General features: G+C 37.0%; 7 protein-coding genes across 9 annotated transcripts in view; 4 read left to right on the top strand and 3 right to left on the bottom strand.

The window, feature by feature from the left end:
- Window positions 1–4508: 4508 nt before the first annotated feature.
- Window positions 4509–7074, top strand: GEX1 (gamete expressed protein 1). The gene is made up of 6 exons (XM_021956359.2): window positions 4509–5108; window positions 5194–5781; window positions 5857–5983; window positions 6080–6266; window positions 6368–6515; window positions 6597–7074. The coding sequence occupies exons 1-6, from the start codon at window positions 4654–4656 to the stop codon at window positions 6847–6849; spliced, it is 1758 nt and encodes a 585-aa protein (XP_021812051.2). The 5' UTR covers window positions 4509–4653; the 3' UTR covers window positions 6850–7074.
- A 55-nt stretch (window positions 7075–7129) lies between these two features.
- LOC110755166 (Tetratricopeptide repeat (TPR)-like superfamily protein) lies at window positions 7130–9180 on the bottom strand. Its single transcript, XM_021956341.2, has one exon. The coding sequence runs from the start codon at window positions 9139–9141 to the stop codon at window positions 7180–7182; it is 1962 nt and encodes a 653-aa protein (XP_021812033.2). The 5' UTR covers window positions 9142–9180; the 3' UTR covers window positions 7130–7179.
- Window positions 9181–9310: 130 nt separating this feature from the next.
- Window positions 9311–10697, bottom strand: LOC110755167 (putative oxidoreductase At4g09670). Its single transcript, XM_021956342.2, has 2 exons — window positions 10114–10697; window positions 9311–10033 (listed from the first exon to the last, which is right to left on the bottom strand). Exons 1-2 carry the CDS (start codon window positions 10576–10578, stop codon window positions 9413–9415), a joined length of 1086 nt encoding a protein of 361 aa, XP_021812034.2. The 5' UTR covers window positions 10579–10697; the 3' UTR covers window positions 9311–9412.
- An 18320-nt stretch (window positions 10698–29017) lies between these two features.
- On the top strand, window positions 29018–35349 carry KAN (Homeodomain-like superfamily protein). Of its 2 annotated transcripts, none has more exons than XM_021956270.2 (6): window positions 29018–30523; window positions 30668–30744; window positions 31309–31354; window positions 31698–31875; window positions 34459–34552; window positions 34745–35349. In XM_021956270.2, exons 1-6 carry the CDS (start codon window positions 29710–29712, stop codon window positions 34859–34861), a joined length of 1326 nt encoding a protein of 441 aa, XP_021811962.1. In that variant the 5' UTR covers window positions 29018–29709; the 3' UTR covers window positions 34862–35349. The 2 variants fall into 2 exon arrangements, with proteins under 2 accessions (XP_021811962.1, XP_021811960.1); XM_021956268.2 differs by having other exon boundaries at window positions 34456–34552.
- A 156-nt stretch (window positions 35350–35505) lies between these two features.
- Window positions 35506–40539, bottom strand: LOC110755105 (voltage-dependent L-type calcium channel subunit). The gene is made up of 3 exons (XM_021956271.2): window positions 40071–40539; window positions 36574–36811; window positions 35506–35979 (listed from the first exon to the last, which is right to left on the bottom strand). The coding sequence occupies exons 1-3, from the start codon at window positions 40416–40418 to the stop codon at window positions 35852–35854; spliced, it is 714 nt and encodes a 237-aa protein (XP_021811963.1). The 5' UTR covers window positions 40419–40539; the 3' UTR covers window positions 35506–35851.
- Window positions 40540–41768: 1229 nt separating this feature from the next.
- Window positions 41769–47474, top strand: LOC110755117 (transcription factor MYB1). 2 transcript variants are annotated; one of them, XM_088251031.1, is made up of 3 exons: window positions 41769–42015; window positions 42665–42878; window positions 46779–47474. In XM_088251031.1, exons 1-3 carry the CDS (start codon window positions 41895–41897, stop codon window positions 47263–47265), a joined length of 822 nt encoding a protein of 273 aa, XP_088107157.1. In that variant the 5' UTR covers window positions 41769–41894; the 3' UTR covers window positions 47266–47474. The 2 variants fall into 2 exon arrangements, with proteins under 2 accessions (XP_088107157.1, XP_021811974.2); XM_021956282.2 differs by having other exon boundaries at window positions 41795–42015; window positions 42749–42878.
- Window positions 47475–60870: 13396 nt separating this feature from the next.
- The window catches only part of LOC110755131 (transcription factor MYB1-like), a 7785-nt gene continuing 3540 nt past the window's right edge, over window positions 60871–65115 (top strand). The window contains exons 1-3 of the mRNA XM_088250292.1: window positions 60871–60989; window positions 61194–61278; window positions 61379–61409. The gene's annotated coding sequence lies outside the window, so the exon portion shown is untranslated. The remainder of the gene's footprint in view (window positions 60990–61193; window positions 61279–61378; window positions 61410–65115) is intronic.

Raw genomic sequence — 65115 nt, 5'->3', positions numbered from 1 at the left:
CTCCGACCTTGGATTGGCCCAAATGATATATGGCTGGAAAGAAGACATTCTGAACTTCAAGTTTGAGTGCTTAAAGTCTTAATTTGCTTAAGGGAAGCCCAATTCGTAAGCCCTTGAAGTTGCTGGTCATGCTGACCTCAGGATGAGCTATTATTTCTGGTTGGAAGCTTGGTCATGGTGACATGAAGATGAGCTAGGGCTGCTGGTGGGATTTATTAGTGAAGTGCATCAACCATTTCAGATTTTATAATGGAAGTGTTGTATGCATTAGTGAAGTGCATCAACCATTTCAGATTTTATAAAACAAAGTGTTGTATGCATTAGCCATACTTAATTCAGATTTTCAGCTTCCTTAGGCCTATATATAGTGAGGTTTCCCAAGCTTGTAAACACACCCCAAGGGGGGGAGCTCTCAAACACTTCTCTAGAGCTCCCTTCCCTTCTCTCCCTCAAATTCTCTTAATTTTCCTTTCTAGTTCTCAATTGATTGTAACAAAAATCCTTTTACTAAATTTTCCTTTAAGTCTTTCCAAGTTCTACTTTAATTTTCATTGTTATGTAAATTCTTTTCTTTAGTTTCAAGTTTGATTAGTTTCCAAGTTTCAATTATGGTTCATTTTCTTATTCATTATGCTTATAAGTTAATATGCTAGTTTGAATGATTGATCACCATTTAGGCTTGCATGTTAGCTATCTTGGTTTGAATTAAGAGTATACACCATGCTTTAATTCGAATTGAACTATGAATAGGAAGAGTATGTATGGACATTCGACAACAGGGATTAGATACATGCTTGGTTGTTTAAATTGTTCTTCTATGCTTAATGGGTTCCTAATGCTTAATTTTAGGTTAGACAACAAATGATCAAATTAGGGAATTAGGAACACAAGGTTATGACCAAACACCATGGCTTAATCATACATTAGCTAGAATCAATCCGTTAATCTAATTGAACTTGGGAACTTATCTGCTTGAGTTAGTTATTTTCTTTCTTCCTTGTTTTATTTATTTCCTTTCTTTTTCATTTCTGTTTTGTGTAGGAGAAATGAATTGGATCATTCAATCACCAATCCTCGTGGGATCGACCTCGCACTTACATATGCTATACTACCAAACGGCTCGTGCACTTGCGAGTATCACAAGTTGAGGATGCAACTGAATCCATTTTGGTGCAGCTGTATCGACACAACATCTCTCTCGAGAGACGTAACATTCTGTCAACACTCTCAACAGGCGCAATGACGTGTCAAGAGCCCAGAGGCCGTCGTTTCCTCTGACAAAACGAAGCGACGCCCTGGGCAATGATGGCCTACACGACGTGCTTGAGGCATTAAATGCGCCGACTGGCCTGCGCATTTAATGCCCCAGTTGTCAATCACTTTAGAAGGAATGCAAATGGTCCATCCCTTGGAATCCATTCGGCCCCTACCCATGCCGAGGCCGAAGAATCCAGGGATGTGGGGGCAATGTTTGTGCCTAATAAATCACGGCCATGAGCTGGCCGAAGGAGCCCATTTTCTCGGCCCTGGCACTTGCTCGTAAAACTAAAACGCAGCGTTTCAACAGGGTGCTTTGCCTTCCTGAAGACAAAAGAAAAATGCTAAGGCATGATCATCTCGGCCTCGAGCGCAGGCCGAGGCCGAGGCCGAGCAAAATCACGGCCAAAGGCATTAAAGGCGAATCATCACGTGACAACAGGGTCCCAGGCTTCATTTAATGAAGTAGTGCCTCTGTTTATTGCAGCAAACCCACTGACCACGAATAAGCATTTAATGCACAAGGGAAGGTGGGAAGTGATTGAAGTCAGGATTTGGTGATGAGGATTAGAGTGATTAGACGTAGACATTCTCACAAGAATTTTGATAGCTTGAGATATTAGGTCACCAGCTATCAAGGCCATAAATGCGTCTCCACGGCCGGAAGCGCAGAGTCCATGATCGGGGCGGCGGCCGAGATTCACCAGGATTTATGGGGTCACACCACTATACTTCACGATCCCAAATGTCGATTGGACTACCCACTTGCTCTAATCAGGCTCCACCATGCAGATTTTCAGCCTCGATTACTCCTCCAGGAACTCTTCCCATAAATACAAGGCTCAAGCTACATTCAAAGGGTTCAAACACCAAACCAAAGCCTCCCACGGAGCAACTTATTTTTTCCTGTAATGCACTTTCAATATCTTTACTTGCTTTCCTAGGAGTAGTGTTAGACTGTAAGGAAAATTCATTCATCAATATATCATACGACCCTTGATTTTCAAGGCGCCGGAGCACCATCCCTGTTGTTCGTTCACTCACCCCATATATCATACGACCGTCGCTCCCTGAGCAACGCGCCGGAGCACCGCCCAAAACCCACCACCAACACCATCACTCAACGGCCTTGTAGTTCAGGCCGTGAACCTAACAGCCGAGACTAGTTCCTCTCTCGGCTACAATCGTTTGATTAGAAGACGAGTTCAAACAGGCGCACCACTTATCCATCCTACACTCATCAACATCTCGACGCACGGTAGACCGTGCTGGCACGCCTGCGCACAACCACACCGCACCCAAAAGCAGGAAGCCGCGTGTCAACGCATATCCCCTCGGCCCGGAACTCCAGGCCGTGAGATTTGCGCGGCAGACACCATTCTTAGAGCAAGTCCAGCAGTGGGGTTTGGACTGAGGCTAGGGGGTTTGGGAGAAAAAGGGCCTCCAGCAGCAAGGTTTGGCCCGAGTTGGCTGTGGGGGCCACGAAGTCGGGCTGCCCCGAGGGCAGGTTCAGCCTCAGATCCAAAACGAGGGGTACTGACGTCAGCAACAAAAAAAATTTAAAAAAATTCTAAAAAATTCGGATTTTTAAAAAATAAATACTTAGTCATATTTTTCACTTCCCACACCAAAAATATTTTTAAAAAATTTTGTCCAAATTAATTGTTTAGTTAAACAAATATGTGAAAAAAAACAAAAAAATGAATAGTATTTGCCCTAAACTAGGGCAACTGCTGGAAACCAACATTGCTTTTTGCAAGGGCAGTCACTATTTATGTGAATAGTGCCTGCCCTAGCCCCCCCCTTGCCATGGCTAAGGGCAACTGGTGGAATTGCTGCAATATGACTAAGTATTTATTTTTTTAAAATCTGAATTTTTTTTAAAAAAAATTTTTTAAATTTTTTTTTGTTGCTGACATCATCACTGACGTCAGCCCCCCTCGTTTTGGATCTGGGGCTAAACTTGCCCTCGGGCCAGCCTTAGTTCGTGGCCCCCACATGGAACTCGGGCTAACCCTTGCTGCTGGAGGCCCTTTTTCTCCCAAACCCCCCCTAGCCTCAATCGAAAACCCACTACTGGACTTGCTCTTAGTGGTTTAGGTCGGGCCTTTGAATTGGGATGTCCCCTAGTGCTTGGGTCGGGATTTCAAACCATGATTTTTGAGCTTTGTGGGCTTTAGTCAATAACTTCGCATTTTGGACCGCAGAGTTAGGCTTGTTATGGGATATGGGCCAAGCTTTGTTTGCTTGGGCCAAACGTGTTGTGCCATGACTGTGGGCTTGTTAGGTATGACTGCTCGTTTTTGCTTTGGTCCAGGATATTTTTGTTTAGGCCCAAAGTTTGGCCCCAAAAAGCCGCGTCAAAGGGGAAAAAATTAGGTATAAACACTTGCATTTGAATTTGCATCTCAATTGGGTTAGACTAGTTATCCAACGTAGTGAATATGTATCGTACTCGCCATCTATGTGAGTCAAGCTTGAGACCTCCTCCAACCAAGTAAAGAAAAATAACACTAAACCAAAGAAGTTGGTTACTTCATGCCATTTTTAATTTGAACTAATACTATTGTTTAAATGTATCATTGGTAAAATACATTTTCTTCTTTGGGCCAATAATTATAATTTGGGTCGGGAGCCGCCTGGGGGGCCAATTAACAAATTTGGCAACCCGAAGTAAAGTTAACCGGTGGTATCCGTTTATTATACCTTAAGCTTGCCTGATATATATCGGCAGCACGGGACGAGGGCATGATGGTAAATATGAGACTCAGGTGCCTAAATCTGCACTAGGAACACACCGAATACGAACCATTACGCGCCTTATTTAGACAAAAAGCAAAATGTTCTTGTTTCCTTCCTTTTTTATTATGAAAAGTTACGTCTCTTTGATTTCTATATATTCTTTTTTAATTCTCTCTTCGTTTCCAAAACACAAACACCAAAAAAAAAAAAAAAACATTAGATTGTGACTTCTTGTTGTGAGAGACACGACTGAAACACAACCACCCAGGTCACCCCTCCTGTCTTTTGCTTCTATTCTTTTCTCAAATTATTTTTTTACATGGGTGTTTTGGATGGCATAATCTTTTATCTTCAAATCCTCATTACCTTGCTTGATTACATGATTTCGCAGATTAATTACATGTCTTTTTCACCTTCATCTTCTCCTTGTCCCTTTCTGATATTTTTTTTTCTTTTCTTTTTTATTCCTTCTCTCTAACTTTTGCATCACAAACGGCTAAAGTCACATTTCAACGTTTTCCATTTCCGTTTCTTGAACTCCAAGTCTTCAAGATATTATAATTATATATGTAATTATATATCTGTGTACATGTATATGCAAGGCCCTCCAAGCATAAAATCATAAACTTTTGAATTTTGCAGTGCAGGTCTGAAATGGATCATCCTCGTTTTCTTCTGGTTCTACTAATTATAATATCGGCTTCATCCAACTGTCACTCGTGGGGTTGGTTCTCTTCAGAAGAGACCTCCTCTAGTGAGAACCCTTCTGGTTCAGTTGGTAAATTCTCTATGGAAGGTGTTAATGACCAGAAGGGGGTCAGGCTAGTTGAAAGTGCTAAGAAGAAATTGGTTGGTTCAGACTCTTGTTGGCAAAATGCTTATCGGCATCTCTTTTCTGGGTGCTCAGAGATTTTCGCTGTCGAAGAGAAGCGGTCGAGATTTGCTTGGCATCTTAGTGATTGCTTTCAGAAGGACTCTGGCAGGCCTCCTTTTCCTTCATGTGACCCAAAATCTGTCATGTATAAATGCCTGAAAAGTTTGAATGACTATGAGCATAAGGTCTATCTGGAATTCTACCTTGAGACCAATTCAATCTGCCATCAGTTACAGTTGAGTATACTAATATCTTCCATGTAAGTTGAATGAATTCTTCCTGAGAAACTAACAAGAACTTTGTTTTTCGGTCGTTTTCAGGGCTCGAGTATTTAAGCATGAAACAGAGAGACTGGTGAATGAACTTAAAAATTCAGCCCAATATGCAGAAGGCAAGTTGGAAAAAATTGAAGAGAAGGCAGAGTATCTACTGCAGGGCTCAAATCAAATATATGAGTCTTTGAATTCAATTGATGTTCAAACACAGCAAGTTGCTCAAACTGCAAAAAATGTGGAAGATCATGTAGACGTCGTATTGAAGCATTCGGCAGCAGTTTATGAGCAATCCAGGAAAATCCAAGCTTCTCAATCAGAGCTGCAAGAAGGACAAGTAGAAATGAAGAGAAACTTGAAAGATGGAATGGCAATGCTGCAAGATTCATACAGCCATTTGGGCCAAGAGATTGATAACTTAAGAAATGAGGCAGTTGAAATTGAAAAGGAGATAACTAAAGTTGGAGACCAAATGTCATCTAGGATGGAGAATCTGCAAAGCAAAGCAGATGATATTGGGAATATGGCTGGGGTCTCTTTGGATAAGCAACATCAGCTTCTCGATGGACAGACGACTGCTCTCAAGGATCTTCAGTTTTTAACAAAATTTCAATCTGAAGCATTAGAAGAGAGCAGGTAAAACCAGAAAATAAAAACAATATGAAGTCTGAAAATTTGTAAAGTTTCTCTAACTCATTTTTAAAATCGCAGGAGTACACTTCACCGGTTAGCTGAATATGGCCATAGACAACAAGAAGAGCTTCTTCAAAAGCAACAACAGCTTCAACAAGTTCATGATCACTTGATGGAAAATTCAAAGTCAATCTTGGCAGCTCAGGTGTTTTTTAGCTTTAGATATCTTATTTAACGAGGTTTCTTCCACTGGTTTTCACAGTTTTCTTTAAATTTATTCTCAGTTTTTTTCTGCTCACAGGACTCTTTTGAATCAAAGCAAGCCAGCATGTTCATTGCATTAGACAAGCTATTCACTTTGCACAATGCTATGTTGCTTGAATCGCGCTTAATCAAAGCTTTCTTTATTTACTTTATATCGATGTTTGTTATCTACATGTTCACAAGCACAAAGCAAACATACACAGTTAGACCTTGGCTATATATTGGTAAGTACTTTTATCTTATTATGAAAAGGAAAAAAATTCAGAAATTTACATTGGTTCATTAACTTTTATATTTACTGTTGTATATCTAATTTCATTGACAGGGCTGTGTGCCACATTCTTGATAGAAGTAGTGACAATTCGGTTCACCCCGATTGACATTCAACAGCAAACATGGAAAATAAACCTTTTCCGATCAACCTTTGCTGTAATTGCTTTAGTTAAGCTAATACATGCAATTTTCACATACAGGTATTATATATGCTGAAAAATTTGAAACTTGAGCTGAAGGGTGCATTCAATATCTAAAAGGGTGCCTTTCAAACTATGCAGGGACTATGAAGTGTTGAACAATAAGTTGTTACATACATTGATTGAGAAGGTTAATGGCATGCAAAGATACCAGAAGTTGTCATGGGAGGAAGATAGTGAATTTAACTGGTCCTCTTGGATTGACACCCACTTACCAGAAGACGTAGACAGTTCTGAAGACCCTGACTACTTAGTTCCTGAAGAAGTTGGGGAAAATTTTATCACAGCTTCAACTATAAAAGAATATGATCTCCGCCAACGTCTTCTTCGTTGAAAACTTTCTTAGTCTTGTACATTTGAACTCATAATTTTTATGTTCTTTCTCGGGGTTCCTTTTCATCAAATAGTATTTAAATAGAAATTCACATCAAGATTACTTGTCACAATCAGTGAGATCTATACGGTGTTTTAAGACTATCTGCACTAATCAACCATCTGTTTGCACAAACCCATGTGCCATATGGCTAGAATATAACATAATCTTATTTTAATGGGTCCTCAAAAGAGGAGGAATCAAATTTGACAAAAATGTAAAGAAGAATCATGAAAAAAAGTAAGAAAGAATGGTAGAACCTTAGCAGAAAAGTAAGAAAGAATGGTGTTATCACCAGTGGTCCTTACAAGAGCATGCTCCGCCTTTGAAATGGTGGAAGCGATTTGTGTCCCTTAAAACAATCAATCTCCCTGTAATCACTGAAACTAATTTCACCCAGGAGTGGCAATCTGCACAAATGCGTATGTTCTTTGTAATCCTAATTGGCATTCCAGCAGCAGTGTGGACAAGTGCAAACGTAACTGCGACTCTTTCACTATGCCCACAAACCCACATTGCTTTAGTTTCTTCATTTACCTCATGTAGCACAACACTAGTGTCAAGGATATATCCAAGCTCTTTCATAGCATCCGTCAATTCATTCCAAACCTTCTTGAACTCAGCTGAATTACGAAATTCAAAACCCCCGCCTGCTAGAAATGTGTGAATTCTATTCCTTATCTGTACCCAACTGCATCCAGCATCTTTTTTAATTCCCCTATGCTTCATCAGTTCTCTAACCCTATTCACACCATTCCACATCCCTGCATTTGCATAAACGTTTGAGAGCATTACATAGTTCCCAGGATTGGTCGGTTCAAGTTCAAACAACTCCTTTGCTGCACACTCTGCAAGAGAAACATTGCCTTCGAGCCGGCATGAGTTGAGTAATGATCCCCATATGCTGCCACTCGGCTTCATAGGCATTCTTTCCACTACATCTAAGGCTTCCTTAATTCTACCAGCTCTGCCCAAGAGATCCACCAAGCAAGCATAATGCTCAACTGTTGGTGAAACACCATAAACTAACTTCATTTTATTAAACAATCTTTGCCCTTCATCAGTAAGCCCCGCATGGCTACAGCCAGACAACAAAGCTATAAATGTTACTCCATCTGGTCGGACACCAGACTCTATCATCAGATCAAACAATCTCATTCCTTCTTCTATGAATCCATTGTTCGCATACCCTGTCAGCAGAGTATTCCATGATGTCAAGTCTTTACTTTGCATTCTCTCAAACACCCTCTTACAGTAATCAATTTCTCCAGATTTTGCATACATGTCGATAAGTGAGTTTAATACAGGGACATCAGGTCTCTTGGTGGACTTCACAATCTGGGCATGTATCTCTTTCCCACAATGAAGTGCAGTCAGTCTACCACAGACTGGTAAAATCGTCGTAAGGGTGACCCAACTGAATCCCATACCCTCTCCTTGCATCCTTCTGAAAGAATCCAATGACTCAAACACTTGGTCTCGTCGAGCAAAACTAGCAATCAAAGAGTTCCAGGAAACAACGTTTCTCTCAGGCATTGTATCGAACACCCTGAAGACCTCAACAGAACACCCGTTCTCCGCATACAACCTCAAAAGAGCATTGTTCACCACTTGATCAGGCTGTTCAATTGATTTCACAATCTGGGCATGGACTGCTCTACCAACCCTCAACTCAGGCAATTCTGCACACGCCTTCAACGCCATTGAAAATGCGAAATTACCCGGCTGGACAAACCGGATCAGCATGTCACAATACACAAGCAAAGCTTCAACCAAGTACCCATTTCTCAAGTACCCAATAGCCATTGCCACCCACACTGACTCGGGAACCTGTTCATCTTCCAACCCATCCTCGAAAACAGAGCGAGCCTCATCCATTCGGCCGCAAACAGAGTAAAGCGTGATGAGCTTGCTTTTCAAAGTTGGGTCGTGGAGAAGGCCGTGGTTGTTGCCTTTGTCCTTGGAGAGAAGAAGTTGAAGATAAAGCCTTTGGCCATGCTCCAATGATTTTCTGGAGATACAGGTGTGGAGGAGCAGAGAGTAGGCTTCTACATCGAGCTCGGTGAATGTTAATCTGGACGGTGAGGATTCAATCAGGCGAAGGGCCTCGTCTAATTTGCCGGATTTGGCAAGCCATTTGAGCGTTGAAGTTAGAGGTTTGCTGCGTTTTTTAGTACCGTTGGGGCCTGAAGTTACAGTTATGTTAGTTGAAGCGGGGGGTATGTTCGTTGAGAGAGAAATCGCGGCAATCATTTTCCCCCTTTTGTTCGGATTTTAATTTCCTTGCTCTCTCAAGTCTTGTATGCCGTGTATGTGGATATAGAGGAAACTTTCAACAATTATTAGATTCAAAATTCAGAATCTCTCCCCTAACTAGAAGAAAACTCAAAACTTCCACCACCATTATGTTACGTTCACCTAATGAAGAAATTATTGTCACATTGTGTATAATATAGACACATTGTGTAGTTATTACAAATGTCGTAACTAGGAAAGCATATGAGCTAAAATCCAACAAAAGTAATTACAACTCAACAGGTTTACAACCAAGATCAATGGATTTCTTCACTGCATCCAATACTACCTGCGTATTTCTACTAATCTCGGGCCATTTACTCTCTGGACGGTGTCCAAATTTCATAATGCCCTTAACAAGCCTTGCAAACTCTTCAACCATCAAGGCCTCTTGCGGCAGCTCAGAAATCACTCTAACTTCTTCAGGCCTTACACTCCGCCCAATATGGAGTTCCACGAACGTTGCACCAGATGTGAAGTCAAACGAAGCAGATTTCTCTTGGTATGGAATAATGTAGTCGTTGCAGTGCAGCGAACCATTGCGGCCCGATATGGCCAAGTCCATGGATGTGTGGGAAAGAAAAGAGCAGTGAATCGTTGCAACCGTTTCGTCTAGTGGTTCCCAATGAAATGATGCAGTGCAAGACAAGATGACCCCTGCAGAGTTTTTGGTGACATCAGGCAGAGCATTCACCACAGTTGGTAATTTGTAGTTCTTTGCCCACAAGATGGCCCCAATGCAGTACCAGCCTAGGTCCCCAAGCGCACCCAGAGCATCCAAGTCCGGTTTCACTCTTATGTTGCTCTCCCGAAAATCCTGGGTTACTGACTTTGTCGATGTGCTACGGATCTAAAATGCATACACAACAAAAAATAAAAGACTCGTACCGATAATCACCTGAAAATAATTCAATTGACCAAAATGCTTACAATGTCAATTTGACCAAAATGTTTGGATTCAGAGATTAACTCCTTCAATTTGGCAGTCCTAGGGTGATGAAGCCACATCATCCCATCCATGAACTGTACACCGTTGGATTCACATGCTTCCAATATCTGATCAAGCTCACCCACATCAAGAGCCGCCGGTTTTTCCAGCAGCAAGTGCTTCTTCTTTTGGGCAGCTAACACCGCCCAGTGCAGATGAAGACTAGTGGGAAGGGGCATGTACACTGCATCTACACATGGGTCATCCAGCAGCTGATCATAGCTCCCGTAGGTCTTGACGGTCCCAGATAATCCATTGTTGCCTGCGAATTTCTGGGCTTTCTCGATCGAACGGCTGGCAATGGCGTAGAGGGTGGAATTCGGTGCGATCTTAATGGCTCGAGCCACTTTTCTAGCTATGCCGGCACATCCTATAATGCCGAAACGGACTGTTTGGTTTTCAGCCATTTTGGTTTTGGTTTTCCTTATCGTTTGTGGGCCTTTGAGCTGGAGTAGGGGGCTGTAATTTGGTGGTTGCAGCCACTGTTTTAGGAAAAGAAAAACACTATCGTTTGTTGAAATATAAATGTGGATGCCCCACATCTTGAAAGATGGAGCTTTGTGGTGCGCACCCCTATGTTACGTGTACATGCACATCTCCATCCTCCAACATCAAAGCTCAATCTCCACACCCACATCCATGATTCATGTAAGTTCTTTTCTCCATTTTTTCTTTTTCTTTCTTTGCTTTTCCTTTTTCTTCTACTCTTCTTTTTCTTGTAATTATCAATTTGTAAGATTGTTTCAAAACTTTGATCTAGGGAATTATAAATTAGGGTTTTTTTCTTCTTCTCAATTGATGTTACTATCTAGGGATTTATTATGGGTGTTACTATATAGGAAAAGGAGTGTTCTTTTTTCTAATGCAAGTTGTGTTATTAAATTAAGTATTAGTACATAATTTATGGGTTGTTAATGCTTCTTGTACTTGTTGGAGTACATGCTCACCTAGACCCCTAAATCTGATCCACATGCATTCTAAATGAATTGACAACATTGTTCATTTTAATATGAGCCGTTAATCCAAACCACATGTCGTTTTTGGCCATACCAAGTATCATTTTTCACTACATTGAATCAGTCTCGTATGTTTGATCATATCTCTTATTTAATAGCCTTCAATCTAGATAGTCCAAATTATTCCAATATTAATTCTTTTCTTGAAAACAATCATGGCCATCCATTAATTTAAGCTTTTCTTTCCTATAAATAGCTCAACCCTCCTCCCATTTTTTTCTTTTCAGTTGACTCCAAATCAATGCAAATGTTCCTATCGCTCTCTTACTTATTATAATTTTTTGTTTTGTTTAATTAGTTTTAGTCTTGCCTTTAACCCAAGGAAGGACTGAACGATAGTGTTGATTGATTGACGAACCGCTCAGGAGTAGGCTTAAGCTGGTCGACCTTACTAGGTACCCAAATTAACATGTTTGTGAAAATGTGTGAGCATGCCATGAGGTTTGAATAAAACTTGTTTGGGTTGTGCATGTTTTAAGGTTTCTCTGCATTACCATGTAGTTATAATTACTTTGTGGGGGCAAATGAATATATGTGACGTGATGCTCATCCCTATTTTTGTGTAGTTCGCGTATACGTAACGACTTAGACTAGGATATTAAAGCGACCTTGCAACTTGCGAACTTAGAATTTTGTTGCGCATTTACTTGGCAGGTCAAGAAAGTTCTCCTATTGCATTTATTGTGAGCCATGTTCACTTCTAAACTTTTGATTCTCTTTTATTTATTGACATGTTGTATCTAGTTCAGTCGGGGTGAGTTTTGTATACTTTCTTGTTTTGTGAATTTATGTATTGCTACTCTTGAACTATTGTAACCTTGTATAGGTTGATGCTTATGTAAATATTTTATTTAAAAAGTGTTTATTTTGGTTTTCTGCAACTCGTTTCCACTTAACCAAAAGGGCTTTGGGTAAACAAAAATAGTGAAAATATTTCATATGTCAACCGTAATTCTCAATTTGCCATATTGATTTACAATTATAAGTGTCACGTGATGCTAAATCCGTCAAAAAAATTGTTGGAAACGATCATGTTTCGTACACATACCTAATTTGTTAAGAGTATCTTAGCAATTTACTCTTTAAAACCTTTTATACTTAAAAAAAACAAAACAAAAGAAACCCTACCCTCCCCCAACCCAACCCTCCCATTGTTTAAGAAAAATTTATTGTGGCAACTTGGAAATCGGATGACCTAGTAAAGTTTAGGTTCAACATGTAAAAGGTTGTATTAACCAAAATAGAACAAGCCCAACGAGCCATCACAAGGGGCCCAAACTGGTGGAAATAAACAGAAAACAATGCTAGAACAGATTATCACCATTATAGCAAGTCGTCTTCATTCACCCCTTAAATGCTGGTAAGACAATAAAACGTCAGGCTCTCTCTCCCTCTCTCTTTCTCTTTCTCTTTCTCTCTGAACAAGGTGTGATGTGAAAGCTCCGTCCCACACAATTGTACAGCCTATGGCTCTAGGTTTGCCTCATTTTCACTGCCACCTACTGATTAACTAGGTCCAAGTCCAAGTAACCACAGTAAAACGCTGAATTTTTTTACAATTTGCAAACAATTAAAAGAAAATGTAAAAACAAAACTGAAAGGAAATCACAGTCTGTAAATCCAACGAAGACACTGACACATGCATATATGAAGGAAGGAAGGAAGGCATGCATTATCATATCATATGGTCATCATAGCCTCATAATATATAATGGACTTTCCTTTTTCTTCCACTTTTTCTTGTCAGAAGGAGAAAAGCAAAAGCTGAAATAGCTTTGAAAATTCATCTATTTTTTTGTCCACCTTCTCTCTCTCTGAAACACGTACTTTTTTTATATAAAAAAAAAATTATTTGTTTTTGGGTTTTTGAATTTGAACTTTTATTTATGTCAAAGGTTCATCAATCATAAAGCAATCGATTACAAAATCATTTCCTCACCTCTCACTTTCACATTGGACCATCTTTTCTGTTCTGCCCAAAAAGTCCCGTGTCCTTCTGCCGCTTCTCATTTATTACTCTCTTTTCGAGGAATGGGCCTTCTATTGTTAACCACACTCTTCCACCATCCCTTTTCTCTGCCTTATTTATTCACTCTCTGGTCAACTTCAAAGCGTAGAATGTTGTTCCATCCTTCCATATCATATCATAATATTCATATAATTCTATCTCTGAATCAATTTTATCAAGTAGGAAATGCTATTCACAATTCAAAATAAGTTAACATTTTCATTTTCTACGGCTACCAATGTGTCATGAGGTTAAAATTTGAAATAACTGGTTTACAAGCGAAAACCCTTTTTAACTGGACTCGACCTCGTTAGTTGGCATTTATTATTATTATTTTTTAAATCATGAACTTCACAAGCACTTTTGCAATTAAGATTTTTATTTCTTTTTACTTTCACTCCTGATAACTATCACAACTTTCTCTCTAATTAAGGAAAAAAAATCTAAGTGTGAGCAACTTTTTCAGTCATTTTCTAAGAAAAAGCAATGCTTATTTGCATCACAATTATTACAGATAAAGAAAATGACCTCCACTCAGTTAACAAATTTTTTGCATATATTATTTTTGTAAACCCAAGGTTACAGTAGAAAGTTTTCCGGAAAACAAAGCTGCTTAAAATGGGACTTGACAACTATAAAATTGCCTAGCAATGGAAGAGGCTTTTCCTTTAAAACTTTATCTGTTGCAGTAAAGCCATAACTGAAAGGGAAGACCCACCTTCTTCAGTGTAGCCTTGTCTCCTGATACTTCCTGCCTCCCGGTATATCCCCAGAAGAATTTACTCGCATGTAGCCAAAGTAATTTTAATGGTCAAGATCATTTCATGGTGCAGTATGTATGCGAAGATTAAACAATTTTAGGCAACATAAATGAAAGAAAAAAAACAAGCAAAGCCGAGTTTATATTTTTAAGTTCTTCTTATAGTCTCATTTGATTTGGGCTCTTGATCTGTTTCAAATTTAAGATGCAGACCCACCAACCTGCATTGGCTTTTCCATAAATAAAAAATTCGAAATTCCGGTAGGGTAAATTCGATATGCAGCCATAGAAACCTCCAAATACATGCATGTGGTGAGGCAAGCAAATGCAGCAGAGGAATTAAGAGACAAAACCTAGAGTGTGGATAGCAAGTGGGTACGCATCAAAATTGACATTTTATCCTATTTTAGTTGACAAATAGAGTTCTTTAAAAAAAAATAGTATTGCATTTTATTTCTTTAAAACTACCACAACAAATAACATAAAAAGAACAAAGAAAAAAATATTGCCACCTTATTACCCTTTAGAGTACAAAATTGACATTGCATATCTTATAGTTGACAAGGAGGGTTTTCTTAATGTATATGGTATAGACAAACTAGCCTTTGGTCTAGTGGTATTTGTTTCCAGTCGATTGAAGGATGGCTCAAGTTCAATTCATATATACGGATAGTGAAGACGATATATATTTATGATGAGTTCAATACCTAATTGTTATGTAGCTTTGTTGCGGATGTATTGGTTTGTTATAAAAGTATCTTGTAAATATCATATCATTTGTCAAAATTATTATAATTGTTAGGTCTAATAATATTGTGATTCTTGTTAATTTAATATATGTTTTCATAGCAAATTTGTATTTAGCAGCAAACAATCTGGGTCACTTTGTCTTTGTGGAAGAGGTACAAAAGGGCGCAAGTGGAAGTGAATGAAATTGAAATTGGAGGTTGGTAGGGTTTGTATGTCGGGTTATGGGAAAATTTACAGTACATTCTTTTAATTTCGTGGTGGTCTTTCACCTTCAATACATTCGCTCGTTTAAAGGGGAAGGCATAATAGACCCCCGCTCCTTGAGTTTCTTTCTTCGAATGCTCACATCACATAATAAAAGTGGACTTTGACATCTCTCTCTCTCTCTCTCTCTCTCTCTCTCTCTCTCTCTCTCTCTCTCTCTCTCTCTCTCTCTCTCTCTCTCTCTCAATGCTTAATCAATTATACAACTACCATTCACTACTTCAAATATATCTGCTTCTTCTCTAATTAAGGTTCATTATAGTTGTATATATATATGCCCCTAGAAACCCTAGACGTACCTCTTATAGAGGTATAAGCACGTTCATTTAACTATATAAGTACTAGAAACAAAAAAAATTTGAGAATATAAGTATATAATTGGCATTTCTGTCTTATAAATAAAGAAAATACTATCCTATTTTTACAAATAAGAATGACACGGGTTTAATAATACTATGTGTACCACATTTGTTGATCACTTTGTTGACCACCTCTGTAATATAGGTGGACCTCACCTGTATAGAGAGATGATATGCAATGTGGTCAATACAAATAGCATCACTCTTAATACAATGGTAGAGTCAACGGTTTTTTGTTTTGTTTTGTTTTGTTTTGTTTTGTTTTGTTTTTTTTTTTTTGTGGTGAATAATAAAAGTAAAAATTTGGCTTCATGGATTGGGGGTGAACTATTTGATATGCGACGAGAGGATAAAGGTGAGATGGATAGGTTTGAAAATCTGAATCCATCTTTGATCTATATATATAAAGCAAAAGGAAGAGAATTGTGAAACATTCAAAATACCAAAAAATGCCCTTGGTTAATGCAAACATTAAGAATTGAAATTATTAATTAAATGAGGATAATATGGTAAATTCACACTTTTTTATATTTTAAAAAAATTAAAATTTAAAGAAAAATTAGATGATGAATCCTATTTTTATGGAATACAACTACCCATTATCTTTTTTAATTCTAAAATAAATTTTAAATTTTTTTTAAAAAGCCTCTCGCAGGTGCGGAAGCGCATGCAGAGAGGCTAGTAAAAATAAAAGGAAAAGACTTGGACCTTAAAACTAAGGATCCTAAAAACAAATCTCATTTGCCTTAAGGAGGAGCTCCTTTTTTTCTTTTTCTTTTTTTAATAGAAAAAAGTGATAAATGTATTCATAAATGAGGCACAAAGACCATTAGCCATATGGGCAAATACAAATACCCACAAACGGGTAATACTAATATGGAAGCATAGTCACCAGAGAGGGTTAATTGAGATACATGCTACAAAAGGCTAGAGAAATTTCAGCATAAAAGCCACATGCTGAACAAACCAGACATGAATCACATCGATCGCCTAAATCTACTAATATAACTACAACTTTTAAACTCTCACAAGTACAAAATACAAGTACGAACTAGAAAACAATCAAACACCCAACTCACAGGGAGTTGATGCAATTATTATTACAAAATAAGAAAAATGCAGACAAACAATAACAAAAAACCACCAGAGCCACTACCACAACCGTTGCTGCATCTGCCACCACAACCGTCAGCGCCGTCTTGGAGATAGAGAGCACCACCGAGATTGCGGCCAGTCACCCTGCAACAAAAGACCAACCAACAAAACCACAAATCCAAGGATATTTGGGTAAAAAACCAAGATCGAAAACAGATCTAGACACAAATAACCTCCCAACAATTAAAACCCCAAATCCAGTAGATGAGAAAGGGGAGAAATAAGTAGGTAGGCAAGGAGAGAGAGAGAGAGAGAGAGAGAGAGAGAGAGAGAGAGAGAGAGAGAGAGAGAGAGAGAGAGAGAGAGAGAGAGAGAGAGAGAAGGGAGGCTAGGCCTAGGTTTTTTTTCAATGCTTCATGGAAAAGCACTTGGGAGTGCTTCTCCAAAAAGTGCTTCTATGATCTAGAAACACTGCTAGAAAACACTTTTAGCCATTTCAGAAACACTGCCAAACATGCCCTAACTCTGCCTCACGCTCATACTCAAACTCAAAGACTCCGAACACCGATTTGGTCACGAGACATGCCCAGAAACAAAAACCCAATATCTTGGATAATATCCATGTATCTTCCGCTCTCACAAGATCTTATTTGAGAATTCATATATGTCTTAATCATTTGTTTCATAAAGCTAAGCTTACAGTGATGTTTAAATTTGGCATCTGACTTTCCCTTTCCCTTAGCTTATGGGTTAAAAGTAGATTAATTTGGCGTAAGTGTTGTCCAATAGCATCTCTAGCTCTTTAATGTGTTTCTAGCAGCAACAACAACAGAAAAAGGAAAGTCTTGCATATCTAATTTTAGTAATGTTCTTCATACATTAGGTAAAATTTCAGAAGTTTAGGGGCAAATTACTTGTTCCTTCTCAGATAACAAAACTAGAACAAAAACAAAAACTCTCCGAGGTCGCCACTACTACTACTATTTCTTTGTATGCGCGGGTCAAGATCTTTCAAGAACTTTGGAATTATACAACACTTGTTTTTTAGTTTAACAGTCAAATCCGTGGACCCCATTTGAATTGAATATTACAACCAAATCCAGCCTTATATCAGATGATTCATTCTCATTTAATAGCTTTACTTTTTTCGTTAAAATGCTGCTACTGATTTCTTTTGGTTGTCGGGAGAGAGAGCAAAAATATAAAATAAATAAAATAAAATTGTGCTCCATGACCTGGATGACTTAACCGGGATGCCCTTCATCTTTTTTTCCAATTTGTTTTCACTTTTTTTCTTTTTCATTTCAACAAAGTTTGATTGTGGGGCCAGCCGATCAAATGGTTCTGATTGAATGGGGAATGAGCATCATTTGTATGGTATAGAGCTGTACCAAACAACAACTATAAATGGTACAGGCTATTCCATATTCTCCACCATACATGCTTGTCAAACTGGCCGCCAATAAATGAAATACATGTGGGAAATTTTTCTGCTCAGATATAATGATAACCTTATGATGATGGATGGGGAATTTCTCTGAAGTGTTATGTTGTCTACTTTGGGACATTCAAAAGGTTTTACGGTACAATCATTCATAAGGACAGCCTAAATGTACATCAAAGTTTCACACTTGATTTTGTGAATTTTTTTTTTAATGGGGAAAAAGTTAGTGTGACAAAGAGACATATGCACCTCAAATTAGTTTATTTGAGGGACACTTTTGTAGGGCTCACTCCGCATTGTATTTCACTAATCTAAACAGTCTATTTTATAGATATTCATTCAAAGATTATCTCTACAAAAAAATCACTTGAATCCAATATCATTTGACTACTCAATTAAATTATTGAAATTTAAGTATTTTATTGAAGCACTGTGTTGTTGGTCTCAATTAGATGCCTTAATGATTTTCAATCTGTATGATTTTTTGCAACGATGATCTCTGAATGAAGATGTGAAAAATAGATGGTTTGGATCATTCAAAAAAATTTCGTAGGGATTCCTCAATGGAAATAGACTATATATATATTTCCAATTTTTCAACCAAAACAATTCTTCATTTAATTAATTAGGTATCAAAATAGCCCTTGTCTTTCTTTCAAATCTCGAAAATTATCTATGGTTGAGTCAATACTAAACTTTTGTACAATTCCCGTTTCGATAAACATAATCAAAGAGTGTGTAACAAATTTGTTTTCTATTTTGTTATGAAGCCTAGTTTTTGTTGTACGTATGAAAAAAAATGATCGCTCTGTAGTTGTAGTAGAAACCAGAAGAGTAAGCACGAGCACAACCACTCTATAGAAATGGATGTCATTGATCTTCTAGTGTTTACCAACCATTGAGATAGATGAGAAATTTTTGAAAAATTATTGAACAAGCCGAATAATGCCACTCTTAGAATGTTGAATTTGTCTTCTCAAATGCATTTTCTCATGATCTTCAAAGTGTTGCCGGTACAAGTAATCATCTACCAAGTGACAAATATCATCATTTTAAAACACTTATTCACTTCACGAGGATCCAAAGTTGAGCCTATAATAAGTAGCTTATTGCTTGATCGCTAAATCAACTATTGAATTCTTGCAGTTGAAAATCTATTATAGTGTAAATGATATGTGCCATGTAATAATGCGTAATGGTAAAATCATCTTGTTGATAGTGAGCAAAACCTCGTCCTACAAAATAACGAGCATTCATATGAGGGATATCTATGTTGTGTGTTTCACAAAAATAATTCAGGTTGGTGAGTAACGAATCTCATCCAACATCTTTAAATTTTTGGATGAGTGATTTAGTGGAAGAAACAAGATTCATGGCATTTATGATATCTTGAGATTGACATTGCAAAGCTTGACAAAGATTATTAATGATCTCCATAATTTCTTTCATGAAATGTAAGATAAAAGGCAAATTCATGTAAAGTCATTACCTTATAAGCTGCATCAACTTCTCCTAATTGAGAAGCAGTAGTTAGGTGATCAATTATGTTAATTAGAACTACACACATGTTGCACGAAAGATCTTTACTAAGCTAGAAATTGATTTCAAATGAGAACCACAATGAGTATCACCAACACATTGTAAGGTGCCAATTTGGTTAATTCATTTCCCAATCTTAAGCTCATCAATGGAAATCATGTGTGCAATTTTAGAAACTTGTGCATTTTTCAATTCATCTTTATGCAAGCATAATGCACCAACAATGTTGACTATAGAAGTCAATTTAGTGAAAAAGTGGTGAACATGTATAACTTCTCTTGACGATGCAACTAAAGCCAATTGTAATCGATGTGATAATGAACATAGTAAGCATATGGGCAATTATTCAAAATCAAAGCTTGTATCTCATTCCACTCACCTCACTTATTACTTGCACCATTATATCCTTGTCCTATAATATTTTGAATGTTTAGTGTACGATGAGATAATATAGAGTATACTTTCTTTTAGATTTAATGCCTCAGTATCTGATACATGAACAAACCCAAAACAAAAGTTCATGAAGAAGACCTTCTTTGTCAACAAACTGCAACACTATATAATCATTTGCTCTTCGTTAGATTCATAACACGCTTCATCAACAACTATATAAAATTTTGATTTCCCAATTTCTTCACAAATCACATCCTTCACTTTAGTTGAAAAAACTTGTAAATTTGTTTTTCAAGATTTGTGGTGACCTGTAAGATTCATATTTTGGAGCTTTATCTAAGACAACTCCGACAAATTTTTCACTATATGAAGCTACTATTTCCAACATTTGAAGGAAATTTTCACAATTGATTGAATTCTATTTTTCATCATGGCCTCTAAAAGCACATCCTAGGAATGCTAGCCATTCGCTTGCTTTAATTGAGGCCTTAAGTCGTAGTTGATTGTTTGTGTTGATGCGTGAAATTCGCACAACCAAACAGAATGAGTCAAACCAAGTGAACCCTTTCTCAAGAACAGACCTGGTTGGGTTCTATACTTCTGTATGCTTTTTGGCCTTACTTGGAGTAGCTAAGTAAAGCTGCTGCTGGTCCTTGTTCTTGAAAATAGGCAAGATACGGTCACTAAAAAGATGGTGGTGGGTCCACCCACCCTGCAATGTCTAAGTCAATCTTTATTTGTCAAAGGAAGTTGCCAAAAGTATTCTACTCAAGTATAAAGAAAGTTTAAATTACCCTTTTTAGGTGAAAAGTACTCTCCTTTTATACAAGGAAAGTTGGACCTCACTCTTGTTTTGTTTCGATGTAGGACTAAGGAATCACTGATGACGTGGTATCTTTTGAGTGAGCAGTCAGTGGTGGCCAGACTTGTGTCCCTCCATATTCTGTGAGTCTGGAATGGCATTTCAACTCCCCATGTGTTGGCCTTTGAGGAGAGGTATCTAGGCGCTGGACGTGCTAAGCTTGGTCGTAGGGACCTTTGTTGGGCTTGACCGGCCTTCCTTACCATTCAAGGGCCTCCTCAGGCATAGTTAAGGCGTCTTATGTTGATTTTTAGTCATCTAGGCCCTTTTTGGTTAGCTTAATGAATATTTGGTATCAACAGTGCAATATGTTGGGAAGAGTAATTATCAACAACTTTTTTGTATATGATGACATTGATTCATCAAATTCAAGCGTGAAATCTCGAAATTTTATGAAGTGAGTTAGGATATTTCCTTTCGGAATTTAGAAAAGCACAATTGTTTCCATCTCTAACTTTTTGCCAACTTTGAAATCCCTCAACATGAAAGCATGTTGTCCAGAATACCTAGATGGTTTGTCAATAAGATAGCAAATTAGACAAAAAGTTGCATGATTCTCAAGAGAACATTCTAAACACAAAGAAAATAGTTTGAACCATGAACTTTGAAAGCCACGATGATGAGTTACTGGTCCTAATTTCGGATATGCTTGGATAGTATAGGTTCTTATGGACAACCCTTAATGTAAGTGTTATGTTTTCCTATTTAGATTGGTGCACTAGATACTAAGTTATATAAGGTTTTGATAAGAGTTTAAATTAAGTTGTACCTTGAGGCCCAAAACCTTGTGAAATAAGGAAGGGTTTTGAGGCTTATTAAGGAGTCCTATTTTATTTCCTTTTTGCATGAACCGATTAAGTGGGTTTGGAAGATTAGTCAAGTCGGCCCTCAGTGACGAGTAGAGAAGACTTGACCTAACCCTATATAAGCTTAAGGCCCTGCTCTCATCATACACGTTCTCTAAACCTATTCTCATCATAAAGAGAGAATTGAAACAGATTATGAGAGAGAGCAGAAGTCTTGAGCCATTCTTGTTCTTGCTAAGATTGCTGCTGCTACGGATTAGATGAGTTCAGAGGCTGTGTACTCAAGGAAGATGGTTCCAGGTATGTCTTCATGTCTTTATACGTATTACATATTTGTGTGAAAGATCTAGATTGTGTATTAAAAAAATCTAACAGTTGGTATCAGAGCTTAAGGTTGTTCACACATATCTGTAATCGTTGTTCAAGTATGCCTACTATGTTTTCATATTTGTTCATGCCATAATGTTTTTTGGTTATGTTTAATTTTGAAGATAGATTAAACATGTTTTCTAAAATATCAAGAATATTAGAGAATCCAGAAAAACATGTTTTGATTTGTTTTTCATATTTTCAAAACTTTAAACACGTTTTTGACCTAACAGATGACCTTAAACCCCTAAAAATGCCCATATGTCACAAAAAATCTGTGAGTTGTGTTAATTAGGTCATTCCATATTCAGAAATGTATTTTGCGTAAAAAAACGGACACAAAAAACCCCTAAAACACTGTTCACGGCAGAAACACTGTTCACGTCTAAAATACTGTTCACAACAGAAACACTATTCACTGTAATTTTAGGGTTTCTCTCTTAAACTGTGTTTGTTTGGTTATTTTCTGAGCTAGATAGGTCTTGTCTTTGTTATGAGAATCAACAAATTTTTCATAACAAAACCAAACCTAAATACTCAAACTCTAAAGAAATAACCAAAATTGCATCATACCTAAATTACTTGATAAGTTTCTTCAACAAATAGAATCTATCCTATAATTTGTTTATGATGCACAAGATAACACGTAATTTGTGTAAGCTATAAGTAATCTCTTGCCACAAAGGTGTGATACTTAATTAAGGAAACTTGCATATGTTATTTGTTAGTTTTGTGAATAAAGTTAAACGGAAAAACTGTTTTCTCTTAACAAATTGAGAATCGATTTCTTGGAAAGTAATTATGCTTTCTTTTGCAAATCCTTACAGCTTTGAACACTCCCTCAATCAATTTCTCGCAAATTGAAAGATTCACTGGATCAAACTTCAAAATATGGACGTTTGATTTTGCAGTTATTCTCAGAATAAATGAGATCATTTATGATCTCACTCATAATTATATTTAATTCAAGTTAGCCATTTCGCTTATGTATCTTGTAGCACTAGTAAAAAAAACCCTTTGCGCGACCAAATTTTGCGCGACGAAACACAATTCGTCGCTCAAAGTGACTTTGCGCGACGAAAATGAAACTTTGTCGCTCAAATTCTTACGCGACTAAATTTTGCGCAACGAAACACAAATCGTCGCACAAAGTCATTTTGCGCGACGAAGTGTGGTTCGTCTCGTAAAGTCTTCACAAAAATAAAGAAAATAATAAAATTATTTGTGAAAATCTTTGCATGACTTTGCGCGACGAAACAATAAAATTCGGTGCACAGAGTCTTGCGCGACGAAGTGCATTTCGTCGCGCAAAGTCTTTACAAAAATAAATAAAATAATTTTTTTTTATAAAAATCTGTGCATGACTTTGCGCAACGAATTTATAAACTTCGTCTCGCAAAGTCTTTACAAAAATAAAAATAAATAAATAAATAAAATTATTTTGTTAGAAAAATATAATATTTTAAATGTATTATATTTTAAATTGATGATCAAATTGGTTCATTGTATTCATATAGGGTCACGGAGTGTAGCTGTAAAAAATCATCAAAATCGAAATTGAAATAACCGTTAAATCGTGATTTTTCGTTTATAACCGTCGAAAATTTTTATCCTATTACTTGATCTCTGAATGTTTATTTCTTCCAATTTTTGGCGTATATGATCTCGAAGTATAAACAAACAAGTTTGACGGTTGGATCTTTGAAACTAGTTTCGTAGAATGCGTATGCCATCAAAACAATATATTCACTAACAATTAAGAGTTTATTTATACTTTCATTAAATACAACATAAGATTTTGTGGTATCCACTAGTGTAAATATTTTAAATTGAAGATCAAATTGAGTCATTGTATTCATATAGGTTCAAGGAGTGTAGCTGTAAAAAATCATCAAAATCGGAGTTAAAATAACCGTTAAATCGTGATTTTTGTTTATAACCATCGAAAAGTTTTGTCCCATTACGTGATCTCTAAATGTTTATTTTTTCCGATTTTTAGGGTATACGATCTCGAAGTATAAACAAACAAGTTTGACGGTTGGATCGTTGAAACTAGTTTCATAGAATACATATGCCATCAAAACAATATATTCACTAACAATTAAGAGTTTATTTATACTTTCATTAAATATAACATAAGATTTTGTGGTATCCACTAGTGTAAATATTTTAAATTGACGATCGAATGCAGTCATTGTATTCATATAGGGTCAAGGAGTGTAGCTGTAAAAAATCATCAAAATCAGAGTTGAAATAACCGTTAAATCTTGATATTTCTTTTATAACCGTTGAAATATTTTGTCCCATTACTTGATCTCTTAATGTTTATTTTTTCCGAATTTTGGCGTATACGATCTCGAAGTATAAACAAATAAGTTTGACGGTTGGATCGTTGAGTAGCTTTAAATTTGTTTATTTTGTACGTATAACACTTAAGAAATTGAATAGTATATATATTTATTAGTAGGTTTAAATTTTTTTTAAGACTTTGCACGACCAATATAATAATTCGTCGTGCAAAGTATACTCTAAAAATTTGGGCGGGTACCAAAAATGAGAACTTTTTTTTAAAAAATTTTTACGGCTTTGCGCGACTAATATATAGTAGTTCGTCGCGCAAAATATACTCTAAAAATTTGGCGAGTACCAAAAATGGGAATTTAAAAAAAAAAAATTACAACTTTGCGGGACGAATATATAATTCGTCGCGGGACCAACATATAGTCGTTCGTTGCGCAAAGTATACCCGAAAAATTTGGGCGGGTACCAAAAATGCGAAATTTTTTTTAATTTTTTTTTCCAACTTTGCGCGACCAATATATACTAGTTCGTCGCGCAAAGTATACTCTAAAAATTTGGGCGGGTACCAAAAATGCGAAATTTAAAAAAAATATATATATTTCCAACTTTGCGCGACCAATATATAGTATTTCGTCGCGCAAAATATACTCTAAAAATTTGGCGGGTACAAAAAATGGGAATTTAAAAAAAAAAAAATTATGACTTTGCGGGACCAATATATAGTCGTTCGTCGCGCAAAGTATACCCGAAAAATTTGGGCGGGTTCCAAAAATGGGAAGCGGGAATATTGTGGTCGCGCAAAACTTTGAGCGACCAAAATTTCGTCGCGCAAAACCCTAAAAATTTGGGCGCGCACCAATAATGGGAATTTTTTTTTAAAAAAAATTTCGAGACTTTGCGCGACCAATATATTGTTTCTTCGTGCAAAGTGCTACGGTTTTTAAAACCAAAATAACACCTCCACCATTCTACGGTTTTTAAAACCAAAATAACACCTCCACCATTTTCTCAATGTCTTCTACTCTTACCTCTCCTCTCTCTTTCCTTCTCCCCAAATCCTACCCTTTCTCTCACACTCACTCCTCTCACTTAGTCTCTCATCTCTCTCTTCACTATCTCTCACTCTCACTCACTCTCTTATCTCTCTTTTCATCATCTCTCACTCTCACTCACTCTTTCATCTCTCTCTCACTATCTTCTCTATTCTCTCACACTCACTTCTCACTCACTCAAAATCTTGCCAAAAGGTATATTCTCTCCAAAGTTTAATTTTTTTTTTCATTAATATGTGTTTTTGGAGTTAGTTTTGAGTTTATGCCAATTTTTTGTTATTTTGTTGTTATTTGACAATATTTTTTTTTTTTTTGTAGGGAATCGTCGAGACTTTGACGGCTAAAGTTGAGGATTTAGACGCTATCGAAACATATCCTCCGCCACTACCACCACAATAGGCTTGTAGATTTTATTATTGTACTTTGTTAATTTATGTGTACATTTTGAATATTATATATATTGGATAATTTGACCACTATTTTTCATATGTAATTTTATTTTGAATATGTCAATTTAAATTAAAGTAATTAAAAAAAAATCATACAATTAAATTAAATTTAAAAAGTAAAAATTTGAAAAATTAATATAATGAAATTGATATAAAAGAAATAATAAAACAAAATGTCAAAAACCTTGGGCGACAAAATATTTCGTCGCGCAAACTATTAAACTAGTTAATTTTAATTAAATTTTTTTTTTTTAAAAAAAAAAATTGAATATTTCGTCGCGCAAAGATTTGCGCGACATTAGGATTCGTCGCGCAAAGTGTATTTGCGCGACGTTAATTTTCGTCGCGCAAAATAATATTATTCGTCGAGCAAAGTAGTTATAGTTCGTCGCGCAAAGTATCTTTTAGCGACGTTAGTATTCGTCGCGCAAAGTTGTTATAGTTCGTTACGCAAAGTATTTTTGCGCGACAAAAAATAATTTTCGTCGCGCAAAACCTTTCTTTACGATCTTTGCGCGACAGAACTTGCGCGACCAAAATTTCGTCGCGCAAACTTTGCGCGACGAAATTGTACTTTGCGCAACAAAATTATTTCGTCGCGCAAAGTGTTTTTTGTAGTAGTGTAGTACAACTCCTAGAGCTTAAGGAAAAAGAAAAGCATCTGGCGGTTAATAGGAGCCACTTGTGTCAACTAATCACGAATGGAATTCTAATAAAAAATATAATGGAGCTAATTAAGAAGCGAAACGAAGATGAGTTGGAGCGAAAAGGGTTAAGGCGCAGCGACGTCGTCGACCTTATGGAGGACCCATAAGGATATACACGGCTGCAAAGGACAGTCTCAGAAGTCTCAGGTTCGCCGTAAAGCTTGGTGTATGCGCTTATGGGAGATGACGAAGCATCAATTAGCTACTTCGATACAAGAATCTCCTAGTGCAGTCTATGAAACCTACGCCCCAACCTGAATCTCAACCCAAAACCTTGTGAAATAAGGAAGGGTTTTGAGGCCTATTAAGGAGTCCTATTTTATTTCCTTTTTGCGTGAACCAATTTAGTGGGCTTGGAAGATTAGTCAAGTCGGCCCTCGGTGATGAGTAGAGACGACTTGACCTAGCCCTATATAAGCTTAAGGCCCTGCTCTCATCAGACACGTTCTCTAAACCTATTCTCATCATAAAGAGAGAGCTGAAACAGATTCTGAGAGAGAGCAGAAGTCTTGAGCCATTCTTGTTCTTGCTAGGATTGCTGCTGCTACGGATTGGATGAGTTCAGAGGCTGTGTACTTAAGGAAGATGGCTCCAGGTATGTCTTCATGTCTTTATACGTATTACATATTTGTGTGAAAGATCTAGATTGTGTATTAAAGAAATTTAACAGTAAGCTCATCGAATTTCGTTACGTTGATTAACATGATGATTCCATATTTGTGAACGTAGTCATGGGTGGTGCTCTAAAGAACTAATAGCAACTTCATTGTCATTAATTTCAATTTCTAGAGATCTAGAATGATTTTTAGAAACTATCCTCTAATTTATAGTAATTGGTTGGCAATCCCCTTTTAATTATATTAATTTTATTGGTGGGACCCACAAATTACTTATTCTTTTCACCACTACATATTTAGGATAATACGTCTACTAAAATTTGAGAATTTTCTCATATTTGGTGAATTCTAGATTGTGTTTTACTGTGTAAATAGGAGAAAATTCAAGAGTGAGAAAAGAGAGCTAGGGTTCTTGATTGTAACCAAAGTTGTTCTTACATAATAGTGAATTTATTAGGTGAATCACCAAAAGGATGTAGGCATGAAGTCAAATCTCTATAAATCTTTGTGTTCTTGTGTATTTGCTTACTCTCTTCGTGGTGTGTGTGTTTTATTCTCAAGGGGTTTGTGTGTGTGCTGTTGCATGGTCCATCAACGACAAGGTCTTGAAATATTTTTGTACAACACATTTTTCATGAAAATGAACAGAGGAGAGGAGAGTTACTATCATAAGTTTCGCCGATGTTAATCGTGAAATCACAAACTTCAAAAAGGAGATATCCGCCTTGATGGATTAGTTCCAAGCAGGATTATATATCAAGGGTAGAGGAAACTATATGGCTTTTTTTAGTTGGGGTGTGCGCAAAGGGATTTTGCCGAAGCTATTCAATGTATACCAACCAAATTGACAATCCAGTTGTATCAACCAAGAGATCCAAAAACCAAAAGAGGTCGTAATTTTAATTGAAGAAAAATATAACATATCATGATTAACCCAAAATTGCTAAGAGAGAATCATGTCGTGTCAAAAATTGTTGCCTATTAAATATGAATGTTTTAGATATCACTTTTATTTTAGGTATTGTGTATTCTTTTCGTTTTTAATTACTCATTCCAGCTATTGCATCATGTTGGGTGGTTGTTTGATACGAACCCCAAGGTCTGGAGACAATGAAGTATGCATACGATTTCCTGCGTTTATCCAAACAAAATTTAATAGAATACATTATTTCTTTTGTGTACTTGATGGAAAAATAACCATTCCTTGCAACAAGGAACCAGTAGCAACACACAAATGAAATTTTTTGGAATTTTATTTTGGTGGTAGAAACCGTGTTCCTAGAAAGCGAAACCACGACATTTACTCAATTCAGCATATTTAATGCACCATCCAAAACACCACCTATGGATGAGTGTTTCATTGCTAAGAAGAGGGTGGAGAGGGTGGCACAGTAAATTGGAAACCCTACATCAATTATATTTTAAATAAATAGTTAACATGACAAGGAAAGAGGTAATTAATTAGTTTCCAAGTAGTATTATACTCAAGGATCCCATTGGGTTTTGAAAACCCTAGCTAGCATAAGAGTGAAGATAGTCAATGATGATGAGGATGGTGGTGGGCGAGAGAGAGAGAGAGAGAGGGAGAGGGAGAGAGAGAGAGAGAGAGAGAGAGAGAGAGAGTCATGTGGAGAAAGACATAATAAAACCCATATGGATGCCAGACAAGGTTGGTGAGAGATTAGAAGGGAATATTTGGGAGGATGTAAGGGGAATTAGAAGGTAAATAATTAACATGGGATTAGGGTTTGCGATGTGTACATATGGAAGCAAACAAAAAACCCTTTGTGGGTCTCTCACTCACTCATAAGGTCAATGGGTCTATCTTTTTAAATGTTATCATATCACACACAAAATTTCAGAATCTCACGAGAATTTGGAAAACCCAGGGACAGAATTCTATAGTATAATTTATATGTACGTCCAATACGTAGCCAATTTAAGCTAGAAATGAAAGTTGAAACCCATTATTTATATATTCTATTGACTGTACAGAAGAAACATATATATAATAAAAAAATAATTTAGAGAGAGAAAAGCGAGAGGAGCGAAGAGGGTGGGGGAAAAGGAATCAGAGAAGAGGGTGTCTTTCTCTCTCTAACATTTTTTATCCCGTCGTCTCCGGAGAAGGGAAATCCAAAGTGACCATATTTTTTGGTGCATTTGATGGGTTTTGACCACAGAGAGAGAGAGAGAGAGACCTTGTGCTCTTCTTTTCTTCTTCTTCTTAGTGTCATTTTCCAAGATATACTCTCGAGGATAACCAAACCCAAATCCTACAACTCATGACTTTCTCTCTTTCTCTCTCCCTCTTTTTCTCTCCATGACTTTTCTTTCTCTCTCTCTCTCTCTCTCTCTCTCTCTCTCTCTCTCTCTCTCTCTCTCGTGAGCATGTCTGTTTGTTCCAGAAGATTGCTGTCTTTCTTTGCTTTAGCTCAATATCCCTTTTAAGTTCCACCTGCACTTAATTTGCTCTTCTTCAAAGCACACACACAGCACAAAGCTTTGTTCTTCTTTGATAGCTTAGCTTTCTACATATTTTTCGGAAAAAAAGAAGCAAATCTCCCTCAAATATCTTGAAACTCGAAAGAAAGAAGAAACCCACTTGCCAATATCACCTTCAACTTTTTTTCTTTTTATTTCTTTTCTTCAACTTTCTTCATTCACAAGTTGGATTGAGCAGGGAAACAAAAAGCAGAAAAGAAAAGAGAGCCACTATTTGTTTTGGTAAAGTAGTGAATTAGAAAATGCCCTTGGAAGGGATTTTCATTGAACCCTCTTCAACAACTACTTCTCCACTTCCCGATCTTTCCCTTCACATTAGTCCTCCAAACACTTCCTCCTCCTCTTCATCAATTTTCAATACCACTTCCAGTGAACCCCAAATCTCCACCACTAATTCCCAAGCACACACCGAGCTCTCTCTAGGTCGATGCTTCACCGGTGGAGCTCATGAAGAACCACCACAAAACCCTTATCATCATCATCAACAACAAAGTCTTCCTCTTTACCGTTCTAGCAATCACCTAAGTCACATAAACAATGGCGTTTCGCTACTTGATGTGTCATCATCGGAGGGTTTGAGGCCGATTAAAGGGATTCCGGTCTATCAAAACCGTCCATTCCCTTTTTTGCCGACGGAAAATATGATTCCAAGAGATCATCCCAAGGATTCCAAGATGTGCTTCTACCAAAGGCCTCCGCCTTCCTATAATCTTCCTTCTTTGCCTTCTGCCTCATGCTCCTCAAATACGCCGTCTACGCCTTATTTTGGAGGAGGCTTGGATCCTATGTCAAGGTTTAATGGGTTCTCATCAATGGATCCCTTCAAATCCAACAACCAGTTGCACCACCACCATCATCTTCATCATCTTCATCACAATCAGTATGGAATTGGAGGAGTTGGACCAATTTCTGAGGCTTCCCATCATGGTATCATGAGATCGAGGTTTTTGCCGAAGCTACCGACAAAACGAAGCATGAGAGCTCCGAGAATGCGGTGGACAAGCACTCTCCATGCTAGATTTGTTCATGCTGTTGAGCTTCTTGGTGGCCATGAAAGTAATAAATTAATCAAACCCTTTTTCTTTTGCAATTTTTTTTTTCATTTTTGCAAAATTCCCCTTTCTCCTCCTCCTCCTCCTCCTCTTTTTTTTGTTCTTAATTTCATTTCTGTTTCTTAATTTTTTGATTCTTTTGATTTAGGAGCTACTCCAAAGTCAGTTCTTGAGCTCATGGATGTCAAGGATCTCACACTAGCTCATGTCAAAAGCCATTTGCAGGTAGGTACTCAAGCTCTCTCTCTCTCTCTCTCTCTCTCTCTCTCTCTCTCACACACACACATATGTTCATGTGGGGCGGTGTTGCTCTATTACACGGGGCACAGTTACCAATGGGGAGCTGTGAATGAACGAATTAAAGAGTAGTGAGCCATAATATTGAGTCTGTCTGAAACTTCTGGATTAGACTGACTTCTCTCTGCTTTCAGAGAAAGATAAAATTTTAAACAAAGAAGCAAATTTAAAAGATCCAAGTCTAAAACTAAAATACATAATAACAGACAAAAGTAGTCATCATTTCCCAATAATAAAGCTTCTTCTTAATTACTTCCTTATCCAACATCAACCTCGTGATTATTGTTTCGTCCTCCATTGTTATTATTTAATGATGAAAACCAAGAAAATCCCAGAAGCCCACGGAGAGAGAGAGAGAGAGAGAGAGAGATCTGAACTAATATAATGAGAATATCTATTTATATAATTTTTGTGTGTGTGTTTTAGGCTTTGAATTAATATTTTATTCTCCCTTAGCTTTCATTATTTTAATTATGGCGAATGAGTTTGCAGATGTATCGAACTGTTAAGACCACTGACAAGCCTGCAGCTTCTTCAGGTAATTCGTATTGCTAACTTTTTATTTTTCTGTTTAGCAGCCTTAACTTTTTCTTACCTACCCTTCACATTAATGTTTTACCGCACGCATTTGCAAAATCTTTTACTTTACCTGTGGTTTTTTGTTTTTCAATTGTAACTAAACCCTATCATATAGGTATATCATAGATATAAGGTACATCTGCTACAGTCAAACATTTGACCATAAAGGCCTTGTACATGCATCCATACATTATACATACATCATGTCATGTCATGTCATGTCATGTCATGATGATATACATAGTGATGTGGTTCATTATTACATGCATGAATTTTTTATTTTGAATTTTTGTTGTTTAAAGGGCAATCAGACGGATCTGGTGAGGACGACATTCTCTCTCCAATTGGCAGTGCCACTGATCTTCATGGCCTGCGCAGTCCTCATCAATTTCCAGACCAACGTGGACCGTCCGATCGGTCCTCGGGGCAGCCAGACCTCGACTACACTTCCAGCACCACTCTTTGGAGTAACTCTTCAAGGTAGAGTACTCATCTCTCTCTCTCTCTCTCTCTCTCTCTCTCTCTCTCTCTCTCTAGAGTCATGTATGATGCCATGAACTTAAGTTATATGAGTATAGAAGTATTATAATGCTTCCTCTTTTCTGCTTTTGCATGGTACCGCATTGCTTAGAAATGCAAAACCACGTCCACCATTTTTTAAAGAATAAAAGGGTTCCCAGGCCAAGCAGCTTTTACTTTCTTTTCTCTGCTTGGTTTTCCTCTTTCTTCGTCTTTTCTCTTCTTCAAGATTTTCTTTACAAATAATAATGGAACTAATATATTTTCGTTTTTATTTATTTATATCCCTGCTCACATGATGAGATCTGTGGAGAGTTGATGCGTTTTAAAGAAAAAGTAGCAAACACAATCAGAATCGTTAACTGGAATAAGAGAAAGCAACCATATATACTTACACTTTTTCTTTTTATTGACAAGTATTATAACTTGGAATTTGAACTGTTTTTCGTACTAATATCAAACTCTAGTTCTTATTCTCTCCACGAGGACATTACATATGTGACCAAAAAGGTCATTCTTCTTGCTCCCCTTTTGCCAAAGCTCGAATAACAATATGTTAATTTAATTATCGTACACGACCCTCTTGTTTATATACCACTCATGTCATGTCATTTAGCTTTTCTCTTTTGATTAAGAATTAAGCTATAGACTAAACCAACATTATGCATGTCAGGTAATTACTATTAAGAGAGTAGAGAGAGAAATATGTGGCCTAGTTACTATATTATCCTTAATTATTAAATTACTTTACTATCAAAGGATACAAATGTCAATTCACCCTCTTTCGTTGATAAATGGAAATGCCTAAATGGAGGGAAGGGAAATTCCTGTAACTTGACATGGGAATGTACGAAAAGAAGTTTACCTGTGGCAGTCTCTCCCGCACAAGTTCAGGCATACTAACTCCCCTTGTTCAACAAGTGAAAGCTAAGTTGGATCAATTGCGTGTGGTTTTCTGAAGAAGCCGTACGTAGAGGTTTTGGATGATTTCCATGCAGATTGTAGTCGTAGCCTTGTGTCTCTTGTGGTGTGAAACCTAACTTTTGGAAGTTTTCTCAATAGGCTTATGTGATGTTTCTTGCCATAACCCTATGTTAGGTCAACCCCTAAATAGGATAGTTAATGGTTTAATGTTTTAATTTGTAATCTTCTTCTTTGGTTAGTGGATACATCATTGCACATGGGAGTAGCTCAACCTGGGATAAACCACGTAAATCTTATGTTTATCTGGTTGAGCTCGCGAGTTTAGTGTTTTGTTTTTGTTTGCCATTGTTTATTAGTGTCATCTTCAAGGTAGGGAATTTTGTAGTAGAACAGGACTTACCTAACCTTACCTACATTTATTGTATACCAACGGGATGGGGAATCAAACACAAAACCTCGATGCAATCATCAAATATGTATTCTGTCATCAAATCCTCCTATTCTCCCTCTTGTTAGTCCATGTGTAGCTAGACCTATTGAATACCATATAAGAAAACATGATTTCCAGCTCACTAGGGCTTGAACCTTTTTTCTCAGTTAATCACGGACTACATTTTCACTGCTATAAAGGAGCAAATAGAAGTTATCCAAACTAAAATCCGTGGGAGTGGTTTTGGGTCACATTATTAAGAATTCAACAATTGGTCCCTATTAGGTTGCTAGAGGCTTTTCATAGATAGTCGTGAAGAAAGAACCTCCCAATAATGTTTTTAATTGATGTTCTTATAGATAGAACATCAACAGAAGCTCCAGAATCTTTGCAGCTCAGAACTAAGTGGAAAACAACTTTGGGAGTTTTTTGGAATTATTTGGAGAAGGTTCCTACCGATTTTGCGCATGAAAACGAGAAGAAAAAGAGGATGATTGGGTGATGTTGTCAAGCCTACGAATGTCAAGAGTATGCTCGAACATGCAAAGAGAGTTCTGTTACATGTTCATGCATGTCGACGAGTGCTCAAGCGTCTATACTTTTGAGTTCCCTTTTTCGTTTGTGATGTGTTTTTCAGTCCTGCGATTGGTTCCTATTTCCTTATAACGTATACTTTTTCTCCCCCACGCTCTACTTTTTATCTCTTAACTTCTCTCTCATCCAAACAACTTCCCTCCATCACCACATTGCATAGCTTAGCATGTGTGGAGGTTTCTAGTATATATAATCGGTTCATCAAATCTTTGCAGTGTATATCTTTGAATTGATAAAATCTTCTATCTGGTTTATACGAAACGAACTACGAACAAGAAGAAGATAAACATCTATCTTTAAATGGAAGTGGCTTATGTTATGTTTTAGAAGAGTACATCTTCTAAACAAACTGGAGGTCATGGTGGTCTTTTCATAAACTTTATTAAGTCCCTAAATTCCTTGGTTAAACATGCACATTAGAAGCATTTTTTTCAACATGCAACATCTTAACCATCACAAATGTGATCAGAATCTATTTTAGGATCTCTACATTCATTCGATTTGTTCTATACGTTTATCGTTTGTGTTTCTGCAACTGGAGAAGTTATTTGGATTTGGTGCTAAAGTTGTTCTCTCCATGAAATTAATCTCAGTAGTAGAGAGGCGTTTCCGCATACTAGTTCTCATGACATGGACGGGCTAACACCAGTATCTTCCCAATTGCAGAAAATATCTGGCCATCAAATTCAGGTACTAATTCAATGTTTTTTCAATTATTTATTCATACTCATTTGATGAACAGATTATAAATATTGAATTTTGATGAGAAAAAAGAAGAAGTAATTTGTGATGTGAAATGAATTTAATGCATTTGTTTGGGTATAATTTGCAATGTAATTATGGCATTCATTAATTTGGTAAATCGAACCGAATTTCTTACAGGAATGTGATTCAACAACTCAACTTAAGAGCTATTTGGGATCTAATTTTGAGACCAGAAACCCAAGCTTGGAGTTCACGTTAGGCAGACCGGACTGGAATGGCAAACCACATGACTGATTCAATCTCTACCTCTTCATTGTTTATTTGCTCTCTTGGGAACAGAAGAGTGTTTGGTTTATTTGAGTGGATAGAAATTCTTTTTAGGGTTGTTGTGAGTGGCTGGCTATATACATAGCTGCAGTTTGATTAGTCCTTTAACTGGGAGACACGGGAAGAGATGAGAAAGAAAAGAAAGATGTAGAGGGGAAGAAAATTCACATAACAATGGTGGGTTAGTTCACCTCCTCAATTGCATATATCCCAGACCATCCATGTCATACTCAAGACTAGTGGGAATTTTCTGGGTGAGAACCTGGTGAACCCGGCTTCGGTTGCGTATAAGCATGTCATTGTAAGTTGGAGAGGAAGATCATGATTTTTGTGTTTGATAAATGAGAGTTTACAACATCATACTTGTAAAAGTTGGCAATGGGGTTGTCATTAAAAAAAATGAACAGAGTATGTATTTCCTCAAAGTTTGACCTTTGTCTTTTTTGTTGCCCAAATTCTTGTCTTTCCAAGATTTTCTTAATCCATGGCATTGACAATGAACAATAATTGGATAAAAACCAACATTTAAAAGCAGTGAGAATAGATAACATTTGGATCTGAAACCCTATGCTCCTGACAAAGACTCAACCTGAAAAGAAAAAAAGAGAAGAAAAAGAAGAAAGGATGCAGCATTTAGACTGAGTTGAATATACAGGACATATGTCTATGTTCTGTGTATTATTTAAGATCTGCAACACAAATATAATACAAAGGAGGGTGATATATGGTATTATTTAGTAATCTTATATGGACAAGAAAAGGGGCAAACTTAGAGTACCTATACAATACGTGTAGGAAGTCCTGCCTGGCCTATCCTTCGTAATAGAACCCAACAAATATGCTTCAAAGCACAGACAAGAAACGCCATCTAGAACAAAACTCTCATAGATCTCAAGAAGGTTCCTCAAACCAGTAGGTACATGGCTTTTTCTCCCACTTTACCCTTCAATCGGAAGACTACTTGTGAGCATGCCTACCATAAGAGTAAGCTGAAATCGCTGAACCAGTCACGCTAAATGATTGCTTAGCAAGGCCCAGACTTTTCTTTGCTGCCAGCCACACGATCCAAAAGAATCCAATCCAGCCTAATTAGGAAAAAAGAAATATGATAAGATCCTTGGTTTGATGAGAATTCGAATAAGATTCCACTCAAAAATATAGATCCTGCAACACCCATCAATGAACTGGTAGTATACAAGTCATGAAATTGATCACAAAGCCTGGGAAATCGGGCACCAAGTGCAGCTATATGCAAATAATGTAGAATACAGAGAATCAAGTGGCCAAAGTGAACTAAGGTCAGTAGCTTGGTCTTTCTCGAGTAGGTAAACTAATTGTTTGTCTGCAGATGCAGATGCAGATGCAATATTGTTATATATAATGAGAGAGAGAGGATACCTGATTGGCAAGGTCATACATGTGACCATTGGCCACACAATTAAAGAAGACTGATGGAACCCGTGAAGCCTTACACCTTAACCTTGGTTGAAGTGGCGTTAATTTTTTAATGGAGGTTGTTTTTATAAACTAATTACTTGCTTTCTTATTTAAATTAGCAGGTATTTTAATTTTAATGGGCCTAAAGTTTAGAATCCGACCATCATTATAGCGGTAAGAACTGGGAAAAATAAATAAATAGAAATGGGACAAGTAATGGTCATATGGTCACGATGTTCTACCTGTAGTTATCAGAACAGCTGCAATCGCAGAAATTGTGGTGGCGGATATGACAAAAACAGCTACTGATAATGCTCCAATATATATAGCTGTTACACAGGCAAAGAAAAGGGCCAAGAATCCTCCAGCAGCTGCCAAAGACAATAGAAGAGAGATGATTATTGCATTGAGAGTCGCTGCCAGGAAGAAAAGCATGAAGACCAGGAGGCCTGCCAAGGAAATAAAAGTAATGGTGCCAACCTGCAGAAAAAGACTCAGTTATTAACTCAAGTGTCTAAATGAAATTATCTGTGTTAATATCAAAGGATATCAATAGTCTAGTTGAAAAACTAGATTGGTTTCAAATCAAACTAACTAAAAAAATCCAAGAACAATAGGACAAAGCAGTTGAGGAAGAGTGCATAGTCTTTTGTGATTAATTATTATTCAATGAAGCATATTAAAACTGTATAACAACATCAATACGAAACAGATGGATAATATGCGTGACATGAAATGCCTTAGATCCATAATACAGAAAATTGCACCCAAAGGACATCTTCATGTAAACAAACGTGTTTCTCAACATATTCCAAACGATAAAAAGATAACAGAAGACAGAGAGCTTTCTGATGACGGAAATAGATTTATCATTCATGAACATAACTGCTCTGCAGGCTCCCAGTACAACAGAGGTACAAGGGAAGCTAACTGCCAGCACAGCTAACAGAGAAAACACCCTTTACAACTGTAACTAAAACTAACACAGCTAATACAAACGAGGCATTGATCAAGTGTTACAACTGCGCTGTGAACTCTTTTGTCCATCATGGCTCCTCAAATTGATGGCAAGGAAGCTACCATCCGTTTCCCTTAAGAGGAACTCTAGCAGAAGCCAAAGCTTTGGGAAATATCCCACTAAGTTGATCTTGACTGGACATATACTGAACACGGGAGATCCTTGCAGGTAACTTTTCCCCCAAGTATTGACACCTGTTTTAGTTCTTCCAATTTCTTTTTCTACAACGCATTCTTCCAATTGCTTTTATTCTTCATCTACTCGACCTGATGTTTATTCTGATTCTTCTAAGTCCTCAGCTCATTCTAATGTTACCTGCAGTTCCTATGGCAGATTAGCCAGCTGTTTGATCCTTAGGATCTGATTTTGCAACTTCAGCCCCTGTGATTCGCATTGATTTACCACCTTTCAATAAAAATCATGTACAGACAAGATTGAAATCTAGTATCTCCAAGAAAAAGGTTTTTGTAAGATTGAAATCTAGTATCTCAAAAAAATAATAATAATAATAATAAAATAAAAAAAATAAATTTGTAGCTTCTTAAGCAGCAACTTCAACTATACAATGATTGCTAATTACTGAACCTACTTATCCTGCGGATGTTCCATCCCCCTACAGCAGAGGAATTTAAATCCCTTCAGAAAAGGGAATTGGTGGTTGGTTCCTCTTCCACCCAATAGATATGTGGCGGTTTGTAAAAGGGTTTACAGAGTTAAGTATAATGCAGATGGGAGTGTTCCTCGTTGCAAGGCTAGCCTTGTAACCAGGATATCGAGAAGAGGCTGGGATTGGCTTTCAACAGAATGAATCAGTGCTGGAGATCATACATCACTATGCACCAGAAAGAACGGTGTAACAGATGTGGGTTTTGAAGCTGAAATAGGAAGTCTGGAAAACAGACATGTTACCTAACAAACAGTATGTACAGACAGAACTACAGTGACTAGAAACCTTATTACAAGAGAGAAGACTACAATTAAACAATATGCTATAAAGACTGGAATCGAAGAATGTCCAAGCCTATAATGCCAGACTTGATGATCTATTCTTTGCTCAAGAAAAGCAGTAGTAGGAGAGGTGATCTATAAAGTGCAATGCTGGGAAGCCAGAATTGAATACAATTCATTCCTACTCTGGCCTGTGTATAAGACTTTCCCCGATATTCTGTCTTGAAAATAAAATATATAAGCATAAAATTAAAAGCAGCTATTGCTATCATGGCAAAAATGACGAACAGATAAAAGCATTGAAGCATGGAAGGAACTTTAAGCATATTATCTGGAGCATGCATGAAGTTGTCAAAGACATTGACCAATATGAGTAACGGAAGGTGCTGTCCATTGACAATTGCAACTGTGTCATCACCATCATATTTAATGCTACAGATTAGATGGATAAGATTATAGATGATTTGTTCCAGTCAACCAGTAATTAGCAGCAGGACATTGGCTAGAATAAGAAGTAGTCATTGCAGCCAAGTAAGGAGGTTGCCTTTTGCCCTGATCTTTTCTTTTAGATAATAAACATACTTTGACAAATGAAAAAGAACAATAAAATACACAGGACAAGTTGTTCACCTAACTATACTACTCAACTACAAACACAAACCAGAGTTAAACATCATAATATTACATGACAACAGACAAAGCATGAACTAAATAAATACAGCAACACTCCAATCATAAAATATATCCTAGAACTAACTATACTTAAACTCTGAGGATATCGACACCCAAAGGGGAGCCCAAAAACAAACTCTATCACACACAAAAGATCCACCTCCTCATCCCATGCTCCTTCAAATACCCTTCTATCCCTTCCATCCACGCCGCCACCAAAAAGAATGCCATCCCAACACAACTACCTAAGGAACTATATCTTACAAATCAATAAGACAGTCAGAGAGAAACTTCCAGAACTTTTGAGAAAGTGAGAGAAAAGGTCTGCTTCTGATATGGAGGGCACAAAGCTCAGATACCATGGAAAGCAATACTAGACAGAAAATGCTCTTGAATGCAAGAGATTTCTCATTCAGAAACACAGCTGCTCTGCAGCTACTAAGTACAGCTGAGGTACTAAGGCAGCTAACTGCCAGCTTAGCTAACAGAATACGACTGTAACTAAAATTAACTCAGCTAATACAATTGAGCAAATCAGGGGTAACAACTGTGCTGTGGACTCCGTTGTCTATCAACGACATGGAGGAACTTGCCACCCCCCTTACTCTATTTTGGCGAATGCATAGTCAAAATATGCATTGGAGGATGAAAACATTTATAGGTACGAAACAGTAGCACATTTGTTGTGGCTAAGTATCTGATCGTCGTAAATTTTGTAATTTTTTAAAGCCGGATTTATAATAGAACTGAATCAATGTATACAAAAATTCTAAAATGCTAGTGCTTCTAACCGACTCAATTTAATCATCAAAACCATAAAAATAAAAAAACTAGGAAAACAAATTTAATTTAATCATGAAATCGACCATCAAGATCAAAATTTACTAATAAAACAAATTTAATTTAATCACCAAAGCGAACATCAAGATCCATAAACCATACCAAACACGCTCCGATCATATGCCGATAAAACAAACAAATGTAACTTCAAGAGGTAAAAAGATTGTTGCTTTTTTTTTTTACTGCTAAATTGCAATGTCCAAGTAGTGAAAGCACAGGGTACAACTAGTTCAAAAGCAAGGTGCTGAAAAATCAACTCACAGAGATGACGAGGAGCGCGCGGAGAGGACTACCCCTGCGAGTCCAGAGGAGAACGTTCCGCCCAGAGTTTTTAGAAGCTTCGCGAAGCAGCGGACCGTTCTCGGCAAGAAAGTTTTTGATCCGGCGGAACAGCGGAGCAGCAGCGCCGGCACTGGTGGATCCGGGGAAGAAAACGGCATCAATCAGACGGTGGAAAAGGCCGAAGAGAGTCTCCTCCCGGTGGGTCGCTTTGATGTTGATCTTTCCGTCGTCGGTGACGTCGACGTCGACTGCGCCGTCGTCAGTGACGTCGAATGCGCCTTCGTCGGTGACGTCGACTGCGCCGTTGGTTCCGTACGGCTCCGCCATTGTCAGTACAGAGGACTGAACTGAAGCAATCTGAGTAAATTGATTTTGGCAATTTGCGGTTTTGGTCGTTGGATTTTTCTTTCTGCTGATGCTCAGGTAGTTGACTGAGGGAAAGTTTTAAGGCCAAACGATGGATTTGAGATTTTTTTTTTTTTTTTTTTTTTTTTTTTTTGAAAAGACATAACTACCCATTTTCTGAAGCTAGAGGAACATATACCTGACGAGGGCACGCACGTAATATCGAGGGGCATGGCCCATGCAACAGTAACTACGGGCTACATAATGTCGTGGCATCACTAAAGCCGAAGGAAAAATCAATCAAAATAAAAGCCAAGGTAAAAAAACAGGGCTTCTTCATTTGAACGGTAAGGTGGAACGAACCGATTGGTAAGTATGTTCCACTACAATCAATGAGGTTTAGAATGTGTCAGAAAGCTTGCAAATATTAAGATCCGTCTAGTAACGTTTTCAAAAGTCGTTTCAGCATAATGATTTTCAAAAATGAGAACAAGAAATCAATTTGCATTTTCAAAATTTAAGAATGTGTATGGTAATCAACCCTGAATAATCCTCTTTCTAAGCCAAAATTTGTATAGTTTGTTTTGTTATTTTTGAAAACATCTCGTATATTACATAGATTTTACTTCCACTGAATGCTTAGGTTAATGACGGAGTTAGGATTTCGCAGTAGAGGGATCTCGGGGTCCCTTGATAAAAATTTATTTAATGGCTCAAGCGCTAACTGGTTAATTAGTTATACAACATTAACTACTCATTTTGACCCACTTCATATTATCATTTCAAATTGTTTAATAACATATCCACTCATTACAATCATATAATTATTCTGAATTTCAAATTTAAAAACGATTGAAGATTAATCTCATCATCTACACTATTCAGACTAAAAAAAATACCAAAAATGTTCATAAATTCCAAAGTCAAACAAAAGAGGAAGAGCATCACGCAAAAAACAAGCTACAAGGCACAAGATGAAAGCAAAAGCACAAAAGGCAACAGGAACTAAAAGCCAAAGAGGCTACTGTAACGCTCCCCCAACGTGGGCAAGCATAGAAAATCCACGTAAGAGAGATGGTGAGGTGTTGTGTCTAAATGTTGCTCTAAATGAAGAACATCAATTGTCGACCGAATCTGCGTTTTGATCTTCTTAGAGTCCAAAGATATGTGTGTGCTAACTAGTTACACGATGCTGCATTCATATTCTTAGATTTTGCTTTGAATTTTATTCCGTTCAAAGTTAATTAATTTTCAATGATTCGTATACGGTTTCTACACCCAAGTTTGTCGTTACTGATCTGACTCTGCGATCGTTTTAAACTTGTTACTTTTTGCTTCTGTGGATATGAGACATGCACGTCACTGCCCTGAAATTGCAAGGTTGAGTTTGGTGCTCTCCGGACCTTTATATAGGAACTAGCAGGCACAAGATAAACTAGCTGCTAACATAACAAGAAGATGGAGGGAAATAACTTGGATGTGAGAAAAGGAGCTTGGACTAAGGAGGAAGATGGTCTTCTGAAGCAGTGCATTGAGAATCATGGAGAAGGAAAGTGGCACCAAGTTCCTTACAAAGCAGGTATTAATGTAAATGTAACTCAAAGAGAGCTATATGATATAGATGGTTAATATATGGCTAGAGCTTAAGAGCATGTCCACCCATGAAGGCTAAGACAAGGCTAAGGCAAGGCAAGGGCTGCCACTATTCACATGAATAGTGCCAGCCTTGCCTTAGTTGGTTCCACTCTTGGAAGGCTAGGGCAAGGGCAAATACTATTTATATGAGATATGAATAGATGAATTTGTATAGAGTTTTTGGTGTGGGAAATAAAGAATATGCCTAGGTATTTATTTAAAAAAATTCTGGAATTTTTGGTATTTTTTTTCCAATTTTTTTCAAATTTTTTTGGTTGCTGACGTCATTATAACGTCAGCATTGCATCATCCTGCCCAGGCAGCAGCTCGGGCTGAATTTGCCTGTGGGCTTGCCTGGGCTTGTGGGACCCAGCTCTTGCTCGGGCTGGATTTCCTGCGCTGGAGGGGGAAATGGGCTGGCGGGGGGCCTTTTGCCCAGGCAGGGCTCCTACGCTGGAGGTGCTCTAATAGGCAGTGAAGCCTTAAGTAAATTAGTGATGTTTACGAGGTCTTAAACTTCTCTATTTATTGCCAGGCTCAGTATTCACTAGTGCTCCTATATTACTCACTATTTATGTTGTCTACGTGTTTAGCTCAAATGATATTACTCGTGAGTCGAAAGGTGCTGAGAGACTTATCCGACATCGGGAATTTTTTTGCATTATGCATGGATGCAGGGTTGAAGAGGTGCAGGAAGAGCTGTAGACTAAGGTGGTTGAACTATTTGAAGCCAAATATCAAGAGAGGAGAGTTTGCAGAGGATGAAGTAGATCTAATAGTTAGGCTTCACAAGCTTTTAGGAAACAGGTACCAATAAATAGGTGTCTCTTTCCTCGTCATTATTGTATTCTTTCTTGTCCTTCATTAATTGACTTTATTATTCTGTTCATCACATACATATATATATTTATGCTTTTGTAGTTGGCTGAACAAAATCATACACACGAAAAAAAAAAAACAAAGAAGCTATAAACACACACAAATGCACTCAAGCGCTAACCAGTTAGTAAAATACACACATGTGCCACAATTGCCTAGAAGCTAGGATTTCATGTGTGTGGGGGCCTCTTACAAATTATAAAGAATCAAAAATTCGAACTCATAATACATACGAAAAATAGTGTATATATATCACATATGTCAAGAATTATATTGCTTATTGGTTGTAATCATAATTGTCCTCGACAAAGCGATAGACAAATACAATCTAAGCAAGAAAAATTGCAAGAGATAGACAAAGAGTAGTGATTTAGCAAATATCTTTAAAGCTTTTTCCCCCATTAAACCCAATAGAAAGAAAAAAAAAATCAAAATTTCACAAATTAAAAAAAACCCTTAGGTCCCTTCATGCATTCATATCATACATGAAAATATATTTTATGTAAAAATATTGACTAAGTATGAAAAATGGTTTTTCGGAATAATCATTTTCTCAAGATAATTTTTGGTGGCTTTTAATCCTTACACATCAAATAAGAAAACTTGATTTTATGGGATTTTGGTATGAAGTATATATTGATTTAATGAGCCATCATTTTTACCGTAAATCGTATTTTACACTAAAATCGATTTTTCATATTTTGATTTGGTGGGAATTTGATTTCTAGTATTTTTATTTGAATTCAAATAGGGGGTACTTCCTTATTTACATTGTAAACTTAAGTAAATGAAGTAATATAAAAATAAATTAAAGTAAAAGGACAAAGACATTTACTTTAATAATTTTACATTCAACCTAAATTTAAAATAAATAAAAATAACACGTTTCGATCTCTATCATTATGTCTCGCTCTCGGCCGGCAACTCTTCATCTTCAACCAAAATTTTTTTCCTCTTCTTCCCAATGCCAACCCCTTCTTCTCAACTCCACCATCTTCTACTCAACCCCACGATCTTCATCTTCTTCTCAATGCCAACATCTTCTTAGACCAAGCTTTATTTTTCATGTGGAAAGTGGGATTACTCGGCAAACCGACCCATCGGTTAACCACCTTGGTCGTTTCCCCACCTCATGGTTAAGTGCTCAATTCCTATTTTCGGCAAGCTGACAGCTTCGGCTAGGTGCTCGGGTTGGGCTCAAAATTGACCCAACCCAACCAAGGCCCAAACCTAACTGAAACATCTAAAGTTTTTCATTTTGACACAAAACCTTAGTTTTGGATAGGGGTGTAAATTGGATTGGAAAATCCGATTCCGGTCAGAATATTTTCAAAAAAATCCGACTCCGATATCCGAAAATGCCGAATTCAATATTTCCAATAAATGCCGAAAATTCTGAAATTCCGAACCCATTTTGATCCAATTTTTCCAATTTTTCTTCAGAAAATTCCGAGTTTCTAATTATATATTGCATTTTTTTTTAGTGTATAGATCTTATATATGTTTCATTTCTTATTTGTTATATTTTAGTACCCCTCTTACAAATATTCATATATACTAACATAGGCTTGGCCAAAAAGAAAATACTAAACATAGTAGTATATAACTTTAAAACTATATATTTTTGGCAAATGTGCTTGTTTGAATATAACAAAAATGCATAAGTGTGCTTGTTATATGCAAACGTACTACATATGTGGTAAATGTAGAGAGTACCATACTATTTCATTTTGTATTCTATGTCTATATGTATTTTTAAAAATTTTAAACTATCTTCATTTAAAGTTTAAACTTTCAGTTATAAAATTATTTTATACATGAAACACCACGTACGTATAAGATAAGTATATTCATTGGAGCTTGACAATCATAGCATTCCAATTGTCTAGAGCAAAACTAACATATTGAATGCAAGTTTAACACTCTTTACACACAACATGTAAGCACAAACTACTTTGATTTAGAATGAACAAATAGTACAGATTGTTGTGTATATATATAGGAGGTTTTCAATGGTTAAGATTACATTTAAAATAGATTATTAGTTTTTAAAAATAATTAATACGCATTGAAAATATCAAAAGACTTCCAACTTTTTATATTTTTTAAAATTATCTCTCCCCTCTCCTCACCCAACCAGAACCTTAACATAATATACCAAAATTTAGACTAAACTAGATTTCCTTCTTGTTTTTTCGAAAATATATTTCCTTTGTCAAGTATTTCCTTTTACTTTTTGTCCTACATGCAATGCAATATAATAAATACATTTCACTGACCCCAAGGCTCCCACCCTGTCAGTATTTTCATCAAGAACCCTGACCTGTCCCAACCAAATTAGTCCAACCACCCACCATGGTCCATCGTAGAGCATGGTCTGTGACCTCAATTCCGGCAATAAGGACCAATCTTTGAGCCCAAACCCCACAATGTTTTTTCCAATTTTGATTGAAAGTTTGAAACTTTTGAAAACAACCAAATGGGTCTAGTTGAATTACTTGTCAATGTCCTAGCTGGGCTACTTGTGAAACCCCTAGTTGGGCTTTAAGTTGAGATTTTTTAAATCTCTAAATAGCTGGGCTTCTTATTATACCCTTAAAGTTGGGCTTCTTATGAAACCCCTAGTTTGGCATTAAAATATCTTAACCGTTTCTTTTTGTATGTCGAGTAAGAATTTGAAAATTCAGAATTGGAAAGTTCCGAATTTTCCGAATTTCGGAAGTCTATATTGAATTCTGAAGGGTTTTGGATTGGAATTGTAATGGTTTATTTCCGATCCGATCCGGCTGAAAAACAGCCTTAGTTTTGGAGATTACAATAAAGGCACCAAGCAGTTTCAAATATTTGTTTTCTCACAAACCCCTTTAATTTAAAATGGCTAATGTAAGATTAGATTGTGCATACACCCCTGAGGTCTAATTTTTAAGGTTCATTTTGTCCTTTGAAGAAGTTTAATGACATCAACAATTGATGGATGCAAAATTAACAAAACAAATTGAAACCTCAACAAGTGTTTGTGTAATTTAAAAAAACTTGGGGGCTTTTTTGAAAACCCAAAAAATTGTAAGGGATGTTAGTGTAATTAAGTTAACATTTAATTTCAATCATTTTTCCTATTATGTGCTTATTTCAATTAAAATGCGCATCCTCCCTAGATCTGTCTCGCAATGTAGTTCAATGACTGGAGCCGTTTGGTTTTGGTTATCCTTCAAGGCTCATCCATGCACAAAGTTATTCAGATCGAAATTTGTTGAGTCATCTAAAATGTGCAAAAAACACAGTTCATTAGATAAAATGAAATTGAAAATGTTGATAATTAGCGACTACAATATCCAATTTAGCTTATTTTTTGCATACAAACCCTTGAAGGATAACCTCGAACTTGAATGATTCCTATCATCAAAAAGGGAATATTCTAAAGTATTCTAATTTATAGGGAGGGAAATCGAACTTAGGATCTCGAGTGCAAAGATAGATGCTCTTAATCACTTGAGCTACGAGCCCTTTCCACACACCACTTTTTATTAATAATGATATCAATGTACAAAATAAGTTATATGGCTCAAATAAAGTAAAATTATGACCTTTTTTCTAATTGTTTTTCACACCTCTGTCAATGATTCCTTGATTCTTGAAAACCAAGCATGACATTCTTCTTCTTTACTGAAAGTAACAAAGTACTCATTCACGTCTCCCATCATGGACTGTAAGATAACTTAGTGAACTTGATGGACCATTTATGAAAATAACTTAGCTTTAAAAACTCTTAGAAGCAGAAATTTTATCATACGAATGTATTTATTTTCTCATGTTAATTATGTGTTGAAGGTGGTCATTGATTGCTGGAAGACTTCCAGGAAGGACATCGAATGGTGTGAAAAATTATTGGAACACCCGACTGCGGACGAATTCTCTGGTGAAAAGGACTACAAAAGAAAAATCCCAAGAAACAATAAAGACCATGGTAATAAGGCCTCAACCACGAAGTTTCACCAAAAGTTCAAATTGTTTGAGTTTTAAAGAACCAATGTTGGACCATACTCAACTAGAAGAAAATTTTAGTACGCCATCACAAACATCACCATCAACAAGGATTGGAAATGATTGGTGGGATACCTTTTTAGATGACAATGATGCTCTTGAAACAGCTACAAGTTCTGGTCCTGAGTTAGATGAAGAACTGCTCACAAGTTTTTGGGTTGATGATGATATGCCACAATCGACAAGAACGTGCATCAATTTTTCCGAAGAAGAACTGAGTAGAGGTGATTTCTCTTTTAACTTGGACCTTTGGAATCATTCAAAAGAAGAATAAAGTAGTTCTTAAGTAGTCTTCCTAGTAGCAATTATTTAGCAACTGTTTTTTATTTGTCTATTATTGTTCAAGTCTTTGTAATGTCGCTCCATCGTCCCTTTTCCTTTTGTCTTCATGTTTGATGACTACTTTGCATTGTAACATCTAGCTTGCGTACTACTAGTTTTTATTTGTTGGTATTTTTTTTTAGTACAAAAGATTGAGCACTACTAGTTTTTATTTTTAGGGGTTTCGAACCTGTACCCACATGAGTGGTGGTGGAAGAGCTCAACCAACTGAGCTATACCCCACTGACCATTTTATAGGTGTTAATTTAATATTATTGTATGATTATAAAAAATAATGATAAATTCGTCCAAAAAAGAAATTAAAGATAAATATGAAAGCTCCACAACTTACTGTACATAAGCAAATTCATTACCAATTAAAATGTTGACTCAAAATTCAACATACAACTTTTCTCTCTCCCCTATGAGAGTCTACCTCTCCTCTTTGAAAGTCTTCCATCTCTTTTGTAAATAAGTTCGGAAAAGTTTGATTCAAAAACATACTTGAAGGAAGTTGAGGTTCTACCCAAAATCAATTGGCAATGGGGAAGTAGCCCAACTACTTATAAGTCTTTCCAAGGTTTTCCAACTTTCCAATGTGGGACATTACCACCTTCACATTCTCACATGCCCCTGCACGTGTGGCGACATTTCAAGATAGAGAAATCCAAAAAACTCAACTATTTGACATTTTTGACAAGCAATTAGATAATGAAAACCTAGCCTAGTCTGATCATAAATTAAAAAATTAAAACTAGCATAATCAAAACCAAACTAATACAGTAAGGAAGAAAACTATAAAAATCCAGTAATAAACTCACAACGCCATAGATAGAAAATTACATCGATTACTTGCAGAATCAACATTTCAACACAAAGAAAAAAACTAAAAAATTCAAAAAAAGTCTCAAATCTAAAGAAAAAAAATTACATACCTCTACATCAATGCAAGCTATAATCCTAAAGCCCAACGGACACGTGCTCCACATCACCCAATATGTGGTGTCCACGTGTTAGGCTTAAAAATTAGCCACACGTTTGAGGGCGTGTGAGAATGTGAATGTAAGAAACCTAGTAAAGGCTTATAAGGAGTTGGGCTACTCTCCCCATTGCCAATTGATTTTGGGATGGAACCTCAACTTCCTTCATGGTATCAGAGCCAAGTTGCCCACATGTGAAAGCCTAACGGCCACACGTGCTCCACGTCACCCAATATGTTTTGTCCACATGTTAGGCTTGAAAATTCACCACACATGAAGGGGCGTGTGAGAATGTGAAGGTAAAAATGTACCACCTTGGGAAATTCAAAAACCTAGCAATGGCTTATAAGGAGTTGGGCTACTCCCCCCATTGCCAATTTGTTTTGGTGTGGAACCTCAACTTCCTTCAAATCCGCCTTCAAAAACCTAAAAAAACTCCAAAACCTTCAACAAAACGATCACACACTAAAAGAACCTCAACTCTTACAAGAAATTGAACATAGAGAGAGAGACTTGAAAAGAGGTTGAGTGAGTACAGAGGAAGTTATTGAGAGAGAAAAAGACAGAAGCAAAAGTAAAAGAAAGGAGATGGTGTTGTTGAATGTTTGTTTTTCTGAGTAGCTATGTGAAATCGATAGAAGAAATAGAGAAGATGGGAACAATGCTCAAAGCGTGACATGTAAAACATATACGAGAAGCAAACTGAATGAAACACACATTTTTGTCAAAATACACCACTTTTTGGTCAATGGGGGTAAAACTATATGTTCACTTACTGTTTGTGCATAAATTAAAGGCTTATTTACTGTAGCACCCTCTGAAACTTCGGTCAAATCTCACTTAACCCCCCTAAAGTTAAAATGACCCACTTAACCCCCTTGATCGTGGTTTTGTGTTCCACTTTCCCCCCCACCATTAACGCCATCCAAAACTTTGTTAAATATGATGACGTGGCATGAGCTTTTTGGTAATTTCATCCATATGTCCCCTTTTAAAATAATTTAATTTTTTTTTATAAGAGCCTAAATTAAAATAAAAAATTAAAGCCAGTAGCCACCATCTTCTCCACATTGCACCACCACTCCATCAACAAGCCCAACCGCACTAGCCCACCCCAAATTCAAGCCCTATCACCATCGCAATCCAATCTCAACCATCGACGCCCAACTTCAAGAACAAGCAAGAATCAAGAGGCATATAATCCAGATCTACCGCCCATCAATCTCTCTTTTGTTTTACTTTTCTTCACAACCTCTCAATCTCCTCTTTTGGACTATGGTGAGGGGGCCTACGTTGTTGAGTTGTGGGGATGGGTCACTTGTGGTGGGAAAAAGAGATGAAGAGGAAGGGATGGTGCTGCCCCTTCTCCCCTATTCCGCACTCCCTTCCCCTTAATTGACATGCTAATCTCCTAAAAGGAGATAGCATACATATGAGGTTTTTTGCTTTTGGTTTCTGGGTATTCATGGGTTTTGATCTATTTGTTGTGTGGCGAATTGGTTGTGTATTGGGGTATGGGCTGTGAATGATTGGATCTAGTGGGGGGATGGTGGTTGCCAAGTTTGTAAGGGAAGTGTGCCAGATCAATGTGTGCTGGGGTGTGGTCTACTATGGGCGGGTTGAGGGTGGGGATGAAGTTCAACTTCAGGATGATGTGGGCAGCTTGGGAAAGATTAGGGGAGATGGTGGCTCTAGGGATGAAGGTCGAGGCTGTGATGCCATTTTTTTTTTTCCGTACTAATACTTTAATTTTTAAAATTTTTGTTTCTCTTTTCTTTTGGATTTTTGAATTTGTATTATTGTGGCTTTTACCATATTGATCCTGCCATGTCAGCTTTTTTGATGGTCTTTTGGATGACATTAACAGTGGGGGGAAAGTGGAACACAAAACCACAGTCAAGGGGGTTAAGTGGGTCATTTTAACTTTGGGAGGGTTAAGTGAGATTTGACCAAAGTTTCAAGGGGTGCTACAGTAAATAAGCCTAAATTAAAATAAGAGAACAATATTACTCGATATGCATGTCTTGTTATTTTTGGTTTCAATATTATGTCTATATCTTCATTTTGACAAAGTGAATGACAACCCAATGAAATCTTAAACAAAGAAATGGAGAGATACAGGGTAATGCACAAGAAGAATATCATAGTAGTCAAGGGCCTGGAGCACAAGAAGTAGAGACATTGATGAACAACCTTGTTGCAAGTTTAATTCACGCATCTTCTTAGACAATTTTTTTTATATGCATTTATTTAAGCCTTTCAATGTTTTTCTATTGCTACAATTTTAACATGACGGATTTGTGAAAAAATATTAATTACTTATTCAATTTGAAGGATGGTTTATGAATCTACTATTGTTGTGATATCTATTTCTTTTTGTTGGAATTTCTTCAATACATAATTATGTTTTTCAAAGTCGGTTATATTTGGTGCTAGAAAATAATTGATATATTTTGTTTGAAATTTATTTTTCTTTAAGCAAAGATTAATATATTTTTCTAGGGGGAAAAGTATAAAAGCACTTTAAAGTATTATTTTTTACCAAACAGATTAGTAAAAAGCACTTTCAACATCACGTCCATTTTAGTCATTATAAACAATTATAGCACTTTTAGAGTAAAATTTACAAAACACTCTGATACTGCTTCTATACTCATAGCACTTTTAAAATTACAGTTTACCAAACGTTTAAGTGCTTTACTTTACAATTGTTTCTTCTTAAAGCACAACATAAGCATTTTTATTTTTATTTTTTTTTAAAGTGACAACAATCCCAAATTAGGCCTAAGTGATATGATAAGGGCATTTTATTGCATATTTGTTATCTCTAATCTATAGTTGTTAGTGCCTTAGTTTATTCTATTTGAACTAATTAAATTATTTTTCACAAAATGTGAAGTAAACAAAAAGTTTGCTAAAAATTGAATTACATTCTATTTGAACTAATTAAATTATTTTTCACAAAATGTGAAGTAAATAAAAAGTTTGCTAAAAATTGAATTACAAAGCCAAAATTGGCTAAGGTGAAAACTAATTAATATGTTGCCCATGTTGTCTTCGCAGTCGTCAAAGAAAAGGAATTGCTTGGGGACTTAAAACTGAAGAAGCAAATAAATCTTTTTGGAGCACTTAATCGGTTTCCAGTGGAAATACGACATTTTGGTGGAATTTATGTGCAAGGCCAATTGGAGAGTGAAGCTAAGAGCTTGAAGATACCTCTGTAATTCTTATAGAATTTTTGGAGCAGCCAATCAAAGCAGTATTTCAAGACAAAGCAGTTTAAGGTGAAATTCGTAAGCATCTGCATTATTGGACCAAAAAGGATATTTGAAGGCCTTTCTGATTTTTCCTTGAGATGGGCTACATATGGTTTGAAAGATAACATATAGAGCTTCAAGTTTCATATTTTAGCAGAATTATTGAGAGAAAGAACGAGCTCAAAATGTGCCTAAAAGCAAAGCGCAGTGCATTCACTGTCAAACTAGGCCAGCAATTGTGCAGTCAAGGAATATCAATCGTTTCGATGGCTTTTATTGAGAATTGGCAAAAGGGCTCATAGGAAAGATCATTTTCGGGGCTTCAATTTAGTGTGGTCCAAGTCTTCATTTGGAGTTGGGAAGCCCAAGTTGTGATGCACACAAGGTTACTTGGTCATGCATGAGCTATGCATGCTTTATGCTTGTTAATGGATGATTTGATTCATCCATTTGCCCTTGAAGTGCTGCACCAAGAAGAATAAAGAATGAGAAATGGAATTTTGGGTTAAGTATTTGAGTTAAAAAAGATTAATGGCTTGTTGTTGTTGAGAATGTTGGGCTATAAATAGAGAAGTTCCCCAAGCTTTCAAAAAAAAAAAAAAAGCGCCATACATAGAAAAAAGCCATACACCAAATAGAGTTAGAGTACAGAAGAGACCCTGGGGAGCCAAGAGGCAAGGATCCAGGGGCATCTACCATTTTAGTTTTTCTTTTTTTAGTTTTCGTGTTGTCTTTAGTTTTATCTAGTTTATTAGTGATTATCAACTCTTGTAGACCCTGTCCTCCGACATCACCACTTCTACACCTTTGAAATCAGGCACTCTTGATGATAAATTGTTAATCATACAACCCCGACTAACCTCCATTGCCCAACTAGACTTGAGCAAATCTGTAGCTTCATTCTGTTGCGCCGGCTCCTTAACAATGAGATTGCTTGCCTGCTTTTCCTTGGTATAGAGCACCTCCTTAGTAGAATTTTCTGCTCCACTTAGAATTGTAACCCTCAAAAGTTGATAAATTTTGTTAGGTTAAATCTTCCCCCTCATAACCACAATCGAACCTTTTGTGACTAAGAGTTTCCCTTCTTTGGCATTGTACGATTACCATTCTATATCTAAAAAACCATGAGAAATAAGATTCCTTCTTAGTGTTGATACATTTCTTTCCTCACTAAGGCTCCTAACACCACCATCTTGTATCTTGATCTTCATTGTTCCCATACCCAAAACATCACAAATTATTTTGTCTCCCAACAGAATCTTGCTACCCTTCTTTTCTTTATAGGTATCAAATACACTTCTATTTGAACAAACATGATAAGAGCATCCGGAATCTAAAATCCAAACTGAAGTAGAACTTTTACCCGAAAAATTTGCCACGACTTTCCCTTTACGCTCCTCATCCGTAACTGTCAAAAGTTCATTATTGGCTGCACTTGAACTTTCGGCATTCATCATCTTGGTTTGCTTCTCCTTCCATACCAAACAATTTTGTTTCCAATGGTCTGTGGACCTTGAATTTAGGATTCCTTCCATTGCCTTTCTTACCTTTTTGCTTGCTTGAACGACCCCGCTCTTCGGTCCTTATTACTGCACCCTCACCTTGAGAGCTATCCCTTGAACTTTGAGCCAACCTGTGATGCGTTAAGTCTTGTACCACTTCCTCCAAATTGAGAGTACTTATGTCGATCATCAACATCGTCCAAAAGTGTTAATAGGACGAAGGTAAAGATGCCAACAACATCAGCGCCTCATCCTCTGTGCTATAAACCACATCCACCTTTTGCAAGTCCACAATACACCTACTAAAAGTTCTAAGATGCTCCATGAGATTTCCAGCCTCCTCCATCCAAAAATTTAGGAGCTCTTCCTTCATGAAGTGTTTGTTTGATAGCAATCTCGCCACAAACATCCGTTTGAGCTTTTCCCGTGTTTGCTTTACGATGTCATCCATTACCTTGATGGACCCCCTAGCCAACTCGTCGGGCACGTCCCTCTCCTCTATTGTCATGGTTTTCGACCTTTTTGCCTCGCCTACCAAGATAATTGTTGGACCTTGCTGGGCTATGGCATGATTCATTCTCCTTTGCAATAGCGTGAAATTCTCCTTTCTTGTGAATGTCTTCACCTCGAGCTTCATGCTAGCCACTTGTGGTTTCTTTGTTTGAGAGCTTTCTCACACCGCCTTCTTATCGCCCTCCATCGTCAACACACTGCCACTCTTAAATCCGTAAGAGAACTCGGGCATAATCTAATACCTGCCGCAACCGCCGCTCTGATACCACTTGTAAAGCAAACCCCTTTGAGAATAAAGCACACACATCACGAAGAGAGTAAAACAAACACACAAGAACATAAAGATTTATAGAGATTCGGCCTTGTGCCTATATCCTCTTGGTGATCCACCCGAGAAATTGTTGCATTCCTAAAAGGACACAAATTAATGTGCAAACAACCAATTAAAAATACCCGCAAGTGCACGAATCTATCGAAGTAAAGATTATGTAAGTACGGGGTCGATCCCACGAAGAACTTGTCGGCTTCCTATAAGTTCTAGTTTGAGTACGTAAAGAATACTAATTTAACACACCACAAATGCACAAATGCAAATTGGAAACTAAAAATGAGTAAAGAAATGTAAAAGAAATGAAACTACACAAGAAACAAAAGAAAAACAGAAACAGCACTTTCTATCACCCTTTTATCACCTATTTATCACCTGTGAACAGTGCCATGAACAGTGCCATGAACAGTGCGACCGGTCGTGAACAGTGACGACCGGTCGTTTTTGGACAGATTCATGTGCGACCGGTCGTCTGAACAGTAACGACCGGTCGTTTTTGGGCAGATTCGTTTCTCTGTTTTTCCAGTTTCGACCTCTGTCCAGTGTTTTGCCTATAACTTTCCAACCGTTTATCCAAATTTCACGTTCTTTATACGGTTGGATTCAGCACAGAAAATGAAAGAACACAACGCGGACCAAAAGTCCAAAACAGTTACGAAATTAAACAGAATTCAGTAAACAAGACACACAATGTAACAAACACACAACTCACACACACATTGGGGGGGGGGGGTTTGGTTTGGTTCAAGTGACCTATTTTCTATTGCATGAAAGTAAATGGACTTTGAATTTAAATGAGAATGGCAGAGATGAATTATCAAAATGTGAAAGTACCAAGTAACAAACACTAGGGTTTCGGAATCCACCCTAAACAATTCTACCCAAGTTCATGAATACTCAAGTGATGAACTCTAAACGTGTTGATGAAAATGTTCGCAATCAAGACCATGGGTCGTGGCTCAAGACGCATTGATTCTCTCTAATATACGTAAAGTGCATGGTTCGTGCTACAATACTTGTGCCCTCCCCATAACCGAACCTAGGTATGGTTCGTACTTCGATTCAATTACAAGGAGAACCCATTAAGTTCAAAGAGAATATGAACATCAAAAGAATCCTAATAGCATGGTGTTTACATTAGGTATTCAAGAAACCAATTCACATGGATGGTTCTTACTCCATCCATTTATTGCTTAGGAAAACATGAAGATACACATAATCCCAACAATCTCAAGAAGCATGCTTTCAAAGATGGCCAACCAAGGAAAAACACACATCAAGGATAGATTAATTTGGTGAATTGGAATTCATCAACAATATCTAGAAATTCATACACTCAAGTATCAAAACAATAAGGTAATCATGTTTAGGGCTTCAACCTAAGCCCTAGCTATGGAGTTTAGTTGCTCATACTTATTCCAAATACAAATTCGAAATATAACTAGAAAGAAGTTACATATTTTGTGAACATGGGAGCTCAAGGTCTTCAATGGTGGAAATCTCTTCCACTTCTTGCTTTGTTGCCCTTGTCTTCCTCCTTGAGCTCCCTAGCTCCAAGCTTCATCTCCAGCTCCAAAATCTCTGCAAAATTATGGAATGATTCTGATTGCAATGGCTGATGCTCTTTGCACTCCTCTCTCCTCCTTTCCAGCTTTTCCAAAATATCTTTTAATATAAAACAATTACTTTTGTTAAAGCCTTAAGCCTTGTCTCCTTGCCATGATGGGCTCTTTTGTTATTGTCTTCACCAAGATACTCTTTGTTTCAGATAATATCTCTCAACCAAAGTAATTTCTTGTTACCAAGTGTTATGGTAACAAGAAGAATCAAGATAACATTATGGAGGTAAAAAACTGGCCTACTTCGGATTTCCAGAGCTGCTGTAACATATAGGATCAGTTGGATAGGCTAAACTTGTCCAATGGAGTTCAAATTTGGATATGTTGTAGTTAACATCCATTGGAACAAGTTTCATGAAGATCTTCACCTCATCCGAGCATTGGAGCATGCTGATCCAAGGCCAAGAAGTTGACCTACGAAAATGAACAAAAACAGAATTTATAACCAATAATGCACTTTTAGCTCATTTTCATTCTAACCAAGGTAAAATCTAAGAAAACACAAAAAGGAAGTAAAAAGCTATAAAATGTCAAGAACTAACTCAAAATAATAGGTGAATAACATGAAAAATCATGTGTAAAAATGAACCGAACAGAAATTCACTAGTATGTAAGAACAACTTTTGTTACAATTTTGAATCCCCTTAGCTCTCACAAGAACTCTAGCTCTATTTTCTCTCACCCTTGCTTAAACCCTTGATGCCCTTGTAAATACCCTAGAATTCCCTCTTGATATCTCTTGTGTGTCTCTCTTAACATTTACCCTAGCCCTAAAAGTCCTATTATTTATAATCCATAGATCTTTAGCTACAAGTTAACTAGGAATAGGAAACTAAAACTCTATTAAATTAGAGTAGAAAACCCCAAAATAATAGGAAACCTCGTCAAAACACGCTTAAATTCTTGGCGACCAGTCACCTTGAGGCAGAATGTCAACTAGAGCTCTCAGCTTGATAAGAACATTTTTATGTCAATTCATTATCCCTAATCTTTATTTGTTAGTACTTTAGTTTATTTTATTTTAACTAATTAGTTATTTCTCACAAATTGTGAAGTGAATAAAAAATATACTAAAAATTGAATTACAAAGCGAAAATTGTCAAAGATGCAATCTAATTAATATGTTTTCCATGCTGTCTTCGCAGCCACCAAAGAAAATGAAGGACTTGGACATTGTGTGAATTAATGGCTTCTTGGAGAGCACATGGCAGCTGCAAGACTTGCACATGGGCAATCTCCCAAAAGAGGAAAGTATAACCAACATCTTGGAGGTGACGGACATGAGATGAATTCACTTAATTCAAATTGAATAATGGAATCATGATGTCCATTTCTTTACAGCTACTAAAATTCAATGCTTACAGTACCTCAATTCCTATAAATAGAGAGACCAACAATATGTAGAAAGACCACGCCTTACGGCAAAGAGAGCAAGGGTAGAGAGAAGGAGACCAACAATATGTAGAAAGACCACGCCTTACGGCAAAGAGAGCAAGGGTAGAGAGAAGGAGAGGTCTTTCTAGTTTTATCTTTCAATTTCCTACTACTTTGTTCTTCAATGTTTATAATTTTTCACTTCACATGATTAATATGTTAATTTTCTTTTCACCAGTTCTATCATGTATTTGTAGTAGTTAAGAATTTAAGTTAATGTATTAATGCATCCTTGGTTTTATATTCATAGCATACAAACTTCTTTGATATCTTGTGATTCAAACAATCTTTTTCACATAGGATGCTTAGGAAAACTTTGATCATTTGTAGTTAAATAATTTTGTTTACATGTGATGCTTAGAATTTGTACGTTCGAAGGGAAGCAAAATTTACATAAGATTCATTAAAATGCATGCTTAATTGATATATCTTGAGAAAGCAGTGGATTGATTTCTAGATTGCTACTCCATGGGAATTGTTAGATAATTAATTACAGTTTTATGGAATCTAAAACCTTAGTTATTTTTCTAAATAATTTAAAATCTTACTCTAGTTTATTTTCATTTTCAATATTTATGCTTTATTTAATTTTCTTTTCAACCAATAAATCAACTTTGAATCAACTAGGTTAGCAATTGAATTAACTTAGGTTGGATTAGTTTTCCATCTTTTTCACATACCCCCAGTGGGAACGAACTTACAGTTACACACTCCTATTGTACAATCAATTTGTGCGCTTGCGAGTATTATAAATTTAAAACAACACCTTCGAGTGGACACCAAATGTCAAACCATGCATTGATATTGTCTCCACCTTAACCACCTAGGAAGAGAGAAGGCCCAATAGACCTCTAGGTGTGCGGTTTTATCACAAAAGGCCTTAGTGCAATTAAGAGTGGACCACCTATATTTAAACTGTAGATTATTGTTTATTCTCCGATGTGGGACTTACACATTATAGCTTGTATCGAGCCACCTACACCAACACTTTTACCCTAAGGCTGGAACCCATTTCTCTTCAAATTCCAAATAATTTTGTTCCTCGCCCTGGAGGGCCGCCTTAATTTCTTAAGAACATTCTTACAAAAACAAATTGAGAAAAGAAAGGAAGAGAAAGATTGCAGGCACTCACGTGGTGTAGTGGGTCCGACTACAAGCCACATCACTACCCATTCTTTTCTTCTTCAGTGTTTTTAGCTTCTCGGGTTCGTCATTTGTTTCTTTGGAACATCCATCACTCACGCATTCTCTTTCAGCATTAAGATTGTTAACAACTTTACTTTTGATAACACATTTTTCTTTTTCAGGATATTTGTTATTAACACGTTTATTCAACTATATGTAAGATATAAAAAAAGTCTTGTTTCATTGATGTTGCTGAGTTAAAATACCTCTGTGTCGAGTTCAGCTAAAATTCATATGACTGAGTCGAGCCTGGGTCCCGAGTGGATGAATTTTTCTCAAAGTCTTTTATTTTCAAAATTTCTCAACAACTAGTATAAAAAACTGATTTTCTACATATTTTTCCTATCTTTTCTCTCTTCATTTCTCTTATCTTATTCTTCCTCCCTTTTCTTTTACTCAGTAGTAAACAAAAATTCTTCCTTTCAGATTTCCTTGTTAATTACTAAAATGTGCACTATGTGTACCGTTGATCAAATTGACCTTCATTTGAATATACAATAATAATTGACAATCTAATCATATTACATATTACATGACATGATTATTTTAAAAATACACATTAATTGACATAAATAATTTATACAAGCGATATTGGAATAGAGGGGGATCGAACCTAGAACTTCAGGTGAAGTGATAAATTCTCTTAACCAATTGAACTACAAGTCTCTTACAAAAATAAGCATTTAGTTGGTGGAAACTTTTTTAGTTTATTAAAAGAATTTTGGAGAGAGATGTCAGGCTCATGTGCCTATGTGTGATATCTGAAGACAGTTAAGCCACGTGTCTTTAGTTAGTTTGTTTAAGAAGTAGTTAGGCTGTTAACTAAGCATCTGGTTAAGTGTTAAGCTTTGATGAGAGACAATTAATTGACGGTTTCTCTCATTTTCTTGGCTTTGATTATCTTTGTTCTTTCTCTAATCACCACCATAAATATTGATCAATCCACGTACGTAGGCCAATAATTGAGCAAATAATGCTAGGTGTACTTCTGACTAATTTTTTGTCCCCCGAATTTTGGGTTATTTCCAAACTAACATTGAGGGAAGCGTGTTGGGAGGAGCCAGTCGAACACTCTAAAGCAGGATTCGTAGAATATGTGCCTTGACAATTAATGGTCCGTTTGGATGAGGGAAAATAACTCGGAATTTAACTAAAAGTCGGGAATTTAAGAGGAGAAATTAACAATTCCCTTGTTTGGCAACTTAAGCACGAAATTTATTAAATGATGCGCGGAAAAAATCGTGCAAATTGGGGCATCAAATTCCCGAGTTTAATTTCCACCAAAATAAGTGTCATTTCACAATTTTCATAGTGCCAGTTACAAAATTCGACTTACATAAATCCAAACACTGAAATTTTCAATTGCCAAAAGTTGAAATGATGGAAATCTAAATTCCGTCATTTTAGAATTTTATGTAATTTTCAATTCCTTCATCCAAACGGAGGGTTAGAGAATTTGATGCCCTAGAAAATTCACTTTCCACGTCACCTAGAAATTGCAGCTATAAGGACACAAATAAAATAATGTGACTTCTTTTTTATTATTAGACACAAATAAATTATATTTGTGCTTTTTTCTTATAAAACATGAATAATGGTGCTAAATTCATGCATATAAGACACGATTTTATATTGAGCACAAAAAATCATGGCACAGTAATTATATATTTATTATATGATATTTTCTTTTAAGGAAAAGTAAGTGATTATTTGGATAGACACAAAATTTGTGTCTTTATTTGAATGATGTGACAAGATCCCGAGCCTCTGCATTTAATATCGGTGCATTTATACGCATTTAAAGAAATCATAACCATTTGATTAATCTGATGACTAATATTCTACCACATCAACATAATTATATAAAATCTTATGTATTGTATCAATTATTCGCATTTGTATCCTCCATTGTCTTCGTCACCTCAACTGTTACCTGTTTTGGCCCCAAAGATTTGAATAAACCCATTGCACTACAAGAAAGATTATCTTCGCCGAACTAAAATTATGTTTTAATCATGAATGGCTGCTTCAGACAGATATATTCTTCCGAATATACAATTGAATATTTTAGCTTTCTTTTAACTTTCTCCAATAAATTCTTCATTCTTGGGTTAAATAATAGTTAATTCAGATTTGCATGCATATGAGGATTAGATATACAAAAGATGAAAATTTCAAACCTAGCTTTCTCACGCAATAGAGACCCACAAACAAATACCATTTAATCCACTCGCGAATTTAGTTGTTCATATAGTTTGGCTATTTTTGCTTTGTTCAGATATGCTAGGGGGCGTGGGCAGGGTGTGGTTTGGAGATAATGGAAGATGATGAGGGGAACTAGGTAACGAGGGAGGAGAGGATGGGGTGGGGTGGGGCAGCGGAAATAAATTTGAGTTTTCCAGGTGATGGAGACAATTGAGGATGCATATGTGGACAATTGATCCAGTGTATAAGGTTTTAATATAATTATCCTGCCGTGGTAGAATTTTAGTCATAAAATTAATTAAATGGTTAAGATTTCTTTAAATGTGCATAAATGCATCGATACTAAATGTACAAGTTCGGGATCCGATATGACACTCCAGACAAAAAACCATTTTGTGCCCAACAATTTATAAAAATTTACATGTAAACTTTTTAAATATTTTTTTTCAAAACAAAGTTTAAAACATTGACCGCCCAAAAAGACAGTTTAAAATCGGTATCCACCTAATTAATTTTTTCTATTTTGTGTTTTGCACGTCTCTCTCTCTCAACTTGTCGTTCCCTTTATAACCAGCCTCTCTTCCTCTTCCTCTACCCCCACTTCTTTTCCTTCTTTTATTTATTCGTTCTTTGGTTCCATATCATATATTGTTGGTAAGACTTTGTTTCTGTTTTGGTTGTAAGAAGTTGTTTCCTTTTTATTTATACCATGGATCCTCACTTAGATCTTGGATATTTATACCATTTCAACTCTACTTCTTTTCTTTCCATTATTTTTTTTCATTCTTCTCGTCCATCTACTACTATTATCCATACCATTGTTGGCTCACTTAGATCTGGATTTTTTGTGTTTTGAAGGTGATTATCTGCTACGTAGGCCTGGAGTTTTTTTTGTTCGTCTGCTCTTGAAATTAAAAGCTCAAAGTGTGAGCTAAGCTTGAAGGTGTGATTTTTAGTTTAGTTTTTTTTTTCTTCTTTAGTTGTGTTGAAATATTGTCTCCTAGAATTTTAATTTGATCATAGTTTTTTGGGTGTATGTGCAGGTTTGATGGAGGACGCATAACTTTTATTTAGGTTTTATTTTTTTCTGATGGGTTGTTCATACAAATTACACAACCTTTATATTGGTTTTTTTGTACACTAAGTTTCTTTTTTTGGTCGTGATGGTGGACGGGTATAGGAGGTGGCGTTTGAGAAACATAGGGAGATAAAGTAGGCGGCCGTGGTGGAGAGAGAGAGAGAGAGAGAGAGAGAGAGAGAGAGAGAGAGAGAATAGGTGGTACGTGCTTAATGAACAATAGAAACTCTCATATGGGAAACCGACCAATTTGTCGTAGTTGCACCGTGGTTATTAACAAAGAACACAAATAATTGTGCCTTTTACACTAAAGAGGACAAATAAAATTGGTGCCCAAAGCCCAATATTGTAGTAGTGATATCATATATACTCATATACAACAATTGTCGAGCACTGACAAGTTAGTAAGTTAATACAGTGCTAGCCACATGGATGTTGTCTACTCCACAATGTGTGAAATCAGAACCATTCAATTTTTAGGCTCTTATTTTAATCAGTGGCTCTTAATTGTTATTTTGAACATTTCCTTGTTAGATATTAGACGTTTTTTTGTTTGAGTGAATTTTTACAAGAATGATCTTTCAATTAATGAAGATCTAAAAAAGTATACGATTTAGATTACGAGATGGAATATAGAGTAGGTCAAAATGTGGTGTCATATTAATTTACTAATTAGTTAGTGCTTCACTGTAACTGCATATATATATAACTTTCCTTTTGGTAAGCCCTACATGAAAACATATTATAATAGTTAGACTGGTAGCTAATTTATGATGGAGAATCGTAGCAATCTCTTAAACTTGTCACTTTTTGCTTCTGTGGATACGAGACATTGCACGTCACTGGCCTTGTTAGCTTTAATCTGATCGTCTTCATGTTGTGAAAAATGGACAAACACTTTCACTCACTCCCCTAATGATCTTGTTGTTGATGGACTTTGTGACACACACAATGATGGATGAATCACACACACACACACACACACACTTGAGACAACAACCAAGCACAAAGTGACACAAGAATTTATAGAGGTTCAGCAATTGCCTACATCCTCTTGGTGATCCCCTTGAGAAATTCACTTCATGAAAGAATAAGTTACAACTTTGGTTTTACACAGAAAACCCCCTTAGAACTCTATTCTCTCCCCAAGCTCTCTTTTCTCTCACACCCCTTTGCTCAACACTTTGATGCACTTGTGAAACACTCTCACAACCCTTGGTGTTTCCCCCCTTTGTGTCTAGACTCTCAAGACCCCAACTCAGCTCTAAACTTGAACTGATTGCTCTCTCTCACGTTCTCCCTTGGTGAGTTAACCTCCTTTGAACACAATAGCACCCAGCTACTTGACCACCTTGAGATTAACCACACCTCCTTCAACTTGCTTTCTCATCTTATAATGTCTTGCTTTACATCCCATTACTTACACAGACCAATGGACATAAGATAAGGCACCATCTTGTCTTCCACGTTCCTTCCTTTAGTCTCCCACTTAGACTAAAGATCAGATCATGTAAGTAATCAAATCCCACTTCAGCCACCTTCCACTAAACCAGAAAATGGAGAGTGAATCCTTCAAAGCAAGACAACCAATTGGCAATTAGTGCTCTCCCAACTATCCAGCAGGTAGTCCACCTTCTTGCAACTCAGAAGTGACCCATTAAGCCTCTGAAATCTTGTGGAAAGCGATAGCCACCGAAAAAGTAGTTGAAAACACGTAAGAAATCGTCACAGCACAACTGGGACGACCGGTCGCCAGGAACTGGCGACCGGTCGCTTTTGGACTGAGGCTTCAGTTTCGATTCTGCTTCTTTACGACCGGTCGCAAATGGCACGCGACCGGTCGCTCATGTTTCCTGCGACCGGTCGCAAAGAACTAGCGACCGGTCGCCCCATGCATTTGCTCCAGACTTCGAATCTGTGTAAAAACGACCGGTCGCCCAAACCTTGCGACCGGTCGCTCACTTCTTCACTTGCATACTAAATGTGAGCCATTTTCCAACAATCTCCACCTTGGCGAACCATTTAATCACCCCGTGAGTCATTGTTGACCTCTAGAACCTCTTCAACCTCTTAGAAATTGTTCTAGTAATTTCCAAGAGCTCCACCATGGCAATACACCTCTTGCCTCAATGCACCTTTGGTGGAAGGTGCTCCACCCAAGTCTAAACTTGAGTAACATGGACCTCTTGTGCAGAAAAGAGTTCCCCCTTGCCAAATTCGTTGCTCCTTGCCTCCTTGGAACCTTGAACCTTGGACTTCCCTTGATATGCAAACCCCATACCAAACCTTTGTTCACTAAATCCCCATTTAGTACTTCTTGCTCTTGGATTTAAGAACACATTTCTTTTCATCAATGCACTTCTCCAACTTTCCCGCTTCATGCTCCCTATAGCACTCCGAAACGTGGTTGGAACTTCTTGGTCCATCCATCCAAAACCTAGGGACGGTTTGATGGATTCCTTGGGCTTGGACCTTGCAATTGATGATGGCTCTACCTCAAGTAGAACCCCTTTGTGAGTTTGTTGTTGTTGCCCTCCTTCTTCAGCCCTTGTGTCAAGCTCCACCTCAAATGGAGTCCCTTCCATGACCACCTTGGCAAGAAGCTTCTCTTCAACAACATCCTCCCCATCATTCCTTGTCTTGATTTCACCTTTGTGGATATTCCTCTCCACACTTTCTGCAGCTTTGAAATCAAGCACCTTTGATGATGAACCGTTAGTCATACACCCTTGACTAACCTTCCTTGCCCAACATCTCTTGAGCACACTTGCAGCTACATTATGTTGGACCGGCTCCTTGACATTAAGACTTGTTGCTTGCTTTTCCTTGGTACAAATCTCTGCACCACTCAAAAGCTTGTATGTGTTGTTTGGTTGAATCTCCCCTCTCATAACCACCACAGAACCTTGTGTGACCATGAGCTTCCCTCCTTTGGCCTTGTAAGAACAACCTTCTCTATCCAAAGAACCAAGAGAGACTAGATTCGTTCTTAGTGCAGGTACAAACCTTACCTTACTAAGAGTCCAAACTTCACCACCTTGCAACTTGATCTTCACAGTCCCTATGCCCAAAACTTCACATGTAGTTTTGTCTCCCAACATAATCTTGCATGCATCCTTATCCTCATATGTGTCAAACATCAACTTATTTGCACACACATGATATGAGCACCCGGAATCTAAAATCCAACTTGAAGAAGAATTCTTACACGAAGAACTTGCCATGACTTCCCCGTTACTCTCCTCCGTAACCGTCAAGAGTTCATCACATGTGTCCTCATCACACACGTGGACTGAACTTCCAGCTTTCTTCATCTTGTTCAGCTTCTCCTTCCATACCGGACAATCTCGTCTCCAATGATCCATAGATCCACACTCGAAGCACCCTTCATTGTCCTTGGACTTAGTATTCCTTTTGTTGCCCTTGCCTTCTTGCTTGCTTGAACGACTCCTTGCGAACAAACCAGCATCTTGAGAGTTCTCCTCCGAACGTTGAGACATCCTGTGATGCGTCATCACATCTTGCACCACCTCCTCAAAATTCAAAGTACTCTTCCCGAACATAAGTGTAGTTCGGAAATGCTTATAAGACGGAGGCAAGGATGTTAGTAACATGAGTGCCTTATCCTCCGTATTATACAACACATCCATTCTTTGCAAGTCAGCAACACATCTATTGAAGCTGCTCAAATGCTCCATTAGA

Source organism: Prunus avium, chromosome 3 (genome assembly GCF_965620075.1).
Source record: "Prunus avium chromosome 3, drPruAviu1.hap1.1, whole genome shotgun sequence".
In the NCBI taxonomy this organism is placed as follows: Eukaryota; Viridiplantae; Streptophyta; class Magnoliopsida; order Rosales; family Rosaceae; genus Prunus; species Prunus avium.
The sequence above is the reverse complement of the archived record's forward strand: the minus strand, read 5'-3'. Positions and strand labels throughout refer to the sequence as shown.

Bases quoted from the DNA above. Each gene is read 5' to 3' on its own strand.
- GEX1 (XM_021956359.2), top strand. From the start codon at position 4,654: ATGGATCATCCTCGTTTTCTTCTGGTTCTACTAATTATAATATCGGCT. The intron at 5,109-5,193 runs GTTGAGTATACT...GGTCGTTTTCAG, and splicing joins TCAATCTGCCATCAGTTACA to GGCTCGAGTATTTAAGCATG. The intron at 6,267-6,367 runs GTAAGTACTTTT...TTTCATTGACAG, and splicing joins TAGACCTTGGCTATATATTG to GGCTGTGTGCCACATTCTTG.
- LOC110755166 (XM_021956341.2), bottom strand. From the start codon at position 9,141: ATGATTGCCGCGATTTCTCTCTCAACGAACATACCCCCCGCTTCAACT.
- LOC110755167 (XM_021956342.2), bottom strand. From the start codon at position 10,578: ATGGCTGAAAACCAAACAGTCCGTTTCGGCATTATAGGATGTGCCGGC. The intron at 10,034-10,113 runs GTAAGCATTTTG...TATGCATTTTAG, and splicing joins ATTTTGGTCAAATTGACATT to ATCCGTAGCACATCGACAAA.
- KAN (XM_021956268.2), top strand. From the start codon at position 29,710: ATGCCCTTGGAAGGGATTTTCATTGAACCCTCTTCAACAACTACTTCT. The intron at 30,745-31,308 runs GTAGGTACTCAA...ATGAGTTTGCAG, and splicing joins ATGTCAAAAGCCATTTGCAG to ATGTATCGAACTGTTAAGAC. The intron at 34,553-34,744 runs GTACTAATTCAA...AATTTCTTACAG, and splicing joins TATCTGGCCATCAAATTCAG to GAATGTGATTCAACAACTCA.
- LOC110755105 (XM_021956271.2), bottom strand. From the start codon at position 40,418: ATGGCGGAGCCGTACGGAACCAACGGCGCAGTCGACGTCACCGACGAA. The intron at 36,812-40,070 runs GTGAGTTGATTT...CTTTTTCTGCAG, and splicing joins GCGCGCTCCTCGTCATCTCT to GTTGGCACCATTACTTTTAT. The intron at 35,980-36,573 runs GTAGAACATCGT...TTTCCTAATTAG, and splicing joins AGCTGTTCTGATAACTACAG to GCTGGATTGGATTCTTTTGG.
- LOC110755117 (XM_088251031.1), top strand. From the start codon at position 41,895: ATGGAGGGAAATAACTTGGATGTGAGAAAAGGAGCTTGGACTAAGGAG. The intron at 42,016-42,664 runs GTATTAATGTAA...CTACGTGTTTAG, and splicing joins CCAAGTTCCTTACAAAGCAG to CTCAAATGATATTACTCGTG. The intron at 42,879-46,778 runs GTACCAATAAAT...TATGTGTTGAAG, and splicing joins CACAAGCTTTTAGGAAACAG to GTGGTCATTGATTGCTGGAA.